At 45.1% G+C, this 72,089-nt stretch overlaps 1 protein-coding gene across 1 annotated transcript; it reads right to left on the minus strand.

The window, feature by feature from the left end:
* Window positions 1-10,200: 10,200 nt before the first annotated feature.
* KCTD8 (potassium channel tetramerization domain containing 8) lies at window positions 10,201-55,654 on the minus strand. The gene is made up of 2 exons (XM_081960091.1): window positions 54,648-55,654; window positions 10,201-12,279 (listed from the first exon to the last, which is right to left on the minus strand). Exons 1-2 carry the CDS (start codon window positions 55,558-55,560, stop codon window positions 11,819-11,821), a joined length of 1,374 nt encoding a protein of 457 aa, XP_081816217.1. The 5' UTR covers window positions 55,561-55,654; the 3' UTR covers window positions 10,201-11,818.
* Window positions 55,655-72,089: the final 16,435 nt, after the last annotated feature.

Raw genomic sequence — 72,089 nt, forward strand, 5'->3', positions numbered from 1 at the left:
AAACATCTGCAAGAAAACAATTGTCATGCCCTCTTCGGAGTCTGAATTCTGCAGGGTAAGATGAGCTGGAACAAGAGCTGACAGAGATTGAGAGAGGGGCTCTGTTGGCCTTGGAGGAAACTGGGGAAGGGCAGAGTCAGTCCGGGCAAGGCTTTTCAGAATTAGGAAGGCTTGCAGACAGGGATGAGCAGGAGAGAGAGAGTTCAGGCGAAGAGCAAGGACCACCCCCTCCTGATCCAAGAGCTCGGAGAGAAGAGAGAAGGCGAGAACGACGTACACTGAGATGGCTACGAGAAAGGAGAGCACACCACCCCCTTTTACAAGGCACACCAGGGGACTGAGATTTAAGGAGGTGCTGGTGGGAGGGGCATTTGTCGGGAACAAGCATTGAATCTGTGGAGCCTCGGGTGCCCTTGCCAACGCCTGGAGATGGCTGTACTCTGCCTTATGGAGTTTGCCTGCTTCACTGAACTTCTTGCTGTCATTAATGTTTGGGCTAACCTGGCTTAATGGACTTCTGGTCCTGGTTGCTGTATGGCTAACCTGGTTTAATGGACTACTTGTAGCCAGAGGCTTCAGGAGGTGCTTGTGAGAGCTTTCCTCCATGATTCGTAGTGAATGTGGGGATGTTTGGGGAAGAGATTGGAGCAATAAAGGGGAGTTAGACCTGTTCTCTGGTTATGTTGCTTTCGTGCCACGCCCCGAGTCATCACATCAGCCAACTGCAGGCCCCCATCCGATCATCACTTGGATAATTACCCAAGAATCATCAGTTCTTTAAACGGGGAGGACAAAATATCCTGTGTTTTTCTGAGCACACTTTAAGTTTAGAGGATGAGTAATGGAAACGAGGCGCATTATCTCATCTGAAATATAATTTAGCTTCTTCATCGAGCTGCTGAAAAGCAGATCCTGTGGTCTATGATCAGATAAACGATTTTGCATCTTCCCCAGCAATTGGGCCACTTTCGTTTTTGCATTCTGATTATTCCAGGAAGCACTTAGCGGGTAGATCTTGGCTAAAGTTGTTCTGTGAATCCAAATCATAATTAATTACCATATTTTTGGGACTACAAGATGCACCATTTTACCCCAAAAAGAGGGTGGAAATCTGGGTGCATCTTATACACTGAATACAGCATTTTTTTGCCTACTGAAACTCTGTCCCCTTTTCAAAAATGGACGTGCAGAGGGTTTGGGAGGCTTGCAAAGTGCTCTTGGGGGCTGGGAAGGGCAAAAATGAGCAAAATATGGGCTGTTTTTGCTCGTTTTTCGCCTCCCAGGCCCCAGGAGCACTCTACAAGCCTCCCAAACCCTCTGCATGCCCTTTTGTTTTTTGCAAAAAACGGGCCATTTTTTGCTCATTTTTGCCCCACCCCCAGCCCCCAGGAGCACTCTACAAGCCTCCCAAAGTTCTGCATGCCCCCCCCCCTTTGGCAAAAAACAAGGTGTGCAGAGAGTTTGGGGAATCTGCAGAGTGCAAAAACTTTTTTTTTAAAATTTACCTCTTCAAAATCATGGTGAGTCTTATACTCTGGTGCGTCTTATAGTCCAAAGAATACGTGTCAGGCCTGTAATTCTGTTCCTTTTAGGATCTTTGGCGTGCCACATAATTAAAACATATATATTATGCTGTTTCATTGGTATAGTAGTTGGGAGGGGGGAATAGAAAGGAGTAGGATTGTGGAATGTATTGTTATGGATTTCTTAGAAGCTCAAGGTCGTCTTTTGTCTCCGCACCTCGACACCTGGCCGGAAGAAGAGGGGTGTACATGCCAGCGTGGAAGATGAAGATTGGACCATGTGATGAATTATGGGGTGTGGGGATAGATGATGAACTTTTAACTTGGGGAATTCACCGGATGTACCTTAGAGTTGAAATTTCAACAGCATAATGCCAACATGCCTGTCTTATTAAATTGGAGTTTTAAGGACTACTTTGCCTTGGACAATGATTTAATTCTGCATGATATTTGGAACGCTGACATTATTTCAACTCTCCCTTAAAAAAAATTTCTTTCATCGGGGTACTGAATCCCAGCTCTGACCCAACCCTGGGCAGGACGAAATTTCAGTGAAGATGGAGGAAGGAAAGAATGCAGCAGAGAAAGCTAAGGATGATGGATCACTTATTTTTGTCGAAACCATCTATGCACCTTCTAAAGAAATAGTTCAACAGGCAGAGGCGAAGCAAAGGGAGCTTCAGCAGGGCGCCCGGCGAAAGGAACCGAAACCAAGATATCCTTCACAGACGGAGTTTGATCTGCGGGAGGAAGTTTCGGGATTTATTGCTTCTCAGGAATGCCTGCTGGAAGGAGCCCCCCCCCCCAAGGGAACTCTGACAGACGACTGGAGCATGGGGAGAAGAGCAAATGAATGGAGATCTCAGTCGCTATCACGCAGCCAGTCTTTGATGGGCCTTCCGGACCAATTCTGACGCCTAAATGTGAGTGAACAAAAAGCCCCTGGGGCCCCCAGAACCACCCGGGTGGAGCCTAGCAAAGCCCACATTATCCTTTCCCAGCAGAGAAACTGCTGCGCAGTGGAGCGGAGACCTTAGTTCTTTCCACACAGCCATCAGCGAATCAGCACCCCCCCCTCCTGGAGTGAAAAAAAGTTGGGAAGTAAAACTTAACCAGCCGAAAGGGGCCTGGAACACTTTCACCTCCCCCCCTCTGCAAAGCGATGGCTCTGGACCCATCAATCAAGCCAATTCAGGTTGGGCTTTCTTCCCGGGTCATGGATGGGCTCAATGCCAGTGGATGCCTGCCCCTTCCCAACCAATGGCGCCACCCCAAATAGCTGCTCAGAGGCAGAGCCAGGGAATGGGACCACCACAGGGCCCAGCCCCCCCACCAATGCCTCAGCAGGCTTTTGCCCAACCGATGGGTGTGGCCCCACAAAGAAGCTTACCACCCCAAGCAGCAGGCCAACAGGTTGCTCCGGTTCTACCACCAGCACCCCCTCCTCCTCCCACACCCCCAAGGTTCCGTGCAACCTATGATGGCAGCCGAGACAAACTAGCTTACTTTATGAATCGAGTGTTGGCATACGTTGACCAAGTAGGCCCACAATACCTGACGGATCGAGAACTGATCCAAGAAATAGCAGAGGGGATGAATGAAGGAGAGGCAGCACAATGGATAGCGGAACTCCATGAAGAAGCAGCTCCTGAGTTAGATGACATAACGGGGTTCATCCAACTGATGTGGGCCCGATTTTACGATGTGGCCCAACAGGTAGATGCTGAAGACCAGATCCAGGAATTACGACAGGGGGGTCAGCCGGTCAAAGAATTAGTTTGGGAATTCCGGAGAATAGCTGGAAGACTACGTTACTGGCCAGAGAGACTATTGGTCTATACGTTCAAAAAGGCCTTAGATCCCAAACTGAAACAAGCTTGTGCCGTAAGGGGGACCCCAGATCGTATCCAAGAATGGTACACCACTGCAATCATACTGGACCACGAGATTAATACCTATCCAAAGCCTGGTACCAGAAGTCCTGAAAAAACTTCTAGCTGCCAAACTTTATGCAAAATTGTCAAAGTGTGAATTCCACAAGACCTCACTAGATTATCTGGGATATCGTATCTCCAATGAAGGAGTAGAAATGGACCCAGAAAAAGTGAAAGCGGTGTTAGATTGGAAACCTCCAAGCACTCACAAACAATTACAAAGCTTCCTTGGATTTGCAAACTTTTATAGGCAGTTTATTCCAACCTTTGCTGAAATTGCCCTACCACTGACTGACCTATTAAGAACGGGGCCTTCCCCTACTAAACCAAAAGCAAACCAACCATTAAAATGGACAATCGACTGTCAAAAGGCTTTTGAGAAATTAAAACGGCTCTTTGCCCAAGAACCCATATTGCAACACCCCGATCCAGAGCGACCTTTCATAATCCAAATGGATGCCAGTGATGTCGCGATAGCTGCGGTGCTACTACAAAAGAATAAAGAAGGCCACCTCTTACCATGCGCTTACATCTCCAAGAAACTCACCACTACGGAAAGAAGGTGGCCCATTTGGGAGAAGGAGGCATTCGCGATCAGGTGGAGCATGCTCACCTGGAGGCATCTCCTGGAAGGGGGGGATATACCGTTCGAGGTATGGAGTGATCATAAAAACCTCGAAACTCTCCTTGCCCATCGAAAGTTATCCCCCAAACAGGTCCGTTGGGCCCAATATTTCCAAAGGTTCAAATTTGAAATTAAACACATCCCCGCAGGGAAGAACTTGTTAGCAGATGCACTGTCGAGAAAACCCCAGTTTGACAGTAAGAAGGAAGAAATTTTCCACCCCATCATATCTCCTTCTCACCAAAAGGCAGCTCAAGTCACCAGTCGAAGCCAAGATAAACTGAGAACCGAACTGAAAGCAGCCCTCCAGACAGACCCATGGTTCAACAACAACAAAGACATCCTAACGATTAATGATGGCGTAGCCTGGAAGGGATCCAAACTGTACGTCCCTGCAGAAATGAGATTGCAAGTGCTACAGCGGAGTCATGATGCGAAACTAGGAGGTCATTTCGGATTCCTGAAAACTCTCCACCTCACTAGACGTCAATTTTGGTGGCCAAAGATGAGGTCGGAGGTGGAAGATTATGTAAAAAGCTGTGCTACTTGTGCAACAATGAAAACCCGTCCGGGAAAGCCCCCTGGACTACTACAACAAGTGGCCAACCCTAGCCGACCATGGGAAGAGATAGCAATGGACTTCATTGTCGAACTTCCAGATAGCAGTGGTAATAAAGTAATCTGGACAGTTATTGATTTGTTTTCCAAGCAAGCACACTTTATCGCTTGTTCAAGCCTACCATCCGCAAAGAAATTAGCGAAAATGTTTGTGAAACACATTTATCGCCTACATGGAGTTCCAAAAAGGATCATTTCAGATCGCGGAGTTCAATTCACCGCCAAGTTCTGGAGAGAATTCCTAAAATCGATCGGGTCCACGCAGGGACTCAGCTCAGCATTTCATCCCAGCACAAATGGGGCAGCAGAGAGGGCCAATGCGATGGTGGAACAGTATATCCGGTGTTATGTGGACTATCAGCAAGACAATTGGTCGGACTTGCTACCTTTCGCTGAAGTAGCATATAATAATACGGTTCACAGCAGTACCGGATTAACTCCTTTCCAGATTACCAGTGGCATGGAATTCGTTCCCATGCCTGAACTACCTAAGGAACCTCCCTCATCCATGTCCCTGAATGAATGGCTGGAGGCACTAAAGAAGGGATGGGAGAATACCAAAAAGGCGCTAACAGATGCGGCAGAAGCCTACAAGAAGCAAGCTGATAAACATCGTTCCATACAACCCCCCTTTCGAGTGGGGGACAAAGTTTTTTTGTCTACTAAATACATAAGATTAAAGATGCCTAGTAAGAAATTAGGTCCAAAATTTCTAGGTCCTTTCCCAATAGAAAAGATAATTAACCCAGTTACAGTTCGACTCAGCCTACCCAGACTCTTAGGGAAAATTTACCCGGTATTCCATTGTAGCTTATTGAAGCCGGTAAGGGAGTCTAGCACGAGACCATCCACCCAAACTCCACCTCCTCCCGTAGTGGTAGAAGGGGAAACACATTATGAAGTGAAAAAAATATTAGATTCCAGGCTGTATAGAGGTCATTTACAATATTTAGTGCATTGGAAGGGATACCCTTTGTCAGAAGCTACGTGGGTGAAAAGTTGGGATCTGAAAGCAGATAAATTAGTGAAGCAATTCCATGAGAAATTCCCTGATAAGCCAAAGGGTCCCCCTGGGGGAGGAAGAGGTGGTTAAATTTTGATAGTTAACATTTATGTTATTCTCTTTTCAGGAAACGTTTTTCTCTTGAGGAGAGGCCGCCTGTCAGGCCTGTAATTCTGTTCCTTTTAGGATCTTTGGCCTGCCACATAATTAAAACATATATATTATGCTGTTTCATTGGTATAGTAGTTGGGAGGGGGGAATAGAAAGGAGTAGGATTGTGGAATGTATTGTTATGGATTTCTTAGAAGCTCAAGGTCGTCTTTTGTCTCCGCACCTCGACACCTGGCCGGAAGAAGAGGGGTGTACATGCCAGCGTGGAAGATGAAGATTGGACCATGTGATGAATTATGGGGTGTGGGGAAAAATGATGAACTTTTAACTGGGTGAATTCACCGGATGTACCTTAGAGTTGAAATTTCAACAGCATAATGCCAACATGCCTTTCTTATTAAATTGGAGTTTTAAGGACTACTTTGCCTTGGACAATGATTTAATTCTGCATGATATTTGGAACGCTGACAATACGGTAATTATTTCATGGGGAAAAGGGAAATGGTAACTGTGCCACAGTATCTTGTTTTGTGGGAAATGTGACAGGTGAAAGAACTTCTCGCTTACCATAATGTCCTTGAGCACTGTGTGACTGACTGACACCAATGCGGTGACTTTGTTGCAGGATGCCACTTGTGTTAGGCTCATGAGACAATGTAGGAGCCTCTGGGGACACCGTACCAAGGAACAGGGGATCTTGATCCATACTGAAGACTGATGGCAAGGGACCTTGGAGGTCTTCTAGTCCAACCCCCTGCTTAGGCAGGAAACCCTACACTTCAGACAAATGGTTATCCAACATCTTCTTAAAAACTTCCAGTGTTGGAGCATTCATAACTTCTGGAGGCAAGTTGTTCCACTGGTTGATTGTTCTCACCCTCAGGAAATTTCTCCTTCGTTACTAGGGCGTGGACGCACCCGCTACCAAACTGGTAGTGAAGATAATAGGATACCATTACTGATCATCACCCAGCAAGGGTCAACCAAGCTTGGGACTCAGGACAGCCTACAGAGTTGCCCCTGCGTGGCCCCATGGGAGTCTGACAACCAATCAGAAGGCAAGCTCAAATTCAAAGCCCAACAGAGGGTATAAATCTTTCTTTCTCTTATTTTTTGCACAGGACTTCAAACCATGTGATCTTGTCCGCCATTCAACCATCTTTCCAAGCAGCCTCCATTTTTCCAATGTCTTTCTCCCCACTTGGAACTGAGCCCAGTTCTGACACTTCTTCCAAGTGTCGCAACCCCCCCCCTTTTTTTTTCCCCCCGATACTATTTTCTTTCAAAATCTCTTTCCCCTGTTTTCTCGTCCTTGTGACATTTCTTTTTAGAAAGTACAACAACTCTCGTGCATTCGCAGAGTACGATGTCTTTGCAAATAGCAAATTTCTCTGCTCATTCCCCTCATTTCTCTGCTCGGTAAAAGCGTACACCATTTATATAAGCAAGGAAAATCAAGCTGGGCAGTTTTTATTAATAGATACTGTAAATCAGCCAAGAAAGGATTAAGATCGGCTTTGGCGCTAAAATCTTCCGGCGAACTTGGCAAGACTCCAGCGGTGGGAGGAAGTCAAACCCCGGGAATAAAAACAAAGCAGAAAATTCAGCTAGGAGTAAAGAAATTGCACTGAATTAACTAAGCCCCCAAACTACATGTCTATTTCATGTCCCAACCATGTCATGTGCCTCACGTCTGCTATTTCTGCCTCTGTTGTGCGCTGTTGTTGTTGTTGTTTTTCGCTCACTTTAATGCACAGGGAGGCACTCCTCCCAGCAGTGGGTTTCACTTATTTGAACCACTGGTTCTCCCCACGGGAGCATGCACTCCTTCTGCGCCTGAGTCTGGACTCCTGTGTATGCGCTTTGCTCATGCGCATGCACCTAGCCTCAAAAATGTGGCTAAATAGGACAGCATAGAACCAGAGTGGCCACCCGCAATCTCTGCTACTGGTCTGAAACTGATCCGAACCGGCTGATTACCACTTCTGACTCTGTCGATAGTAGATTTCCAACGAGAGTCTGAGCAATGACTAGAGAAAGGATTGCAGCCCCTTGCCTTAAACAATACAAGCCGTGCTCGATTTATGACCTCAATGGAGCATGACATAAGCACGAGACAGTTCTGTTTTGTTTGATTGAGATGGGAATCAGAGGTGGTATTCAGTCAGTTTGGACCAGTTGGGGTTGATTCACCCGAACCTGTAATTCATCCCGGCTCTATACCGTCCCATTTAGGCACATTTTTTTAGTCAAAGTGCATGCGCTAATGCTCACATTTGTGAACCTGTAGGGATTGTAAATGAATACCCCCTTCCCCTTTGATGGGGATATTTCAGATTTTATTTGATTCCACAACTGCATGGTTTTTTTTTATATACAGATATAAAATTGATATAATTACTAGAGCAATAATTATTGAATCGGTCAAGACTGCAAAAGTGTATTTCTAAGCGCATAGATCGAAGTCACAAAATAAGACAGGCTACAAATTACTTGGAAACGTTTCCACCCCCATGTCACCAAGGGATTCTTCCAAGTCTGATATGCTGAATTAAATTATTGACGATACAACAGCGTGACAAACAAAGGCATAAAACAGTCGAATTAAGAAAACAAACTGTCTGTATATTTTTTTAAAAAACAGCCCTCAATAGACAGCAATATTTCACTTCTCTCTGCAAATTCTTAATTTATAATAAAGCCTGTTTTTCTAGATTGTTTTGTGTCACCCTGATGTATTATTATTCATATGCTGGGAAATGTATGTTGATGGCTGTATCTTATTAGGGATAATTTACTATCAATTCTCAGAAATACTATTTTCTTTGCCAGATAAGAATGGTGCACTCATGGCGAGATTTTAACACAACTATCCCAGTGGTGGGATTCAACTGGTATAACAACTCGTTCACTGGGTGTATGCTTTGCACGCACGCAGTGGGTTTGAAAGCAGCTTAAAAATTTACTTTTTACTGCAGCCTCAGTGAGTAAAACAGCTGAGGCGCGCCTATCAGCTGGGCTTCAAACAAGGGAAATATAGGTCACTATAGCACAGGTGCAGACGGGCGGCTCAACCAAAAAACCAGTCTGAACCGGCTGAATCCCAACCCCTGAACTATCCTGATTGTTGTCACACCCTTTTTTCCTAACTTGTTGAATTTATCTTGAGCATTTTAATGAAAACTCAAACTCATGACCCAAGCATTACCGTATTTTTCGGAGTATAAGACGCACCTTTTTTCCCCTCAAAAAAGAGGCTGAAAATCTGGGTGCGTCTTATACATCAAATATAGCATTTTTTGCCTCCCGAAGCCCCGCCCCCTTCATCAAAATGGCCATTCATTGCCTGTAGGAGGCTTTCAGAGAGCTCCTGGGGGCTGGGGAGGGCAGACATGAGTGAAAAATGGGCCGATTTTTGCTCCCCCCCCCAACCCCCAGCAGCACTCTATAAGCCTCCATAAGGCTATGCATGCAATTGTTTTGACAAAAAACAGGGTGTTTTTTGCTTGTTTTTGGCCCGTCCACCCCCCCCCCCGGAGCACTCTGCAAGCCCCCCCTCAAGGCTATTCATGCCTTTTTAAAAAAAAAACAGGCCCGTTTTTGTGAAAAACGGGTTGTTTTTAGGAGGTTTGCGGAGTGCAAAAACTTTTTTCCCCCTTTCGGAAAGCTCTTTAGTTAAAATGTTTGATGACAATTAGATTGATCAAGTGCTGTGCCAGCAGAAACAAAGTCTTAGGTGCTGCAGATTGTCAATGATTTCCTTCTCCAGCACATGGATAAATACACCTGGAAACATCTACCTATCTACCTACTTTCTCTCTCTCCCTCCCTACCTACTGCATTTCTCTCTCTCTCTCTCTCTATCCCTCTACCTACCTACCTACCTACCTACCCCCTCTCTCTCTCCCTACCTATCTACTGTATTTCTCTTTCTCTCTCTCCCTCTATCTACCTACCATAGTTCTCTCTCTCTCTCTATCCCTCTATCTACCTACCTACCTACTCTCTCTCTCTCCTTACCTACCTACTGTGTTTCTCTCTCTCTCTACCTCCCTACCTCCCTACTTACCTACTCTTTCTCTGTTTCTCCCTATCTACTGTATTTCTCTATCTCTTTCTATTTCTCTCTATATATACCTACCTACCTACCTACTTTTCTAAAAAATTTGCCTCTTCAAAATCTTGGTGTGTCTTATACTCTGGTGCATCTTATACTCTGGTGCGTCTTAAACTCTGAAAAATATGGTATTCATTTTGTCTGCAACATGTTATTTACAATATGGCAGCAAAAGAGATGAATCATGAGGACCCTGAATAAAATCTTAAAATGTATTTGAAGGTTCAAACAGCAATCAATCAATCAGAAAGGTTTAACAGTAGGCCCCTTTAAACCAATGCATTAAGAGCATGTTTATTTTTATTTCTCCAACATCACTGATTAACATGAAAACAGAAGATTTTGAGATCATCAAACCAGTTTCACAATCCGCTGATAATTTTTTTTTTGCATTTCACAGAAATAACCCTGGCAAACATCAATTAGTTGAAGGTTGGTGTCATTTAACAATATAAGGCATATTTACATCATCCTTACAAAAAAAATAACACACACACACAGCCATACACAAATCCTCATAAAGTCCAAAGGCATTTTACAAGTTATAATCTTGGCAACGAACAAAATATTTATCTCAGAAGCACGCAACTCTTTGTTCCTTCGTGTGAGCTATTTGTCCCTATTGAGCTCAGGCAAAATGGAAGTTTCTTTCATTGTGCTAACTTTTAAAAATGTGTTTGTGCCAAATTCTATCCCGTCTCTTTAGATCAGAGATGGAGAACTAAGGGTGGCCCCTTTATGACTTGTGGACTTCAACTCCCAGAATTCCTGAGGCCGCCATTTTAAAATGAAAGTTTGTAAGGCAGAGCTGGGGAATTATGGCCCCTTTATGACTAGTGGACTTCAACTCCCAGAATTCCTGAGGCCGCCATTTTAAAATGAAAGTTTCTAAGGCAGAGCTGGGGAACTATGGCCCCTTTATGACTTGTGAACTTCAACTCCCAGAATTCCTGAGGCCACCATTTTAATATGTAAGACTCAGGTTCAAGGGCAGAGGTGGGAAATGATGGCCCTTTTATGACTTTGGGACTCCAACTCCCAGAATTGCTGGCTCAGGAATTCTGGGAGTTGAAGTCCACAAGTCATAAAAGAGCCATTGTTCCTCATGCTGGCTCAGGAACAGTGATGGGATTCAGCCGGTTTGGGCTGGTTCGGGTGAACTGGTTATTAAATTGCTGGCTGGCCCCGCCCCTACCAGGGGTCCCCACACGCCCCGTTTTTGCTCCCAGGGAGGTGCAGGGAGACCTACTAGGCCCAAAACAGCACTCGGGATGTGCCCCCTGTGGCCCATTTTTACTCCCAGGGGGGTGCAGAGAGGCCTACTAAGCCCAAAATGAGTCATGGCGGTGCTGTTTTCCCCCTCCCCCACTGCCCATTTTTGCTCTCAGGGGGGTGCCCACCATGGCCACGCCCACCCAGCTGGTCATTGGGGCAGAGAACCAGTTGTTAAATTATTTGAATCCCATCACAGCCTGGGAATTCTGGGAGTTGAAGTCCACAAGTCATAAAAGTGACATCGTTCCCCACCCCCAGCCTTAGACCCATCCTTTTGCGCTGCGGAACTTTGTATCACTGCTATTATGTATATAAAATGGCGGAGCGACCCGATGATATATTGATTCCATGGATGAGAAGGCTTAACCCCCAAATGTCTTCACCATGCACTTGTTTAACTATTATAAAAGGATCTAGGTTTTCATTAATTGTATATCCTTTTTAAAAAGAAAAAGAAAAAAAAGTCAACCCATGTCCTATCCAACATCCAGTTCACGAAAAGAAGAAAGAAGCCGCAGAACTCCAAGGAGTAGATCCACAAGTAACCGGCAATGGAATTAGACACTTAAATCACCAGGGACATGAGATTCAATATCAGGGGTGGGGGGGCAACTATAGCCCGTATTTTTGCAACAGTTCAGATTGCCACGGGCGTTTCCTTTCTGGAAAATCATCAGGGATGTGAATATTTTTCAAATCCTGAATGCATTTTTTCATCTCTTCCTCGACGCTAACCTTCTCCGAGACCTTTTTCTTGGAGAGGTTCGTTTCTCTGGACTTACTCATCAGAGTCTGGAAAAGTTCACTGTTGCGACGTTTATCCGGTGGGGGCATTTTCTGGACTGGAGCTTTCTTTGACGGGCGGTCCAACGTCAGAGTGTTGGAATCGTGGGCCGTGGGCTGCTGAGCGCTAGTGGCATTCTCTTGAGGTGTGCTGGCTTCGGAGTGGCTCTCGCAACTGGAGGTGGACAATTCGTTGCAGGATGTCCCACTCTCGCTACCCTGGCCCGTCCCCTTTTCGTGTTTCCGATCTTCGTCCTCTTGCTTGGGAGACACCGTTCTCTGGGGTGGCCCTAATAGACAAAAAGGGGTCAGATTGTTAGGGGGAAACAGCCAATCTGCAAATGTTTTCAATGTTCTGTAAGTTATTTTTTTTAAAGAAAGAAACACACAACTACGAAAGAGTAGGTGGTTGGAAGGAAAATCCATCTAGTTCAGTTCCAAGCTGGGAGAAAGACGCTGGAAATAAAATGGAGGCTGATTGGAAAGATGGTTTAAGGATGAGAGAACCAACAGAGAGAGAGAGAGGGAGGGTGGGTGGGTGGGAGGGAGGGAGGGAGGGAGGGAACATGCAGTTCTGGGAAAGCTAACAAATGAATAGGGTAGGGTAGGGTAGGGTAGGGTAGGGTAGAGTAGAGTAGAGTAGAGTAGAATAGAATAGAATTGAATAGAACAGAACAGAACAGAATAACAGAACAGAACAGAACAGAACAGAATAGAATAGAATAGAATAGAATAGAATAGAATAGAATAGAATAACAGAGTTGGAATAAATCTTGGAGGTCTTCTAGTCCAACCCCCCTTCCTAGGCAGGAAACCCTGCACCACAGGAAACAGACAAATGGTTATCCAACATCTTCTTAAAAACTTTATTTAAAAAGGGATAGAATCAAGATTATGTGAAATGTTAATACCACTTTATAAGGCCTTAAGGCCACACATAAGGGATCCAGTTTTGGTCGCCACGATGTAGAAAAGATGTGGAGACTCTAGAAAGAGTGCAGAGAAGAGCAAGAAAGGTGACTAGGGGACTGGAGACTAAAACATATGAAGAACGGTTGCAGGAACTGGGTATGTTTAGCTTAAGAGAAAGAAGAACTAGGGGAGACATGATAGCAGTGTTCCAATATCTCAGGGGCTGCCCCAAAGAAGAGAGAGTCAAGCTATTTTCCAAGACACCTGAGGGTAGAACAAGAAGCAATGGGTGGAAACTAATCAAGGAGAGAAGCAACTCAGAACTGAGGAGAAATTTCCTGACAGTGAGAACAATTAATCAGTGGAACAGCATGCCTCCAGAAGTTGTGAATGCCCCAACACTGGAAGTCTTTAAGAAGAGATTGGACAACAATTTGTCTGAAATGCTATAGGGCAATGATGGCGAACCTATGGCACGCGTGCCACAGGTGGCACACGGATCCATTTGTCAGGGCACGTGAGGCCCTGGCCAGCTGAGTTCACCCTTTTTTAAAGCCATTTTTCACCCTCCCTAGACTCCAGAGGCTTTATAGGAGCCTGGGGAGGGCGAAAAGAGCCTCCCCGCACCCCTGAAGACCCTCCGGAGGCTTCATGAGCTTCCCTGAAGCCTCTGGAGCGCAAAAAACGGCCCTACGGGCAAACCGGAAGTTCGGGAACGGACTTCCTGTTTGCTCGGAGGGTCGTTTTGACTGCTCCGGAGGCTTCAGGGAAGCCTCCTAAAGGTCCCTAAAGCCTTCCGAGTGCTTAAAACGACCCTCTGAGCAAACTCCGGTTTGCTCAGAGGGTCGTTTTGACTGCTCTAAAGGCTTCAGGGAAGCCTCTTGATGGTCCCTGAAGCCTTCGGAGGGCTTCCGGGGGGACGGGGGAGGCTATTTTCACCTTCCCCATGCTCCTATAAAGCCTCTGGAACCTGGGAAGGGTGAAAAAAGCATGCAAAAATGGGGGTCACGCCTGTAGTGTGTGGGGATTGCGCATTGCATTATGGGTGTGGCACGCCTGCATGCGACCCTCCTGCACTCCCACCACTTATGGCACGTGAGCCAAAAAAAGGTTCGCCATCGCTGCTATAGGGTCTCCTGCCTGAGCAGGGAGTTGGACTAGAAGACCTCCAAGGCCCCTTCCAACACAATGCTATTATGTTATTCGGCATAATTCTTCTGTTAATCAAAACAGATTGCACCATAATCCCCCAATCCCCCAAGGCCAATGTGTCCAAAAGATAAGAAGCAGTAACTGCTTTGACTGCAATTTTTTTTAAAAAAAAAGGCAGTTCTAATTCACTTTGCCTTGTTTTTTTTTTATGGCCTCCCACTTGGATAAGCACCATGAAAGCCTCGCCTACAGCAGGAATAAAATTAGCTACCGCGAGACTGACAGACTGACGCTACCCACCATACGACTCAATCGCGTAATTATTAGCAAGCCATTTGGACTGAATTGGAATTTCATTCTTTCAAAACCTCCAGAGTTTCAGTTGTAGCATGATAAGCACTATAAAACAACTGAAGGAGTCCTGAAATGTGACCGATAAGATGTTCTGGTCTTCGTTTCCGTAAGACATTCAGGCCAGGGGTGGGACGTGGCCATGGGGGACATGGCCTACTCAGCTTCCTGCACTACTCAGCAGGGGGGTGTTTTCTACCTCCCCAGGCTCCGGAGGCTTTTGTCGAGCCTCCGGGAGGGTGAAAACGGCCTCCCCCCACCCAGGGATCCGAAGGCTGGAAACAGGCCCATTTCCAGACTTCTGGAACTTCCGGGAGGCCCATTTTTCTCCTTCCCCAGGCTCCGGAGGCTTTCTTTGAGCCTCTGGGAGGGTGAGAATGCCCTCCCCACAGCTCCAGAGGCCCTCCGGAGGCTGGAAAGAGGCTCGTTTCTGGACCTCTGGAACTTTGGGGAGGCCTGTTTTTCACCCTTCCAGAGCCTCCATGCAGGTCCTGCACTTAATTAGCATCTAAAACGGGCCACATGGAGACTCCTGGGAGAGGCAGGGTGGGGCGGGCGTGGCCAGCCAGTCCTTGCAACTACCAGTTTGCCGAACCAGATGTAAAATTAGTATCCGGCTCGTCCAAACTGGTTCAAACCGGCTGAATCCTACCCCTGCATTCCCATTGTATTGCTTCAATGGGAAGAATGAACAGAAGCAATTAAAAACATTGGGGAGGAAGCACCATCCAGGCTGCTCCATTCACAAGTTCACATTGTCATTAAAGTTTCACTATACTAAACCAGCAGTCTAGAGGTAGTCCTCGACTTATAACAGTTCACTTAGTGACCATTGGAAGTTACAACAGCACTGGAAAGGGTGACTTAGGACTGTTTTTTCCTCACTTATGACCATTGCAACATCCCCATGGTCACGTAATTTACATTCGGATGCTTGACAACCGACTCACAATTATGACGGTTGTGTTCTGGAGTCATGTTGCAACCTTCTGACATCAAAGTCAAGGAGGAAATCAAATTCACTTAACTAATTTGTTACTAATTTAACAAGTGCAGAGAGTCTCTTAACAAACAGCTCAAGAAAAGTCGTAAAATGGGGCAAAACTCACTCAACAAATTTCTCACTTAGCAACATAGATTTTTGACTCAATTGTGGTCATAAATGGAAGACTACCACTGTTCCTGTTGCTAATTCAGAAAACAATCCCATGTGAAGAGCAATGCTCTGTTTTTCATCTTTGAGAAAGAAATGAAGGATGGTCCAAGCCATATATCTCAATCTTCGCAAACTTGAAGATGTTCGGACTTCAACTCCCAGAATCCTGCCGGCTGGGGAATTCTGGGTGTTGAAGTCCACACAGCTTTAGTTGCCACAGTGGAGAAACACCCTTCTAAAAACTGATGATGTTGAAAATAAGTGAGGAGAGGTCTGGAATAGAAGGTCGCTTAGGATCTCCAGACCCCAAAAGATAATTTGAAAAGATAAATTACTCGCTACAGGACGAAGACTGAAAATCTCTACAGACTTTTAGCTGGGCAATTTGGGATGAACACCTTTCGAATGTTGTGGGAGTAGAAATAGATTTCCAGAGGAAAAAAACTGCAAATTACAGGAACCATTTGCACCATTCAGGTGACCCTGAGGACACAGAGAATCCTCCACGTGGCCTCAATGACTCTCCAAAAGGATGCAAATGACCAGCTGTCTGCAAGGTGCATCAATCCTTCCATTCCCCACCATCCAGTCAGAGCTGAAGAAGCTTCTTGGAATGAGAAGCAAAACGCCTTCAAAGAAAAACCAGAGAGTCCATTGGCTTCCTGAAAAAAGCACCTCTGGGACAACACAGAATCTCTACAGATTTTACAAATTACTCAAGCATTCGGAGAAAACAATGTGAAGCGACGCATATATAAGACTCAGGTGTGACTCCCAAATGAACAGCCGATATATAAATGTGTGTGTCTAACAATGAAATGCCAGAGCTGCGTGGGTTAATCTAACAAATACGTCTTAATATTCTCTGCAACTTTCTGGAGACGCCAGTAAAAGTCCCGGTATAAACAATGGATGTACTTTCTCCTCTCCTATGCTATAATAAAGATTGCCTGACTAACCATTTCAAGGGTTTATTTCATTCAACACGAAATAATTACTAGACTTGTCGTTTGCAGGCAGTGTTTGTGCTTTCACTTTAATCAAGGTTTGTACTTTTTATCCAGTCCAGGAAGATTATATTTTATTAGCTTCAGCAAAAGCTGTTGCTATCCTCAGCCAAAGTCAATGCAGCTTCTTTTTAAAACGCTAATAAACACAGAAACAGCCTAATAAAAATCATTTAAGGTTGCAGCTCTAAGCCCTGGGTCTATCCAAACGTCGCCTCTGAATCATTTTGGACGGCACAATTCAGACAAATGAAGACAATTATTATTTGCCATGCTTTTACATTGCTTAAAAAGAATTATTTGGGTGGCACGCAGTTAAAAATGTAATACAGGGTAGGTCTTGACTTACGACCACAACTGAGCCCAATGTCAGGGTTCCAAATAGCATCCAAAACTAAATCAGAGTCTAAGCAAAGTATTGCTCAAATACTTTCCAATTTGGCACATCTGGGAAAACCCGAATCTGAACGCTTCCCGGTTGAAACTTTAAGATCTTGCCCCCACACCCACAAGTCCATCCCATGGTCCAATCTCCCACTGCCATGCTGGCAGTTCCACCCATCCAGTTCCGGTCAGGTGCAGAGGTGCAGAGACAAAGGATGACCTTGGCTTTCTAGAAAGAATGTTGTTATGGCTACATATCATCTAATTCCGTACAATCCCCCCTCCCATTTTCCCACAATAGAAAATGCATGGTAGAATAATAGAAAGTGTGGCAGGCCAAAGATCCAAAAGAAAAGATGGCTGCAGGCCTGACACCCAAAATTTCTGTTACAAAGTGAGACATTCGTGAAGCGAGTCCTGTTCCGTGTTATGATCTTTTTTTTTACCACCGTTGTCCAGTGAATCTCTGCAGCTGTTAACTTTGTAATATGGTAATACAGTTGTTTTGCTCCATTTTACAACCTTTCTTGCCCCGGTTGTTAAGTGAATCACCGCAGTTGCTAAGTTAGTAACACAGTTGTTAAGTGAATCTGGCTTCCCCATTGACTTTGCTTGTCCGAAGGTCACAAAAAGGGATCAGGTGACCCCGAGACAGGGCAACCGTCATAAATATGAGTCAGTGGCCAAGCATTTGAATTTCATTCACTTGCCCATGGGGATGATGCTATGGTGGTGTTAAAAATGGTCTTAAGTCACTTTTTGGTGGGTCGTTGTAACTTCGGTCGCTAAATGAACTGTTATTAATTGAGGACTACATGGGCTAGAAGAGCTCCAAGGTCCCTTCCAACTCTGTTATTCTATTCTATTCTGTTCTATTCTACTCTCTATTCTATTCTATTTCTATTCTATTCTATTCTATTCTTTATTCTCTTCTCTATTCTATTCTATTCGCTACTCTATTCTTCCCATATTCTATTCTATTCTATTCTTTCCATAGTCTATTCTATTCTATTCTCTATCCTATCCTATTGCTATTGCTACTCTATTCTATTCTATTCTATTCTTTCCATATTCTATTCTATTCTTTCCATATTCTACTCTATTCTATTCTGTTCTGTTCTATCCTATGGTATTGCTATTGCTATTCTATTCTATTCTATTCTATTCTATTTAAAGGAGCAAATGTACATGTTATAAATCGAGGAGTATCTTTATAAAGAAGTAAAAGAAAAGGAAAAACATAAAATGTGTACACAAAATTGCAGAACAGGTAAAATGGAGCAGTGTAGAATTTGGCTCCCAAAGTAACAGACAATCAGTGCAGATAATTACGCTAATAAAGGAGAAAGTTTGCAGCTCAAAGTTGAATATGTGGTGTTCTTGGTGGTCTCTGAGCTAAGCAGACCAAAAGACCCCACAACCCCAGAAGGAAAAAAACAAGACTCATCTACAACATACAATGTAAGGACTGCAACAGTCACTGTGCAGGACAAACAGGCAGAAGATTGGCTGGATGCATTCAGGAACACCAACTGACAGTCACAAGGCAGGACGAAAATTCTCTAATTTCACAACATCTAGATTAAGACGCTGAACTTGTCAATCAGAAAGCTCAGCCGTTCGGTGGTTCGAATCCCTAGCGCCGCATAATGGAGTGAGCTCCCGTGACTTGTCCCAGCTTCTGCCAACCTAGCAGTTCGAAAGCACGTAAAAAATGCAAGTAGAAAAATAGGAGCCACCTTTGGTGGGAAGGTAACAGCGTTCCATGAGGCTTCTGCATTTAATCATGCTGGCCACATGACCATGGAGACATTTTCGGACAGCGCTGGCTCTTCGGCTTTGAAACGGAGATGAGCACCGCCCCCTAGAGTCAAGAACAACTAGCACATACGTGCGAGGAGAACCTTTACCCTGAATGGCCTTCTGTGTTTAAGGTGAGGCGCTGCAATCATTTCTCAAGACTATGCAAAAGAGACCATCAACCAGCCCAAAAGGGAACCAAAGGATTCCACTACTCCAGCACTTAGATCGGCTTAGATCAACTCCAAGGTTAACATCAGACCAACAATCAAGTCAACGACACCCCAATCACGAAACTGGCAAAGAAGCCAAGAGTAAAACAGCCCAACCCAAGAATCTCTAAGACCAACACTGACAGGGCAAGCCACTAGGATGTCAAAACTGGCAGCACACCACACTCATTAGCACTGATGATGTTACCTAGTTGGGTACGGAAACGTCCACAAGAAAGCAAGAAAGGCCCTCGGATGACGAAGTGTTGACGTAATGTGATTCTATCAACCAGCCACAGTTCTTTCTGTTTTAAATGATAACACGGAGTGAATTTCATCCCACTCCCCCTATCCTCTCCCACTTATTAAAACCAAAATTCATAGCCCATTTTATCACGCCGTCCTCAACGCGCTCTTCTTATTAACATGTTCCAGCGTTAATAAAAGCTGGTACATTTTTGCAATCACCGCACATGTTCATCATTTATACATAATTCATTCTTACATTGCCTGAGCCCCATTATCCTCTTATCCGTATTAAATCTTTCTCTTAATTGTGCATATGAAAACCATCGGAAAGGACATTCCTCTACGGGCATTGTTCTCTCGGCTTCATTTTCACTTCTCCCCCTTCCTTTATTAGTACATCTTGATCTGTTGCCCATTTCTATCTGCTATGGCTCCCCCCCCACCCTCTTTCCCCTGGAATTGTCTTCCAATGGTTTAATACAAATATTAAAAAGCAGCGGGAGATGGGAGGAAATAAAAGGGAGCCCCTGAAGAAAACTGTAGCATAATCCACCAACATTGGAAAGATTAAAGTAGCAGTCCTTGTATTTCCTTGGAGTCTCCACCCAAGGAAGAACACAGAAGGTAGAATAACAGAGGAATGGAATGGAATAGAATAGAAAATAGAAGAGAAGAGGAAGAGGAAGAGGAATAGAATAGAGGAATGGAATGGAATAGACAATAGAATAGAATGGGAATAGGAATGGGAATATGACTAGAATAGAGGAATGAAATAGAATAGAAAATAGAAAATAGGAATAGGAATAGTACTAGAATAGAGGAATGGAATAGAAAATAGAATAGAATAGGAATAGAATAGAAGAGTGGAATAGAATGGAATGGAATGGAATGGAATAGGAATAGGAATAGGAATAGGGATAGGAATGGAATAGAGGAATGGAATGGAATGGAACAAAATAGAATAGAACAAAATAGAATAGAATAGAATAGAATAGAATAGAATAGGGAATGGGAATAGGAATAGGAATAGAATAGAGGAATGGAATGGAATAGAATAGAATAGAAATCAGAATAGAATAGAATAGGAATAGGAATAGAATAGAGGAATGGAATGGAATAGAAAACAGAATAGAATAGAATAGGGAATGGGAATAGGAATAGGAATAGGATAGAGGAATGGAATGGAATAGCAAATAGAATAGAATAGGAATAGGAATAGAGGAATGGAATGGAATGTATAGGATAGGATAGAATAGGATAGAATAGGATAGAATAGGATAGAATAGGATAGAATAGGATAGAATAGGATAGAATAGGATAGAATAGGATAGAATAGGATAGAATAGGGAATGGAATGGAATGGAGTAGGATAGGATAGAATAGGATAGGATAGGATAGGGTAGGGTAGGGTAGGGTAGGGTAGGGTAGGGTAGGGTAGGGTAGGGTAGGACAGGACAGGACAGGACAGGACAGGACAACAGAACAGAACAGAACAGAACAGAATAGAGAATGGAATGGAACCTTGGCACAATCCCCATGATCACAGGAACAAAATTCAGATGCTTGGCCACTGACACATATTTATGACGGTTGCAGCATCCTGGAGTCACGCAATCCCCCTTTCGAGACCTTCTGACAAACAGAGTCATCAGGGAAGCCAGATTCGCTTCAAAACCGTGTTACTCACTTAACAACTCCGGTGATTCACTAAACAACAGGGGCAAGGAAGGTCATAAAATGGGGCAAAGCTCGCTTAACGAATATATCTTAGCCATTTTGGGCTCGATTTTGGATGTAAGTCGAGGAGTATTGTATATTACCCTATCGTGCAGCAACATGACGTCTGCAACAATGTAGATGTCGAAATATTCATTGGCTTATAAGACACATCTTTTTCCCCGCTAAAGGAGGGTGAACATTTGGGTGCATCTTATACACTGAATGTAGCCCCACCCACCCACCGTCCCCCACCCTTTGGCCTCAGTCTCCCAGCAATTTACCTCCTTGCAGCAAACGGGGAAAATGAGGCTTACAAAGGCTGCAATTGGCTCTAGCAATCCCTGCAGCCGGAAACAGCTGATGATCGGGAGGCCCAGGCTGAAATTGAAAGTGAAACTTGCTGTTTGCAGCAGAAGGCAAATTGTTGGGAGGCAGAGGCAGATTTTTTTTTCTTGTGCTAATCAGGCTGTTTGCTGTTTGCTGCAAGGAGGTAAGTCAATAACTATAAATGCCTATAGAATGTTCAAATTATTAGGCTCATTTTTTAAAAGACTGCTTTATTATTGTTCTAGACAGCTTAACAAAATGAAGAAGCTTTTTAAAATAAATGCTTGATCTGAAGAGGCCCAGTGCTATTGTACCTTCTTTTAAATAGCAGAGAATAACGTATACTTCCAGAAATCATATCAATTTTAACAGCATCTGTGCAAGTATAGTCTGAAATGTGACACTACAAACAGTGTATATTGTCTGTGCTGTTTGCTGTTTGTTGCAAGGAGGCAAATTGCTGGGAGGCAGAGGCAGATTTTCTCCCCTTATTTTCCACCCCAAAAGCTATGTGGGTCTTATACTTTGGAATGTCTTATACCCCCAAAAATATGACAAATTTCATTACAAAATTCTGACCCCATTTGCACAAAAGAGATGATGAATTCCTATTACACAGAGTCCTTAAAAGGCAGAATAATTAACATTTCTGAAGGATAGGGCTGTGTGTGTTTACCAGTAGCCACTTCTCTCACACAAAAAATGCATTCCACCCCCCCCCAAACAAAAATTATTGCTAAAGTGATTAAGAAAGCCGAGGTAACAGCATAATGAGTTGAAGAACATAGTCTAATTGGTTATGAAATGTCAATATTTCAATAAATGTGCGCCTGGAAGTTCGTTATATTTAATTAGCCTCTCTCTCTCCTTCTATTCCTCCTTGAAAGCTACAAATAAAGAAAAAGACTAATTGCCAATGGTTGCAAAACATTCGTGCACTGATTTATCAAAAATAAGACAAATCCATGGAATAATATGTTTAGGAGAGATAAAGAAAACATATTAAAACAGCTTGACTTCTTAGGCTAGTGCCATTTAATACTAGGCATAAGTGATATTTCAAATTCGATCCTATGTAGAGGCAGGTATTCCTCTCTCTGGGCACGCTGAGAATATATCTGCTGAATATAACTCCGTATTGGCGACAGGGAAGGGCATCCGGCCAGTAAACACTCAGATCCATACAGTTGCCCAGACTTCACCCTGCAAGGGATTATGGGGTCGTTAAAAGACGGTGATGATTTTTAGCATTGGCTCTTCCCACTGGGTGATCTTTTTTTTTTTCAATTTGTAATTTCTTCCCCAGAGTTCAACAGCGATGCGTGCAAAATTTTGGCATGTGATTCTCATCGTCAGTAGTGTCAGGTTTGACACCCAGTGGCAAATTGATTCCGTATTGAATCAATATGGGCGCATGTGGGCGCATGTAGACAATTTCGGCACACCTTTAGAAAAAAGCTAGCCATCACTGTTGTAGGTCATCTAGTCCAACCCCTCGGCCAATCAGGAGACCCTACACCATTTTTTGACAGATAGCAGTCCAGTCTCTTCCTGAAAGCCTCCAGGGACAACTTCTGAAGGCAACTTCTGTCCCATGGGTTGATTGTTCTCACTGTCAGAAAATGTCTCCTTTTTTCCAGGTTGAATCTCTCTCCTTGATCAGTTTCCGCCCGCTTTCACCAGCTTCAATAAAATCCCTCCATTTCATCGATCTGCTTAACCATAAAAGTTTCGGAAAGTGCCCGCAGCATCTGTTCCTAGGAGAGCAGAGTATTTTTAGACGAATGGATGAACAGAAAAAGACATCTTGATTGTAGAAACAGCTGACATGGAAGCATTCAGTGAGGCTGACATGGATATTCCTTTACTTTTTCCAAAGCGAAATAGAGGGAATTATTCTTGGGGGGCAAGAAATGAGTTCAAGATAGTTTCTTTCTCTCTCTTTTTTGTAATCTATTGAAGACAACATTGATTATAGATGCTTAATGACAAGGCAGGAAACCAGTTTTCCTGTCAACAGTGAAAGTCAGCAAGAGATTAAACAGATGGCCAGCCGTGGGATTATTGTGTTCCTTGAAAAGACATTAAAATATAAACACTCACAGCTTGCGTTTATTACATACAGTCTTCGTAGATGCGGCCCAGTCAAACTGACTCAAGAATGAAAAGAAATGCAGATTAAAAAGTAGCACCCGTAGACAGGGGTGGGATTCAAAAGTTTTAGCGAACGGTTCTTTACCCAGCTGTTAGGTGGGCATGGGCATGGTGGGTGTGGCCTACTTGGCCTTCTGAAGCACAGTGGGGGAGGGGCATTTTCACCCTCCCCAAGCTCCACGGAACCTTACTTCATATGGGTCGCAGTGACACAGTGGCTAAGACGCTGAGCTTGTCGATCAGAAAGGTTGGCAGTTCGGCGGTTCGAATCCCTAGCACCGCATAACGGAGTGAGCTCCCGTTCCTTGTCCCAGCTTCTGCCAACCTAGCAGTTCGAAAGCACGGAAAAAATGCAAGTAGAGAAATAGGAACCACCTTTGGTGGGAAGGGAACAGCGTTCCGTGCGCCTTCGGGAGTTGAGTCATGCCGGCCACATGACCACGGAGACATCTTCGGACAGCGCTGGCTCTTCGGCTTTGAAACGGAGATGAGCACCGCCCCCTAGAGTCGGGAACGACTAGCGCATATGTGCGAGGGGAATCTTTACCTTTAGCCTACTATTTCTGTGTCAATGCCAACATGCAGTCCTCCTTGTACAGTAAAAAAGAATCTTCCTTGTTGTTTACAGTGCATTAAACATAGGGTTAAGACATTAGTCAGCAGCTTAATGCCAAGTGGCTTAATGGCAAGAATTATTCATTGAAACACGCAGCTATTCATTAAACCTCCCACATTCTTAAGTGCCTAACAACTACATTAACAGTAGGGACTTTAATATTTTCCCCCCTTTTAATTTTCCTGTTATTAACCACTGCACTTCAAAGGCTAATTCCTATCTCGGTGAGGGTGCAGATTTTGGAAATGCAGTAACAGCCAATATTGTTCATGGTCAGCAAATTAAACATAGCGGTCGACTCTAATTATCGTAATAGAGATGGAAGGGACCTTAGATGTCATCTAGTCCAACTCCCTGCTAAGACAAGAGATCCTGTACGAATTCAGACAAATAGTTGTCCAATCTTAAAAGCCTCATCACCAAAACTAGAGAAACAAGGATCAATGAAGGAAGTCAATAAAGCCCAAAAATAGTAGTTAAGGAGAATTAACATACATACACACACACACACACACACACACACACACACACACACACACACACACACACACACATATATATATATATATATATATATATATATTTGTGTTGTATTTGTACTGATAAATAAATAAAGGGAGACTAGTATAGATCTATTTCGAGCTAATTAGCTCTCATCAGCTAGCCATACCCTTACTGGGATTTATTATTTATTTATTTATTTTATTGAACTTATTAGTCGCCCCCTCTCCCCACAGGGACTCGGGGCGATGTACAGAGCAATAATCAAGATAGCACCATAAAATCGTGCAGAGGAGGTAAAAATAAGTCCATAAATAAGCATACTTACAAAGTTTAAAACCCCAAAAATATTAAAAACAAAATTTCCCATTGTAAAATGACCTGGGGTGGCAAGATAGTAACGTTATGCCAGGCCGGCTTGACAAAACAGGTAGGTCTTCAGCTTCATACGGAAGGAGCGAAGATCGGTTGTTGTCCGGATGTCTGGGGGGAGGTCATTCCAAAGGGTAGGGCCCACCACAGAGAAGGCCCTACTCCTGGGCACCGTCCCCAGGCACTCTCTAGAGGACGGCACCCGGAGTAGCCCCTCCCTGTGTGAGTGAGTGGGTCGCAGGGATGTATGGGGCAGGACGCGATCCCGCAGGTAACTAGGCCCTGTGCCATGGAGCGCTTTGAAGATGGTAACCAGTACCTTGAAGCGCACCCGGTAGGCCACAGGAAGCCAGTGCAGCTCGCACAGGATAGGTGTTATATGGGAGAATCTCGATCTCCCCATAATAACCCGCGCGGCTGCATTCTGGACCAACTGCAGTCTCCGGGCGCACCTCAAGGGGAGCCCCATGTAGAGAGCGTTACAGTAGTCCAGGCGGGACGTCACCAGCGCGTGAGTGACTGTGCGCAAGGCCTCCCGGTCCAAAAGGGGCCGCAACTGGCGCACGAGGCGAACATGGAGGAACGCCCCCCTTGCCACGGTCGCCACGTGATCTTCTAAGGTCAGCCGATCGTCAAGGAGGACGCCCAAGTTGCGCGCCCCTTCCACCGGGGCTAATTGCTCATCCCCGATGGTCAGCGATGGAATATGCTGATTGAATCGGGAAGCCGGGAACCACAGCCACTCTGTCTTGGAGGGGTTGAGCCTGAGCCTGCTGTCATCCATCCAGACCCGTACGGCTTCCAGACATCGGGTCATCACTTCGACAGCCTCGTTGGGGTGGTTTGGGGTGGAAATGTACAACTGAGTATCATCAGCGTACAGATGGTAACTCACCCCAAAACTACGGATGATCTCGCCCAGCGGCTTCATATATATGTTGAACAAGAGAGGCGAGAGAATCGACCCCTGTGGGACCCCACAAATGAGGGGCCTTGCGGTCGACCTCTGCTCCCCCGTCAACACACATTGCGTCCGGCCAGAGAGGTAGGAGTGGAACCACCGTAGCACGGTGCCTCCAATCCCCAACCCCTCCAGCCGGCGCAATAGGATACCATGGTCGATGGTATCGAAGGCCGCCGAGAGATCTAATAGAACAAGGATGGAGGAACAACCCTCATCCTTTGCCCTCCAGAGATCATCCACCAACGCGACCAAGGCCGTCTCCGTGCTGTGACCGAGTCGGAAGCCGGACTGGCGCGGGTCTAGATAATCATCTTCCTCCAGGTGACGCGGAAACTGCTGAGCCACCACACTCTCAACAACCTTTGCTAAAAAAGGAAGGTTGGAGACAGGACGATAATTTGCTAGTTCCTTTGGGTCCAGAGAAGGCTTCTTGAGCAGGGGCCTGACCACCGCCTCTTTCAGGGCGGCCGGCATCCGGCCCTCCCCCAACGAAGCGTTCACCAGCCCCAGTAGCCAGCCTCGTGAGCCCTCCCAGGAGGCCAGCACCAACCAGGAGGGACACGGGTCCAGTAAACATGTGGTGGCCCGCAGTCGCCCGCGCAACCTGTCCAAATCTTTGATGACAACAGGGTCAAACTCCTCCCAGCATGGTCTCTCAAGACTAGTCCCGGACGTCCCCACTGGAGCACTGGAGTGGGTCCAACCTCTCCGGATATGATCGATTTTATCCTGCAGGAACTCTCCAAATTCCTCTGCCCTGCCCTGCAATGGGGGGTCCCGCTGCTCCTGTGACAGAAGGGAGCGGGTCACCCGAAACAGGGCAGCAGGGCGGTTCTCTGCGGATGCTATAAGAGTGGCACAATACTGACGTTTGGCCACTCTTATTGCCACAAGGTAGGTCCTTATGTAGGCTCTTACCTGTGTTCGGTCAGCTTCGGAGCGGGAGGATCTCCACTTACTCTCCAGGCGTCTCCTAAGGCGTTTCATCGCCCTTAGCTCCCCGTTAAACCAGGGGGCCCGGGTCGATCGTGGCCATCGGAGAGGCCGCAAAGGCGCCACCCGGTCCAAGGCACCGGCAGCCGCACTATTCCATGCGGCTACCAGGTCCTCAGCCCGGGAGCGGGACAGGTCAGCAGGAAATGGCCCAAGCTCAGCCTGGAACCTATCCGGTTCCATCAGGCACTTGGGGCGGAACCATCTGGGATAATCTGGTTCCGCCTCCCCGCGGTGGGGAGTAGCGCCAGGGAAGTCAAGCTGGAGAAGTGAGTGATCTGACCATGACAGGGGCGTGATGACTAAATGCCCTCTTCCCAGATCACTCGTCCACTGGTCGGAGACAAACACAAGATCCAGAATGTGGCCTCGCTCGTGAGTGGGGTCCTGAATTACTTGAGTCAGACCCATGGCTGTCATGGAAGCCATGAATTCCCGGGCTACCTCGGATGCCTTTCCCGTTGACGGCAGGTTGAAATCCCCCATCACTAGTAGTTTGGGGGTCTCAACCGCCATCTCCGCGATCCGCTCGAGGAGCTCGGGCAGGGCCGTTGATGTATGGCGGGGAGCCAGGTATACTATCAACAGGCCCAACTGACTCCCTGGACCCCACTTTACGCCCAGAGACTCACAACCAGATGTCTGCGACACAGTGAATTCTCTCGGTGCCAGATCGTCCCGGATGATAATTGCTACCCCCCCACCCCTACCTTGGGCCCGTGGCTGGTGGAATACACGGTAACCTGGAGGGCACATTTCCCTGAGGGGTAACCCCCCCTCTGGGCCCAACCAGGTTTCCGCTATTCCTGCGAGGTCCGGCTCCCCCTCTGTGATCAAGTCACTGATGAGGGGGGCCTTGTTAACCACGGACCTCGCGTTACATAACATCAGCCTAAGGCCCAGGCTCTGCTGATCCTGTCCACCTAGTCTGCGGGGGTTGGTGCAAGCGACCGGGCGTATCCAGTGGCCCCGGTCTGCCAACCGACTATACGTTCTTCTGGTGTCCTCGCGCCTGCCCCTCCCTACGACCGTCGTGATTGGAATTCCCCTTATAGGGATGTTATTTCCTCCCACCCGCTCCGCTTCACTACCTTCCGTCTTGACCCTCCCTTCCGTCTTGACCCTACATGTTGGCCTGGTTGTATCCATACCCCAGGGCCAAACCAACCCTCCCCGCTCCCTGGAACCCCTTAAAAGCTTTACAAAACATTTTACTAAAAAACCCCTAATCCCCCGCTTCCTCCACCTCTCTGGGTTAATAAACCCCTCATTGAGGTGGGCCTTCGTCAGGGCAGGGGGGCACGCCTGCGAGAGGGGGGAACCTCGCAGTCGAAGGATGTCAGACCTTGAATAAGTTGGGATGATGACCAATCTATGATTATGGCTATGGCAGGGTCTCTCTTTGTAGCAGGTCTAGGATGTAAGATTAACAAAGAATGAAGTAGAGAGATATTTAAAAGGCAAATAATAAGATGGGAGGGGACAGACCTCACAGTCCACAATAATCTACGTTCCACCAGTGAGGCCCAGGGCAGTTCTTTAGGCAGTTCTTTAGGCCCAGAGGCCTAGGGCAGTTCTTTAGGCAGTTCTTTAGGCCCAGAGGCCTAGGGCAGTTCTTTAGGCAGTTCTTTAGGCCCAGAGGCCTAGGGCAGTTCTTTAGGCAGTTCTTTAGGCCCAGAGGCCCGAAAGCAGTTCTTGGAGTATGAAGGAATCGCACCTCAGCGGGGGGGGGGGGGTAGACGAGGTGCCAAGGCCAGCTGCTCGACCTATTGCTCTTCAGGGGTCGCCAGTAAGTTCAAATCCCAGTAAGGGTATGGCTAGCTGATGAGAGCTAATTAGCTCAAAATAGATCTATACTAGTCTCCCTTTATTTATTTATCAGTACAAATACAACACAAATATAAAAAGGCAACATTAAAAATAAAAATATGGTTTTCTGCCTGCATGGTCTTCTGTGATAAGCCAAAGGACAGAAAGAGGGAGTAGTGACCTTCCTCCCATATTTAGGCATACCAGGGGTTGTAACACAAATACATACATACATACATACATACATACATACATACATACATACATACATATGCACTCAAGAGAGTTTAAATTTACTCGAGGTAATCACCCAATATAGCAGTTAGATGAGTAAAATAAGAGGGTTAAAAATGGCGAAACGCAAATGAAATATATTAGAAGGGGAAATAACATAAGGAGAATTGTATCGATTGGTAATTGCTATTAGAAGGAACAGGAAGTTCCTGTTCGTACTGTATTGTGTAAATGTAGTGTACGTCTAAGTTGTGCGTGTGTGTATTTTGTATGTTTGTAAATAAATAAAAATATTTTTTAAAAAAATTGGGAAAAAAGGAGATGGAACGCATTGCATTGTGGGTATGGGTACGTGTGTGCGTACGATTTCAGCACGGGAGGACAAAAAGGTCATCCATCACCGCCCTAGTTGGCAAATTGGGGGTTTTGTCTTACAAACCAATTTGGAATATTGAATTTCTTTCCCCTGTGCTGTCTCCTTGTGGCTCATCCCGAGAATGTCGTGGACATATCACATTGATATACAGGCCATCATTAACGCAATTGTGTGTTTAAGAGTTGATCTGTGCAGGGTGGTGATGGGATTGTGCGTTTAAGTAGCGGTTGGTGTGTGCTTTTTTCCCGGTAGATGGTGTGTCCTAGAGAGCCATTCGTTTTTTTGTAGATTAGGACGTCCAGAAAGGAAAGTTGGTTGTTAGCTTCTACTTCCATAGTAAATGGTTCATTTACTATGGAAGTAAATGAACCATTTACTATGCTGGCTCAATCGTAATTTCTCTTATTCCTCCTAACTGTTTTTTAAATTGTCTTTAAATATTAATTCTTAATTGCATATTGGGTTTTTACAATTGGGGTATTTTAATGCTGATTTTTAACTGTCTAAATGATGAAATTTGTTACCTCCTCCGTGTATGCGTGTATGTGTGTTTTGTATTTATGTACGTTTATGTGCTGTTATATATCTTCTATGTTTTATGCTCCATTGTACGCCGCCCCGAGTCCTACTTGGAAAGGGAGCGGCTAATAAATCCAAATTATTATTATTATTAAATTGTATTTTGGGGTGTAGGCTGTTGAGATGTGTGAGGAAGTTGTCCAGTTTTTCCTTCCCATGTGGCCAAATTACGAAAGTGTCATCTGCGTATCTAAGCCAGAGTTTGGGTTTGGGTTCAGATTTATCTAAGGCGTTAGTTTCAAAATGTTCCATATATAAGTTTGCGATGACGGGTGAGAGGGGTGATCCCATGGGTGCTCCTTCTATCTGTTTGTATCTTTGTCCATTGTGGATGAAGTATGTGTTGGTTAGGCAGTGGTTGGTCAGGTCCAGGATGTGTTTAGAGGGGTTGTGTTTTTTCTGGATAGCTGTCATGGCTTCTTTTATAGGCACTTGGGTGAAGAGGGATATGACATCGAAGCTCACGAGTAGGTCACTGGGTTGTAGGTTTTGCTTCTTTATTGTTTCTATGAAGTGGAGTGAGTTTTGTACATGTGAGGTGATGGCTTCTGCGTAGGGTTGGAGTTGTTGAGCCTATGGAGCCGACTATGGGTCTGAGTGGTGTTCCTTCTTTGTGTATCTTGGGGAGGCCATAGAGCTTGGGGCATCTGGAAGATTTCTCTCTGGGGATGATTCTTTGCTGGATCTCTTCATTGATGGGAGAGGCTTTTATTTTGGATTTGGTGTTTTTTTCCAGGTAGATTGGGGGGGGGGAGTCTGTGGTTTAGAGGTTTGTAAGCGGGGTCTTGGAGTAGGTTGGATAGTTTGGCTTGGTAGTCAGACATGTTCATCACCACAGTGGTGTTACCTTTGTCTGCTGGGAGAATGATTATATTGTTGCCTTTTCTTAAGTTGGTGAGTGTTTTTGTTCTTCTTTATGTAAGTTGCTTCTGGGTGGATTGCTGGAGCAGAGGACGTTGGTGACTTCAAGTCTGATTTTATTGGCTTCATCTGGGTTGATTTTGGTGAGTGTAGCTTCAACTCCGCATATGATGTCTTCCGTGGGGATGCGTTTGGGGGCGACTGCAAAGTTGAATCCTTTGGAAAGGACATTGGTTTTTGCTATGGTGAGGGTCCTGTCTGATATGTTATGTACTGTTTGTTTCATGAGTTGCTGTGGAGGGGGGGTTGGGCTTCTGGTGTTTTTCTAGTCTGTGGAGTTTGTTGGTGTGTGTGTGTCTGTCTTGTGGGAAGTTTCTGTTTCGGCTCTCCAGAGTATTAATTGTTTGGATTTGTCCCAGAGTGCTGGGTGGATTTTGTTGCTGAGTTTGAGGGGAAAAGTGAGTAGGTCCCTGTTGATTTGGTCTAGTAGGAATGTTTTCCTGTGGAGTTCGTTTCTGATTAGGGCTAATTCAGTTCTTTTCAGGATCCTTTTGGCGGGTGAGGTTTTAGAATGGAATTTTAGTTGGAAGCATTTGGGGATCATCTTTTTGTCTCAGCAGTTGCATTATGAAAGTCATAGAAATAGAGAAACACCCCCACAACATGAATAAACGTGACGATACCTCCCACCTACCAGACATCTGGAAACCAGCCCTAGTCAACAAACGAGTCCCAGCCACGAAAACCAACACCAGATCCAGAATAACACAGGACGCCACCACCAATCACCCTCACCAGACTCAAACCCAAACCCATCCCATGGACCAAATGCAACCATCATCCAGAAGCCAAACCATGGTGGCATCACCAACTGTTGCACCCCCCTCCAACCCCCACACAAAGCAAACTGACACACACCATGAACACATGGCCAGACCGCCAAACCAAAGCCCGGGATGTTACACCACAGCCGTCTGCTTAGGACATTACATCAGAGAACTCAGGACGTTACAACGCAAAAGCTCAGGATGTTACAACGCAGCCAACAATAATACAATAATACAATAATACAATAATACAATAGTAGAGTTGGAAGGGACCTTGGAGGTCTTCTAGTCCAACCCCCTGCCTAGGCAGGAAACCCTATACCGTTTCAGACAAATAGCTATCCAACATCTTCTTAAAGACTTCCAGTGTTGGGGCATTCACAACTTCTGGAGGCAAGCTGTTCCACTGACAACTTCTGGAGGCAAGCTGTTCCCCTAGGAGGTTGCAGCACAGGACTCAGGATATCACTACAACAGTTCTCAGGATGTCATCACACAGCCCATTACCCAGGTCGTTACAACACAAAAGAACAATAGGCACACAGCCAGTACCTCAGCCACATAGGATGTTACGAAACAGCCGACTAATCTACAAACATCAACTCTATCAACTATTCAAGATGTTACAACACAGCCAACCAACCCACTTACAGCAACAAAGCCAGCAGTCTACACACACACACACAATATTTATAGAAAGACGGCAGCTCCGATCACACTTTGCTCGCACAGGCACGAGGCCGAAGACACCAGCCTGAGGATGACGAGTGGGACCTCGTCGAAATGTCGCTAAGATACTCTCAATCTTACACGGGAAAAGACCCGAATACACCAAAACCTCCATACCTGTACCATGAAAATCTACAAAAACAAAGTTATATAGTTATAGTTGTTATAGTTATAGTTATAGTTATAGTTATAGTTGTTATAGTTATATAAAATTTACATGTACAGATAAAATAATCACAACAGACATGTAAAAGAAGTGTAATGTGTTGCAAAGATGTTATCTTTGCATAAGCAAAATAAAAAGTTTTTTTTTTAAAAGCACTTTGGGAAAACCACACATTTCAAAACTTCCAAGATTCATACAACTCTTTTTGTGCCGAAGGACCACAGGGTTTGATTTAACAAATCAAATCAAATTAATGTTACTATGTACAATCCCTACTTGAAAAACAGAGGCAACACAAAATTGGATAATAAAAAAATATGCCATTTTGTCTTTCTTCTTTTGTATTCTGTCATTCTAAAACGCGGGGATAATGAACTGTTTCCCATAGATAGATACAACACTTGATTTTTAAAATTAAAAGTAACAGAAAGATGAAAAAACATAATAATTACAATTTGCAACAGTCTGGATGTCTCCATATAGTTAGGGAAAAAAATTGGGCCAGTCTTTTTTCTTTTAAAGAAAGCATGCCATTCAAATCTCTGTGGGATTGAACCGTGGCCTTTAGCTTCAGGAGAAAAAAATAATAATAACCGATATATTTTTTCCTAATCAACATTGCAATATTAATAAGCCCAGCTGGAGGTCTAGAGAGCATTGAAAACTCACAGCAGGTAATGAAACTGTCATTCCATTCATTGTGAAAATTCACTTTTTTAAAAATAAAGGCATGGACATTGCAAATTGCCAATAAGAAAAAAGGCAGCGCAGAGTCACCGAACTCCTAATTAAAGGGCAAAACACAGATACTCTTTAGATTTAGAATAGAATAACAAAGTTGGAAGGGACCTTGGAGGTCTTCAACTAGGCTGGAAACCCTAAACGACTTCAGACAAATGGTGATCCAACATCTTAAAAACTTCTAGGGTTGAAGCATTCACAACTTCTAGGGGCAAGTTATTCCACTGATTAATTGTTCTCACTGTCAGGAAATTTCACCTCAGTTCTTTTTTTTTTTTTTTAAACAAAGTTTTATTGGGTTTTTTTATATTTTACAAAGGGAAAAGGTAAGGGAAAGGTTACAAATTTTGGCAGCTGCGAAATGCGGTAGGTGCACCCCCCCTCCAAACTCATAGTATACATTTGCATAAGATTCAATATTAAGTAATAACATATAGTCAGTGTGGTAAATTCAATTGGTAATTTCGATCAGTTTATATCAGATGACTTTTCTTACTCATTTATGTGATCTGAGCTTTCTTGATGTCGCCCCATCTCCCCCTGCTGGCAGAGCTCCGGCCCCTCCCGTGTCTTGTATGTCTGTTGAGGAATCTACTGGTTTTTCTAGTAGTTTGTTTTTCTCCATAAAGGCCTGCGCCTCTATGGGTGTATTAATTCTAACTCTTGTCTCCTCCCAGAATATTAACATACCTTCAGGCATCAACCATCTAAACCACACCCCCTTCTGGTATAATTTATTCGCCAATTGCGAATAATGTTTTCTTTTTTCCCTCACTTTCTTGGGGATCTGTTTCAGGATGGTTATCTCCTTATCTTTGTATGTCAAGGCTTGCCCCCTTTGTGCATTCAGAATTTCATCTCTTGTACTTTTCCTAAGAAATTTAATGTGTACCTCCCTGGGAACATTGTGTGTTCTAGCGTAAGCTGAATTCACTCTATAAGCCAGGTCTATTTCCCACCCCATCTGTTGTTTTTCCTTCTGAATATACTCAGCCAAAATGTTTGTCATGATGTCCCTTATATTTTCATCATCTGTCTCCATCACGTTTTGGAATCTAAGATAAAAAGACATTCTCTCAAACTCTATTTTCATTTGTTGGGTGTCAAGTTCTTCGTTTCCCCTCTGCACACCCTCTATCCCCCCCCCCTCATGTCAGCCGCCCCATCCTCCAAAAGATCCAGTCTCTGTGGATTCTTATTAATTTTATCCTGGTTCTCTTTAATTTCTTCTTTCATCTCCTTCAGTTGTCTCTTTATTTCCTCTTGTCCCTGTAGAATTTGCTGAAACATTTGATGAAACTCCAAGTCCGTAGATTTAGGTTGCTTTAAGGCTGTTAACGTTGATTGTGTACTAGGACTGGAGGTTGCAGATGTCGGGGCAGAGGCAGCAAAGCCTGACTTTCCAGGAGGTGGTCTTTTAGATGCCATTGTTTATAAAGTAAAGAGTCCAGTCAATATAGAGAAGGATCAGTCAGAAGGGTAGAACAGCCAGGAGAGTCCAGGAGACAGAGGGTCCAGGCAGAGGGGAATTTTCTAATCACCCTGGCAGAAGAGCAAAAGTTTTTCCCTCCACAGAGTTCAGAAACAAACAATCAACAAGAGAGTTACCCGAGTAGCACGGAGACAAAGACCGGAAGCCTGGAGTTTGAAAGGTGGAGTCAAGTTTCACATTTCATAAAGACAACGGAAGTGTGCCATCTTGCCCTGCCAGCTTCGGGTTTCGAGGCAACAAATAAAGTTTTCAAAGTTCAAAACCCCCAAAGCTTCCAGATCTCATTATATTATAGGTTTAAGTCCGAAAATCCACTTAGTAAGGGTGTGCATCTTTAGTTTGGCTCTCCCCCTCCTCCTTCCCTTGGGGCTGAGAGCACACTTGTTTCCAGCCGCTTGTCCGAGGGGGGGGAATCCCCCTCCCCTCCAGCCACGCCTCTCCAAGTCTAGCCGAAAAGTAAAGTTTGCACAACTGACAAATTTTAAAGTTGGTAATGGGAATGGAGGAAGTCTACGCCTCACCACACCGCTGCCGCATCCTTCAGCTTTCTTTATCTCCGCACAGCCTCACAGCGAAGACGCCGGAGCGTCTCCCCTTCGTGCTCCTCGGTGCCTGGAGCGAAGCGGGGGGCCCCCCGCCGGCCGCCGCTGATCCAGAGATCCCCCCGCCGTGCCGCTCCTCTGGCAGAACGCCTCTGCGGGGCGTCCTGTGCCCCCCAAGGAGTGGGGAGCCCACCGGGGATGCGCGGGGCGAGCAGTCCCTGCCCATCGCCGTCAGCCGCCGGAACCGGAAGTGCTTATTTATCTCGAAATTTCGCCTCAGTTCTAAGTTGCTTCTCTCCTTGCTTAGTTTCCACCCATTGCTTCTTGTTCTGCCCTCAGGTGCCTTGGAGAATTGTTTGACTCCCTCTTCTTTGTGGCAACCCCTGAGACATTGGAAGATTGCTGTCATGTCTCCCCTGGTCCTTCTTTTCATTAAACTAGACATACCCAGTTCCTGCAACCGTTCTTCATATGTTTTAGCCTCCAGTCCCCTAATCCTCTTTCTTGCTCTTCTCTGCACTCTTTCTAGAGTCTCCACATCTTTTTTTACATTGTGGCGACCAAAACTGAATGCAGTATTCCAAGTGTGGCCTTACCAAGGCATTATAAAGTGGTATTAACCCTTCACGTGATCTTGATACTCTCCCTCTGTTGATGCAGCCTAGAACTGTGTTGGCTTTTTTGGCAGCTGCTGCACACAGCTGGCTCATATTTAAATGGTTGTCCCCTAGGACTCCAAGATCCTTCTCTCAAATGATCTAACATTAAAACATGACACTTTTCTGCATTATCTTTGTAGCAGAAAAAGGGGAGAGGGGAAAAAAACCTACCAAAACCATGTACTGATGCCAAAAACTAATCTTTTTTAATACCTCCAATTATTCTAAAAGCATTTAACTTTGATCGAAGAAGAAGAATTATTTTGCAAAAGTATTAAGAAATAATTAAAGCCATTTCATTACGATGCAGCTGAAAGGAAGCTACAGCCAATCCTTATTACAACTGTTAGTATCCGCAGTACAGTAGCTTTTGAAAAATAGAAAAATGGACTTGCTCGGAGGTTGATTATGCATAATAGAAACCGCTGCCAATTTTATTTTTACTAACTTACTTCACTGCAGGCTGCATTAAAGCAAGTTGAACAGATTCTATATAATGTGTTCCTAAAGTTTTAATCTGCTTTTCCGCGTTTAAAAAAAACCCTAATCACAAACAGAGATGCAATTAACAGCAATTTTACAATAAATTGAAAAGAATTTACAGCCATAATCTATCTACCTATCTATCTATCTATCCATCCATCCATCTCTTTCTATCTATCTATCATCTATCTATCTATCTATCTATCTATCTATCTATCTATCTATCTATTCTAACTATCTATCTATATCTATATCTATCTATCCATCCATCCATCCATTTCTTTCTATCTATCTATCCATCCATCCATCCATCCATCCATCTCTATCTATCATCTATCTATCTATCCATCCATCCATCTCTTTCTATCTATCTATCCATCCATATCCATCCATCCATCTATCTATCTATCTATCTATCTATCTATCTATCTATCTATCTATCTATCTATCTATCTATCTATCTATCTATCATCTATTTCCAACTATCTATCTATATCTATATCTATCTATCTATCCATCCATCCATTTCTTTCTATCTATCATCTATCCATCCATCCATCCATCCATATCTATCTATCTATCTATCTATCTATCTATCTATCTATCTATCTATCTATCATCTATCTATCTATCTATCTATCTATCTATCTATCTATCTATCTATCTATCAATATCTATCTATCTATCTATCAAAATGGCTATGTGTTTGTGTATGTATGTATGTATGTATGTTCCAACATAACTCTGGAATGCCTCAAGCAATTTCAACCAAACTTGGTACACAGATGACTTACTCTCTGGAAACAAATATACTCCTAAAACCCCTTGGGATGTGTGTCCTGTTAAGATATAGACTGTTGTGCCTTAAAACAACTTCTACCATACTGCTGTAAAATGGATTGTACTGTACAGTGCCATGGTAACAGCTTCACAGTACTTTGTGCTGAGTACCGTGAAGCCGTTACCATGGCAACTCCAATGCACTGCGCTGTAGAAGCCATTTTATGGCAGTACAGTAGAAGCCATTTTAAGGTACAAGAGGCTGTATCTTAACAGAACACACCCAGAACACAAGAGGAGGAGGAGGAGGAGGAGGAGGAGGAGGAGGAGGAGGAGGAGGAGGAGGGGAGGAGGAGGAGGAGGAGGAGGAGGAAGAGGAGGAGGAGGAGGAGGAGGAGGAGGAGGAGGAGGAGGAGGCGGCAGCAACGTAGCTATACCACTTCACAAAAAGTTTATTTCTCGGCATCTGCATTTTAAAATCACTACAACCTCCCTGCTAAGATCATCTAAGTTTAAGGAAGGAAACTCCAAATTATGAATTCATGTAACAAAAGTTTTAGACAGATTCTGTCAGGCTGCAACTGACGGCAAACATACGTAAAAACCAGAGTAAAATTGTTGCTGAGAATGAACCAATATTGAAAAGAGTTCTATTCCTTAAGGTCTTCGTGGTATTTATTTATGACGCTGCAGATTTTTTTCCCCCGCAGAATATAACTCACCAAAACCAATCTCTATTTATGATGCCATTGGCTAGTTGTCAACTATGGCTATAGTATTCACCTAAATTTAAACCAATAAATCCCTAGTTAATTTGCACTATTGAACTCCCGTGAATTCAAAAACCCGGTGAGAAGAGCCAATGCTAAAAATAATCATCGTCTTTCAATGACTCTATAATTCCTTGCAGGGTGGAATCTGGGCAACTGAATGGAGCTGTTTACTGGCCGGATGCCCTTCCCTGTCGCCAATACAGAGTTATATTCAGCAGATACATTCTCATTGCGCCGCTCAGGGAGAAATATCTGCCTCTACCTAGGATTGAACTCACAGCCTCCTGATTGGGAGGCAAGAACGCCACCTCTAGGCCACCGCACTATTAGTCAATGCTAAAAATGCACCTAGGAAAATGTAGTTTGCCATAATCTCTGCCATCAAAAGCCAAAGCACCATTTCCACCACGTCACTGAAAGCCAAACTTAGATATTACATTCTAGGTTGCTTTGCTCTTGATGAAAGAAGGCACAGGGAGGAGGTTTTAGAGGTTGCAACAACACAGGCAGTCTTCAACTTACAACAGTTGTTCGGAGTCAACAGCGGCACTGAAGGAAGGGACTTACAACCATTTCTCACGCTTATAACTTTAGATCAGTGAATTGCTAATCTAAATAGTAACATCCAGGTACCCCCTGACTGACAATCCTTCGCGCAGCGACCCTTCAAAGTTAGAACGGCACTGGGAAAAATGATTTATGACCATTTTTTTCATAGATACGACCACTGCAGCATCCCCAGGATCATGTGATCAAACCATCCATAGACTTCACCCTGCCTATTTAGTTTCTGGGATGAGCAGAGTAACAAACAACTCCAGCCTTAAAAGTGTGACGCTTAAAAGTGCACCAGGTCAAGGAAATCTCACTCTCTCCCACTATCTCTCTCTCCCAACTTCTTCCTCTCCCTCCTTTCCCTGCCTCTCCCTTTCTCTCCCTCCTTCTCCCCTCCTTCCCTCCCTCTCCCTCTCCCTCCCTCTTTCCTTCCCTCTCCCTCCCTCCCCCCCTCTCTCTCTCCTTCTCCATCTCCCTCCTCTACCCCCTCTTCCCCTCCTTCTCCTCCCTCCCTTTCCATCCCCTTCCTCCCTCTCTCTCCATCCCTCTTCCTCCCTCTCCCTCTCCCTTTCCTTCCCCCTCCCTCCCTCTCTCTCCCTCCCTCTTCCTCCCTCCCTCCCTTTCCCCCTCTCTCCCTCTCTTTTCCTCTTCCTCTCTCCCTCCCTCCTTCTCCCTCCCTCTCCCCCTCTTTCCCTCTCTCCCTCCTCCATCTCCCTTCCTCTCCCTCTCTCTTCCCCTCCCTCCCTCCTCCTCTCTCTCTTCTCTCCCTCCCTCCCTTTCCATCCCTCTTCCTCCCTCTCCCTTTCTCCTTCCCCGTCCCTCTCTCCTTCTCCATCTCCCTCCCTCTCCTCCTCCCTCTCTCCCCCTCTCCCTCTCATTCTCTTCCCCTCCCTTCCTCCCTCCCTCCCTCCTTCTCCATCTCCCCCCCCTCTCTCTCCCTCCCTCCCTCTCCCTCCCTCTCTTCCCCCCCTTCTCCGTCTGAAAGTTGAATGTCAGATTAAAAAATAGCACTGTTTCCCCTCCTGTTCTGTAATTTCCAGGCAGATTTTATAAGCATGAAACAACTTAAGAAACTTATTGTTGTGTTTTCTTTTAAATCACTCTTTTTCCATGTTCCTGCTTTGTAAAGAAAACAGTGATTGACCTAGAAAGATTGGCATTCTTTTGCCAATAAACAAGCGCTGATTTTGACTGCAAGATTTAGTGGCTGTTATTATGCTCATAATAACCACGTCTACAGGAATAATTTCCATATGATTTTTTTTTTCTTATCAGATTACATGAAAATAAATATCCACTAGATCTTGAAAAGGGGGTACGTCCCCAAGGAATATCAACAGACAGATCAATGCAGTAACAGTGATGACTACAAGCACTTTTATCTCTCAAGATTCACGGTCTAATTTGAATCTTTTTTAAGATCCAAAAAGTTAGCAATTCTTAGAAGAAGAAGGGGGGGGAATCACTTCAAATGCATGTGTCTGGGGAGTGAAAAAAATATATGCTCGGGTTTGAACTACATCGGAAAATATCATTCATGATATACATCACTCTGCCTAAATGTACTAAAAATAGTGCTAATTCTCTACATTATTGATCTATGGGTACTCTTACATTTGCTTTTTCTAAAAATTCATAGAATATTTAAGATATTTTTTCTGCTTAACAACAGTTTTTTCTGTTGTTAACAAGGCATTCCACACCAGAACAACTAGACACAAGGACAGTACTTTTCCCAAATGCCATCACTCTGCTTAACAACTCATTCCCTCAACAGTGTTAATAATTTACTAAGAATGTATTACTATTATTCTTCTCTTCCTTCCTACTACCTATCTCTTCCCACTTATGACTATAACCATGTTGCTTGACTCTTTCAAATTATATTGTTTTTATTTGTTTCCTGGTAGGATTTGATAGCTTATTAGTAACTTTGACTATCGCTAAGTGTTGTATCTTTTTATTCTTGATGAATGTATTATTCCCCTTATGTACACCGAGAGCATATCCACCAAAGACAAATTCTTTCTTCTGTGTCCAATCACACTTGGCCAATAAAGAATTGAGTCCCTTCGAGGAGAGGGAGCAGCTTATAAATCTAATAAAATGAAATGAAAATGAAATTCTACTCTATTCCATTCTATTCTATTCCATTCCATTCCATATTCTATTCTATTCTATTCTATTCTATTCTATACTATACTATTCTATTCTATACTATTCTATTCCATATTCTATTCCATTCCATATTCTATTCTATTCTATTTTCCTATACTATACTATTCTATTCCATTCCATTCCATTCCATATTCTATTCTATTCTATTCTATTCTATTTTCCTATACTATACTATTCCATTCCATTCCATTCCATATTCTATTCTATTCTATTCTATTCTATTTTCCTATACTATTCTATTCTATTCCATATTCTATTCTATTCTATACTATTCTATTCTATTCCATATTCTATTCTATTCCATTCCATATTCTATTCTATTTTCCTATTCCATTCTATTCCATTCCATTCTTATTCTAAAAAAGAATGCTTTTTTCACCAAATTGTTAACAGCCACAGCCATTTTACAAAAAGGGAACATGAATGCTACACTGAAACACAAGTTCTACCCTTTAAGAAATGTGAATTCTACGCTGATAATTTTGGCCCCTAAGAACTGATTTTAAAATGACAGTGACGGGAAGTCACATGTTTGTGTCTTCCACAGAAAGGCACAAAATCTAAATCATAGATTTCCCTCTGTTCCAGATTAAGTAACAGATGCTATTGACATAATAAGAGAGAATTGAGAGTAGCTAATATTTTGCCAATACTAAAAGGGAATGAAATCTAGCCAAATGTAAACCTTTTTATATTATTTCATCAGCCTTTAAAGTCAAGAGAATATGATTTTGGCTAGCATGTAATTTTTTTAAAAAAATGTGATAATAATGCATGATTTTTTTAAAGAACCAAACAGCGATAACATACAGAATTTTGGATTTAAATTCAGGCCCTTCTGTGTCTTTTTGACTGATCAGTTCAACAGCAATTATATATCTGTTACATTTTTTTTTGCAGCAAGCTTGGAACAATTATAAACAGATATAAAACAGTTTAACAACCAGTGTGGCAATATAAGTTGCATGTTTTATATGTTGTGGAGCAGATCCTTCGCTTTCTCATAAATATGCAAGGACAAAATAGTTCAGATACAAGGAATTTTGATTTACCATATTTTTCGGAGTATAAGACGCACCTTCCCCCCCCCCCCCCTAAAAGAGGGTGAAAATTTGGGTGCATCTTATACACTGAATGTAGCCCCACCCACCCACCGGCCCCCACCCTTTGGCCTCTGCCTCCCAACAATTTACCTCCTTGCAGCCAAGGGGGAAAACGGGGCTTGCGAAGGCTGCAATAGGCCATAGCAATCCCTGCAGCCTGAAACAGCTGATGGTCGGGAGGCCCCTGCTGAAATTGAAAGTGAAACTTGCTCTTTGCTCCACGAGGCAAATTGCTAGGAGGCAGAGGCGGATTTTTTTTCTTGTGCTAATCAAGCTGTTTGCTGTAAGAAGCTAAGACAATAACTATAAATGTCTATAGAATGTTCAAATTATTAGACTTATTTTTTTAAAGACTGCTTTATTATTGTTCTAGACAGCTTAACAAAATGAAGAAGCTTTTTAAAATAAATGCTTGGTCTGAAGAGGCCCAGTGGTATTGTCTCTTCTTTTAAATAGTAGAGAATACTTCCAGAAAGCACATCAACTTTAACAGCACATGTACAAATATAGTCTGAAATGTAACATTACAAACAGTGTATTGTCTGTACATTTTTGTTGCAAATTTCTGGGAGGCAGAGGCAGATATTTTCCCCTTGTTTTCTTCCCCCAAAACTAGGCGCATCTTATACTTCAGAGCGTCCTATACTCTGAAAAAAATGGTAAGTAAACGTTTAAACATGTGTGATTTGTTTTCGGGGGGAAAGTTCTACAGATTTGTAAAAAGAAATAAGGAAAAGATTGCATTTTATTACCTGTGTCAGGATAAAATGAATTTCCCAGTGCCTTAAAAGCTATTTAATTTCCTTGATAATTTTAGGGATCTTATTTACACTTTCTTTTTACATAGTCCCATTCAGCTCTTCTCTTAAACTGCTTAGAAAATTCTAAACCACTGAATAAAAGTAGGAAGGTTACGAATTTTGCAGCAGCCAAACGACACATATTTGAAGGGCAGTGATCCTTGCAAGGCTCCAATATTTTGTTCCTCCCATCACTGATAATATGCCAGATCTTGTGCTATAAAAAGAGGATCCAGGAGAGACCTGGTGACTACGTGAAAAGCTTATTCTTCGTTTTTTGGTTCTTAAATATATTTAACAAACTACAATTTTAGTCGTGCAGATAGTTCTCAGCCATTGAGCCCAAAGTTTCTGCTGCTAAGTGAAACGTTGGTTAGGCGAGGTTTGCCCCAATTTTTATGACCATTCTTGACACAGTCGTTGAATGAATCATTGTCATTAAGTTAGGAACACGTTTCTTAAGTGAATCAAGCTTCCCCATTGACTTTGCTCATCAGACGGACGCAAAAAAGGGAAACTGCCACCGTCATAAATACAAGTCAGTTGCCAAGCATCTGAATTTTGATCATGTGAACAAGGAGATGGGGCAACGGTCGTAAGTGTGAAAAATGATCAAAAGTCAGTTTTTTCAGCACCGTTGTAATGTTGAATGGTCACTAAACGGTCACTTACAACAGTTTAGTTGTAAGTCACCTGTAAGAGAATAATGAATTCCAAATATTCCAAGTATTCATCACTGCATACGATATTGCTTGTAACAAATTCACTCCAAAATTAGGATTTTCACCCTAGTTGTGATCCCAAACGTTATCTTAAGATGATGAGAGAAAACTTTATAAAGAAAAGATAGGTAAATAATCAAATGTTTGTTTGTTTTTTTAAAAAAAACCTGACTCCACTTAAATCTTGTTACCGTAAATCAAATGTAGAAGGGATAATCTCTACTAAAACCCCTCCGGCTTTCATAGCCTTTGATTCTGGGTTTACCAATTCATTAATTAGTGCTTAGTAATTAGTCACTAACATATAACCAATAGTTGTTAACACTGAAGTCCAGGATGAAGGGGGAAACCATCAGAATAGGAAAATACCTTATCCATCACTTTCTTCTCCCTCTCTCCTCCTCCTCCCAATCTCCTTTCTTCCCTCTGTCGTCCTTTTCTCTACTTCTCCTTCCTCTCTCCTTCTCCTCTATCCCCAAATATGGTGTATGGAGAACAGAAGAGCCAATAATTGTTTTTGGGAGTCGATGGTAAGACGAATTGATGTAAACATTTAATAATATAATACGATGTTGGTTATGTAATAGTATACACGTAGTTACATGTTATAAAAATGAAAAAATAAAAAAACTTTATAGAATAGGAAAATACGTTTGCGAAGCATTATGCTGTTGGAAAAGTAGAATTTCCATTTTTTTAAACAATTGTATTGGTTTCTAATGCAGGGGTGGGCTTCTGGGGGCTTTGCAGGGGTTCGGGAGAACCTCTAGGTAAGATTCTGTGCAGTTTGGAGTAAACTCAAATCCCTCGCCTGGCTGGCCACGCCCACCCACCTCCAGGAGTCCCCATGCAGCCCGTTTTGGAAGCAGGAAAGTGCAAGGCGCGTACGGAGGCTGGGGGAGGGCGGAAAATGGGCCTACCAGAAGTTCAGGCCTCCAGAGGACCTCCGGAGGCTGGGGAGCCCATTTTTGCCCTCCCGGAGGCTCAAGAAAAGCCGCCTAGGGAGGGCAAAAACGCCCCCCTGCCAGGGTGCAGGAGGCTGATTAGGCCACGCCCACCATGGCCTCGCCCACCCAGCATTTCTTGCTAAAATTTTTGAAGCCCACCCCTGCTCTAATGTTAAAAAAAAATACAAAAGCAAATGGTAGGAAAACTAGGGAAGGGGAAAGTGTGAAAAAGAGGGAGAAAATAGAAAAGAAAGAAAGGGTATTGACTTCCCACTCCCTTCGGTGCAGTAGATTAAAATAATAACATCAAATCTCAACTTCTTACTTTTACATAATAGTTTAACCTAGCCATTTCTATAACCACAAACCTATCAGCTCAATAAAACCCCAAATCAAAGGTTTATTTTTTTCCCACCCCGAGCACAAAGTCCAGAAATGGTTTCCAAGTACACACAAAAGTATTTGTGGTGGTGGTGGTTGTTTTTCCTTGATCAAATCCATCCGTTGAGCCATCTCTAATTCGGTAGAATTTCCGTGAACAGCGAACACGCTTTAAAATGTGCAGTTGGATTCCACGGAGATTTATTTCATTCGGTCTCTTTTAAAAGCCTTTTATTTTAAAGTTACCTTGAAAATGACAGGCCAATGTTTTATCTGTCTGTCTATGGACAGATAGAAAGTCGCGTCTCAACAGCAGGTGACTTGAGACAGGATGCATTTCCATAAATATTGTGGGGCTGCCGCCGAGATGTTAGATGTGGTTGGGAGCTGTTGTTTGTGGGTTTTTGTTGCTTGCTTTCCCACTTGGAGCGGAGAGGAATACCGATGCTAATAAATAAATCAGCAGAAATGCAAGACAACACAACCCTGCCTAAGCCAAGAATAATGGTCTGACGGGATTTGGAGGAATCTGGGTTGTAAACAGAGGTTCCTACCAGTTTGGGCGGGTAGGTAGTAACTCAGCCTGCCACGCCCCCCGAACCGGTTCTATTGTTGGCGACACCATCTTGATTTTGGGTTCTGCACAATCGCACAACAATCTTCGTTGCAAAAAATTCCTTTGTAATGTTCTGCCCATGCACAGACCTTTTTAACTGAAAATGCACACATGCGTGGAGTGGATTTTTTGCATGCCGAACTGGCAGTAATGCCAGTTGCAACCCATCCCTGGTTGTAAAGGTTATGTTTACAAAATAGGCCACCCTTGTCAGCATGGGAGGGGAATACCACCGACCAGATAGACAGCAAAATATACTTTGCCCTCTACTTGTGGCCACCATCGAGCCCAAAATCTCTGTTGCTAAGTGAGACATTTGTTAAGCGAGTTTTGGCCTGTGTTACGACCTTTCTCGCCACTGTTGTTAAGTGAATCACTGCAGCAGAGGTGGTATTCAGCCAGTTCTGACAGGTTCCAGGGAACCGGTAGCAGAAATTTTGAGTAGTTCGGAGAACTGGCTGGCCCCGCCCTTGCTGCCTCCCAGCATTCCATCTGATCTCCTTTTGTTGCTCCTGCACAGGAGAACGGAGCTGGAAAGCAGGTTAGTAGGGTAGGGAGGGAATGGGGATTTTGCAGTATCCTTCCCCTGGAGTGGGGAGGGAATAGAGATTTTGCAGTATCCTTCCCCTGGAGTGAGGAGGGAATGGGGATTTTGCAGTATCCTTCCCCTGGAGTGGGGAGGGAATGGGGATTTTCCAGCATTGTTCCCCTGGAGTGGGGAGGGAATGGGGATTTTGCAGCATCCTTCCCCTGGAGTGGGGAGGGAATGGGGATTTTGCAGTATCCTTCCCCTGGAGTGGGGAGGGAATAGAGATTTTGCAGTATCCTTCCCCTGGAGTGGGGAGGGAATAGAGATTTTGCAGTATCCTTCCCCTGGAGTGGGGAAGGAATAGGGATTCTGCAGTATCCTTCCCCTGGAGTGGGGAGGGAATGGGGATTTTGCAGTATCCTTCCCCTGGAGTGGGGAGGGAATGGGGATTTTGCAGCAACCTTCCCCTGGAGTATGGAGGGAGTGGGGATTTTACAGTATCCTTCTCTTAGAGTGGGGAAGGAATGAGGATTTTGCAGCATCCTTCCCCTGGAGTGTGGAGGGAGTGGGGATTTTACAGTATCCTTCTCTTAGCGTGGGGAGGGAATGGGGATTTTGCAGTATCCTTCCCCTGGAGTGGGGAGGGAATGGGGATTTTGCAGCATCCTTCCCCTGGAGTGTGGAGGGAGTGGGGATTTTACAGTATCCTTCCCCTGGAGTGGGGAGGGAATGGGGATGTTGCAGTATCCTTCCCCTGGAGTGGGGAGGGAATAGAGATTTTGCAGTATCCTTCCCCTGGAGTGGGGAGGGAATGGGGATTTTCCAGCATTGTTCCCCTGGAGTGGGGAGGGAATGGGGATTTTGCAGCATCCTTCCCCTGAAGTGGGGAGGGAATGGGGATTTTGCACCATCCTTCCCCTGGAGTGGGGAGGGAATGGGGATTTTGCAGCAACCTTCCCCTGAAGTGGGGAGGGAATGGGGATTTTGCAGCATCCTTCCCCTGAAGTGGGGAGGGAATGGGGATTTTGCAGCAACCTTCCCCTGGAGTATGGAGGGAGTGGGGATTTTACAGTATCCTTCTCTTAGAGTGGGGAAGGAATGAGGATTTTGCAGCATCCTTCCCCTGGAGTGTGGAGGGAGTGGGGATTTTACAGTATCCTTCTCTTAGCGTGGGGAGGGAATGGGGATTTTGCAGTATCCTTCCCCTGGAGTGGGGAGGGAATAGAGATTTTGCAGTATCCTTCCCCTGGAGTGGGGAGGGAATGGGGATTTTCCAGCATTGTTCCCCTGGAGTGGGGAGGGAATGGGGATTTTGCAGCATCCTTCCCCTGAAGTGGGGAGGGAATGGGGATTTTGCACCATCCTTCCCCTGGAGTGGGGAGGGAATGGGGATTTTGCAGCAACCTTCCCCTGAAGTGGGGAGGGAATGGGGATTTTGCAGCATCCTTCCCCTGAAGTGGGGAGGGAATGGGGATTTTGCAGCAACCTTCCCCTGGAGTATGGAGGGAGTGGGGATTTTACAGTATCCTTCTCTTAGAGTGGGGAAGGAATGAGGATTTTGCAGCATCCTTCCCCTGGAGTGTGGAGGGAGTGGGGATTTTACAGTATCCTTCTCTTAGCGTGGGGAGGGAATGGGGATTTTGCAGTATCCTTCCCCTGGAGTGGGGAGGGAATGAGGATTTTGCAGCATCCTTCCCCTGGAGTGTGGAGGGAGTGGGGATTTTACAGTATCCTTCTCTTAGAGTGGGGAGGGAATGAGGATTTTGCAGCATCCTTCCCCTGGAGTGGGGAGAGAATGGGGATTTTGCAGCATCCTTCCCCTGGAGTAGGGAGGAAATGAAGATTTTACAATATCCTTCCCCTGGAGTAGGGAGGAAATGAAGATTTTACAGTATCCTACCCCTGGAATGGGATGGGAATGGAGATTTTGTAGTATCCTGCCATGGCCCCAAGCCACAGCCACAGAACTGGTAGTGGAATTATTATTAGAAATAAAATGCAACATAGAAAATTATTTGCATGAAAATATAAGTTGGGATCGCTGAAATGCCCCCTTAAGAACCCATCAGAGAAAATAAATAAGCAAGGGCAACAACAGAAAGGAGGAAGGATGAGGAGGGAAAGGAAGAAAGGGTAAAGCAGAGGAAGTAAGGGAGGGGAATTAAGAGGAGGAGAGAGGGGAAGGAGGAGGGGGAAAAGAGAGGGGAAGGAGAAAGGAGGAAGTAAAGGAAGAAAGAAGAAGGCAGAGAAGGGAGGTTGAGGAGATAGAAGGAGCAAAAAACTTTTAAAACTTTAAGATTAAAAAAAAAGAACCAGTAGTAAAAAAAAATGAATTTCACCACTGGTTGGAACATATAAACATATGTGGTGGGATTGTGGTAGTGCACAAAAAAATACAGGAAATGGTGTTTAGAGAAATTAGAGCACTTTTGAATCTAAATTTAGAGATGTCACAGAGGAGTGCGTTACTGGTGGGAAAAAATGGGATATAAATTAAACAAAAAAGGAATTGATTGTAAATTCGATAATGGCAGCTAGATTAGTTAGGGGTGCGAGGGTCTTGTAACTTGACAGCTTTAAGACTTGCACACTTCAATGCCAGAGTTCCTGACTGGAGGAGGAATTCTAGGAGTTGAAGTCCACAAGTCTTAAAGCTGTCAAGATGAAGAGCAAGAGGAGGAATTCTGGGAGTTGAAGTTCACAAGTCTTAAAGCTGTGAAGTTTGAACACCCCTGGGTTTTTTTTTCTAAAGGGTTAAGGGTTCGAGGATCTTGTAACTTGACAGCTTTAAGACTTGCGTGCTTCAAATGCCAGAATTTCTGAGCCAACATTTTGGTTGCTAAGCAAGAACATTGTTAAGTGAGTTTCACCACATTTTACAAGTTGGCCATGCCCACCCAGTCACATGACTGTCAAGCCACTCCCACTCGGTCACATGGCCGGAAAGCCACTCCCACCTGGTCACATGGCTGGCAAGCCACTCCCACAAAGCAGGCCACACCTACAGAAGAGGTTCTAAAAAAAATTGAAACCCACCACCGGAAACAACAGAGCAACACAAAGTGCAACAACAACCGCCAACTGCGAATTTGCAATCTGAGACACCAGCTGGAAGGAAAACGGGATGGAGAGAGAGAGAGAAAGAAAGAAAGAAAGAGAAAAGAACAGCAAACTCAAGAGAAAGCAGGACTGCGCTGGGCAGCCTGCAGATCATAATTCTTCCAAATGTGATCGATATCTATATGCATCCGCTGGACTCTGGCCAGTTTTTAAAAATTGAATCTTTTTGTGGCTGCTTGCTTGCTCCACAGCTTCTGGAAATGACTGTTTCTGGCCGGCCTCGGCCGGCCTTTGAAAGCTATAAGAAGTGGCAGACCCACCTAGTACGTGGATGAAAGACCACCAGGAAATCCCACAGATGGGGATGGCTGAAAGAGGCGACAGAAAATAAATTCCAGAGGACTGCAAAGAAATCTGCAGGGGCTGCATCCTTGAAGAAATTTCTTCAGAAATATTATTCTTACATGAACACTGATGAAGCAGAAAATTCCAGTCCTTGTTTTTTCCATTAATATATAAGAGAAGGGAAGGGAAGGGAAGGGAAGGGAAGGGAAGGGAAGGGAAGGGAAGAGAAGAGAAGAGAAGAGAAGAGAAGAGAAGAGAAGAGAAGAGAAGAGAAGAGAAGAGAAGAGAAGAGAAGAGTTGGAAGAAACCTTAGAGGTCTTCTAGCCCAACCCCCTGCCTAGGCAGGAAACCCTATACCATTTCAGACTAATTGCTATCCAACATCTTCTTAAAGGCTTCCAGTGTTGGGGCATTCACAACTTCTGGAGGCAACTTCTGTTCCACTGATTCATTGTTCTAACTGTCAGGAAGTTTCTCCTCAGTTCTAAGTTGCTTCTCTCCTTGATTAGTTTCCAGCCGTTGCTTCTTGTTCTACCCTCAGGTGCCTTGGAGAATAGCTTGACTCCCTCTTTTTTGGGGCAGCCCCCCGAGATATTGGAACTCTGCTATCATGTCTCCCCTAGTCCTTCTTTCTATTAAGCTAGACATACCCAGTTCCTGCAACCGTTCTTCATATGTTTTTGTCTCCAGTCCCCTAATCCTCTTTGTTGCTCTTCTCTGCACTCTTTCTAGAGTCTCCACATCTTTTTTACATCGTGGCGACCAGAACTGAATGCAGTATTCCAAGTGTGGCCTTACCAAGGCATTATAAAGTGGTATTAACCCTTCACGTGATCTTGATTCTATCCCTCTGTTGATGCAGCCTAGAACTGTGTTGGCTTTTTTGCCAGCTGCCGCACACGGCTGGCTCCTATTTAAATGGTTCTCCACTAGGACTCCAAGATCCCTCTCATTTGATAGGAAGTGGCTGAAAAGATGGACAAATGAACTCCAGAAGAATGATTCCCCATTTAGGGAAAATTGTCAGAGGTGAGATTATCTGAATGCCAAGTCAGTTGAGTTATTTTTACTTTCTTTTCCCTTTTTTTTCTCTTTCCTTTTCCTTTTTCCTTTGGGATGGCACGGGGGGGGGGGGCGGGTTGGAGGGGAAATCCCTTGCAACTTCAATCATGTTTTTCTCCCTAATTCCAACAAGAGGTGGAGATCATTTCTCCAGTGTCACCTGACGGGGGGAGGGGGGAGAGGTACCCCATGGTGCCAGAAACTTATCTAGGCTGAAGTTGGTATTCCATAATGAGTATGGGCGCTTTATCGATGCCATGCACCGGATTAATCTTTCCCTTCCCTCATCTCGAGCTTACCAAGATGAGGTAGGGGTAGGGGTAGAGGAGAGGAGAGGAGAAGAGAAGAGAAGAGAAGAAGAGAAGATGGGAAAGAAACAGGTTCCTCACTTAAAAACTCTGATTCACTTAATAACGATGGCAAGAAAAGTAAAAAAGATGTGTCACTTGTCAACATCAATCTGGGGCTCCCTTCTGGTCATACATTGAGGATTGCCTGTACAGTGATACTTCCTCCCCTCCTCTTCCTCTTATTAATTCTGGAGCTTAGGTAAAATCGTTCCAAGGGTCTATTGGAAAATAAGATATTACTTTTCTCTCTCTCCCTCCTCCCCTCCCTCCCCCCTCTCTTTCTCTCTTTCTCTCTCTCTCCCCTCTCTGTCTCTTTCTCCCTCTTTCTCTCTTCTTCTCTCTCCCCCCCTTTCCCCCCTCTCTCCCTCTCTCTCTCCTTCTCTCTCCCCCATCCCCATCCCTTTCTCTCTCCTTCTCTTCCCCCCTCTCTCTTCCTCCCTTTCTCTTTTCCTCTCCCTCTCCCTCCCTCTTTCTCTCCTTCTCTCTTCCCCTCCCTCTCTTTCTCTCTCCTTCTCTCCCCCCTCTCTCCCGCTCCCTTTCTCTTTCTTTCCCTCTCTTTCTCCCTCTCTCCACTGAAATAGGCCCAGATGGAGTCTGTTTACTTTGCAATTCATGAGAAGGGAAGGAAGTGATCAAATATTAACCATCTTTCCATACTTCGAGCCTCCCCTCGCTTTCATCCTCTGCAAAGCCGCCCAACTCTCAAACGACACCACCCTGTAAATCTTAACAAGAGATGATTTTGGGAAAGCAGAAATTACAGATCAAATCAATTCGCCAACACCTTATGTTCTACTACCGTGTGCCGTTAAAACCTGGAAAGACTTCCCCCCCCCCTTGGATTTCATTGCTCCCGATGCAAAATGAAAGCAAGCAAATACACTTGTGCGTCTTTGCACACACCTTGAGTGCCGAAGAACCGAGTTCGTAATTTGCACCCCCATCGATGGAAGGAACCTGCATGTCAGCGAGGATCAAGTCAACATCACATCCAAGGGAAGAGTTCCTACTTTAGACTTCCAGAGGCAGCTGTTAGGGTAACAGCGTTGAAATATGCATATATCCCCAAAATAAGAAATATCAGGAGAAAAAAGAAGTGAGCCAGAAGCGAGAGAAAAGGCCAACCGTCTTCAATTATCTTCACAGACTTCAGAGGAGAATCAGAACTGCAGAAAAAAGCAATGTCTACCAATCTGCCTTCCACTGAGGACCTGCACACTGCACGAGTCAGAAAGAGGGCAGTGAAAATATCTACAGACCCCTCGCATCCTGGACATCAATGGTTGCAACTCCTACCCTAAAAGCGACGCTATAGGGCACTGCACACCACAACAACTAGACACAAGGAGTTTTTTCCCAAACACCATTACTCTGCTTAACAACTCATTCCCACAACACTGTCAAATTATTTACTAGGACTGTACTACTATTGTTCTTCTCATCCTTCCTAGTATCTACCTCTTCCTACTTATGACTATAACCATGTTGCTTGTATCTTTCAATTTATATTGTTTTATTTGTTTCCTAGTACGATTTGATTGCTTATTAGTAACCTATGGCTATCACTAAGTGTTGTATCTTATGATTCTTGATCAATGTATTTTATTCTCCTTATGTACACTGAGAGCATATGCACCAAAGACAAATCCCTTGTGTGTCCCATCACACCTGGCCAATAAAGAATTCTATTCTATTCTCCATTATTCTATTCTATTCTCCATTATTCTATTCTATCCTATTCTCCTCTATTCTATTCAGAATCCTATTCTATTCTCCATTATTCTATTCTCCTCTATTCTATTCTATTCAGAATCCTATTCTATTCTCCATTTTTCTATTCTATCCTATTCTCCTCTATTCTATTCTATTCAGAATCCTATTCTATTCTACATTATTCTATTCTATTCTCCTCTATTCTATTCTATTCTCCTCTATTCTATTCTATTCAGAATCCTATTCTATTCTCCATTATTCTATTCTATCCTATTCGCCTCTATTCTATTCTATTCAGAATCCTATTCTATTCTCCATTTTTCTATTCTATTCTATTCTCCTCTATTCTATTCTATTCTATACAGAATCCTATTTTATTCTACATTATTCTATTCTATTCTCCTCTATTCTATTCTATTTTATTCAGAATCCTATTCTATTCTCCATTATTTTATTCTATTCAGAATCCTATCTATTCTATTCCATTCAAGGTGGATTAATACTTCATCCCTCAAGTTTGAAAGACACCCCTCCTTTTATCTAGGACTTATTCCGTCCCCCCCAAATCTTTTTTTTAAAAAAAACATTGTTTGCGTTGATTCACTTCAACAACAAAACACATCACACTAAGTCTGGAGGAATCTTTCCTTTGTCTCCACACACACTGACCCAAATAAGAGGTCCGCTAGGCACAGCGCTAACTGGGTATATAGCCCTTTTCTACCCGAACAAATTTACCAAATTGGGGGTTCTGGAAAGGAAACACCACGGAAAACGATAACAAAGCTAAAAAAAACACCAGAAATTGAAAATGAAGGGTGGAACCTACAGTTTCAGAGACCACGCTCCAAAACTTCACTCGAGCCTGGATTTTATAAATTATCATGAGACCAGGGTGATGTCTCATTTTAATAAATGCTGCTCTTTGCTACTTGGGGTAAAGCTATTAATTTTATTTGCCCTAATGGTGGATTCTAATTAAACATTCCCAAAAGGTTTTCTCGGAAGAAAACTGGCATTGTGGAGGGTCTGGAAAATATGGCTCTGTGCCCAGGCTTTTGATTAGGGTTGGGGGTGGGGGGTTGAAGCCCCTTCTGAGTGTGTGTGTGTGTGTGTGTGTGTGCTGTGGTTGCCCAATTTTGCAGTCTTTTTGCCCTCTTCTCTTTACTGTTACGTTGTTTTATTGTTATTATTGGTTATTTTTTTCTTTCTGTTTTTACTTTGGGAAAGTGGATGGCAGGGAGGCTCCGTACAAATGTAATAAATAATAATAAAACTTTGGTGTTCAAAAGCCTGCAAGAAACTTTTTTAAAAAAATTAACTAGGGAAGTGAAGCAAACACCCTCCTGTGTCTGTTTAGAGGCCCTTCCTATTTGACTTTTCCAACTCCTGAGACAGCCTTTAAGTTTAAGGGGAAAAAACGAAAGGAACAGCAAACACTGTCCACCTGCTGGGAAGGAGGGAAGGAAGGGAAGAAAGGAAACAATTAAGAAAGGAAGGAGAGAGGGAGGGAGATGTAGAAAGGAAAGGAAGAAAAGGAATGGGGAGAGATCAAAAGAAAGAAGGAAAAAGAGGGTGTAAAGAAAGAAGGGAGGGAGGGAGGGAAGGAAGAGAAGGAAGAAAAAGTGAGGGAGAGAGCAAAAGAAAGGAAGGAAAAGGAGGGAGGGAAGGAAAGAAAAAAGAACAGGAAGGAAGGATGGGAGGAAGGGAAGGAAGGAAGGAAGGAAGGGAAGAAAGAAAAGAGGGAGGGAAGAAAGGAAGGAGAGAGTGAGAGGTATAGACAGGGAAGGAAGGAAAAAGGAGGGATAGATCAAAAGAAGGAAGGAAGGAAAAGGGAGGGAGGGATAAAAAGAGAAGGAAAGGAAAAAGAACAGGACAGAAGGACAGAAGGGAAAGAAGGAAAGAGAAAAGAGAAGGAGGGAGAGAAGGGAAGAAGGGAAGGAAGGAGAGAGGTGTAGACAGGGGAGGAAGGGAAAAGGAGGGAGAGATAAAAAGAAAAGAAGAAAGGAAAGAAGGAGAAAGGAAGGTACAGAAAGAGAAGGAAGGAAAAAAGGAAAAGGGAGAACAGGAAGGGAGGGAAGGAAGGAAAGAAAGAAAAGAGGGAGGGAATGAAGGAGAGAGAGTTGTACACAGGGGAGGAAGGAAAAAGGAGGGAGATAAAAAGGAAGGAGAAAGAGGGAGGGACAGAAAGAAGGAAGGAAAAGAACAGGACGGAAGGAAAGGAAGAAAGGAAAGAAAGAAAAGAGGGAGGGAAGGAAGGAGAGAGAGATGTAGACGGGGACCAAAGGAAAAAGGAGGGAGAGATCAAAAGAAAGAGGGAAGGACAGAAAGAGAAGGAAGGAAGGAAAAACAGCAACCAAGCCAGCCAGCTACTCACGGTAGAAGATGTACTCCGTGTAGCTACTCCAGATCTTATCCTCCCTGTACTGGTTGACGAAGGCGGCGGTGCCGGTGGAGTTGCAAGCCACCATGTGGAAGCCGCTCTCGGCCAGCCGGTCGAAGGCCTGCTCCAGGTAGGTGTACTTCAGGTAGAAGCGAGCCGTGTACTTCTCGGGCGGGCGGTCGGGGTCGCGGCTCTCGTTGAGCGTCTCGCCGAAGACCTCCTTGGCCAGGGCGATGCGGCCGCAGACCATGATCCGAGCCACCCGTCGGAACTTGGCGTCCGCCTGGTTGTCCCGCACCGACGTGTAGGAGCCCCGGTAGCCGACGGTGAGGAAGCCCGAGCGCCTCTCCCCGGCCCGCGACGGCGGAGCCACCGGCAACAAGTCCCCGCTGCCGGGCGAGGCGCTCTCCTCCAGGTCGCTCTGGCAGCCTTCGTCGTTAAGCGAGCCCTGCTTGGGCACCTTGGGGGAAAGCAGCTTGGCCAGGTCGGGCAGCTGGAAGTGCTCGGCCTCGCGGAGCAGCCGCTCCTTCTCCGGGAAGTGCTCGGGCAGGGCCAGCTGCTTGTCCCGCAGGTAATCCAGGACGTACCTGAAGAGGAAGCCGTCGCGGTCGATGAAGAAGCGGGCGCGGCTGTCCCGCGGCAGCTCCCGGGGCCCGCCGCCGCCGCCGCTCGGCCGCGACGGGGAGAACATCTGCGCCAAGGTGCTCTCGGCCACGCTGAGCAAGGTGGAGTGCCGGGTCACGTACACCTGGCCGCCCACGTTCAGCTCCACCACCTCGGGGAAGGCGCAGCCCGGCGGCGCGGCCCCCGCGGGGCACCCCGAGATCATCTCGCTGATGGGGAGGATGGTGGCGGGGTTGATGGGGGTGGGGGTCGCGCCGGGGCCGCCGCCCTCCTTCAGGGCCATGCCGGCCGCCAGAAGCCCCCCGACGGCCGCTGGCGTCCTCCGCGGCGATCCACGCGCGATGTCGATCTCCGCCACGCGCGGAAACACTTCGGCTCCGCTCCCGTTACTTTGGGGAGTGTGGGGGGAGGTCCTGAGCGGCTGGGACCCCCCGAGAAATTCTCTGGGGTTTCCTGACCGGCTGCTCGCCTCGGCGATGCGGCTAAGAAGAGTAAGGGTCTCCTTGCAGGAAAGGACTGCTTCTCCTCCTCCACGGGGCGCAGCAGCTGCCTCTTGGCAGACCCCACTGGCGGCTAATAAGGGTGGGGGGCTCCTGACCAGCCGGGACCCCCAAGAAAGTCCTCTCCCGAACCTCTGGGATCCTCCAGGCAGCTCCCTTCGGCGATGCGGCTAATAAGGGTGGGGGATCTTCTGACCGGCCTGGACCTCTTCCCCTCCCCCCGAGAAATTCTTCCGAACCTGTGGGGTCTCCTTCCTGGCTGCTCCCCTCGGCGATGCGGCTAATAAGGCTGGGGGTCTCTTAACCGGGCGAGACCCCTAGAAAGTCTTCTCCAGAACCTTTGGGGTCCTCCAGGCAGCTTCTCTCGGTGATGCGATTAAGGATGGGGGTCTCCTGACCGGCCCTCGGGACCCCCCGAGAAAGTCTCCAGAACCTGTGGGGTCTTCTTCCCAGCTGCTCCTCTCGGCGATGCGGCTAATAAGAGTGGGGGTCTCCTTGCAGGGAAGGACGCCTTCTCCTCCTCCTCCTCCTCCGCGGGGCGCGCAGCAGCAACAGCAGCCGCCTCTGGGCAGACCCCACTGGGGGGGGGCGTCTTCCCCTTCCCGCGGGGCGCCCCTCCAGAGGTGGGTCTGGGGGCGCCCGGTTGAAGATGGAGCTTCAGCCCCTTGCGGGACCTTCGGCCGCTGCAGGGCAGAAGCTGAGGCTTCTCCAGCTCGACCGGCCGCTGCCAAAGGCGAGCTGACGTCAAGCGCAGGCAGCAGACTAGAGCGGAGCGGCGGGGACCTTGCGCAGAGCCGCTTCGGGAAGGGCGGAAGAGGGGAGGGGGTGGGAGGGGACGGGACCTTCCGAGGACGCAAAATGGGAAGATCCCAGCGGCCGGGTCGCGAGAGAGGGGGGTGGGGGGAAGCTGAAAGGGCTCTGCCTCCAAAGCAGGCGGGGTGAGGGAGGGAAGAGGGGAAGCTTTGCAACTAGCGACGCTAGAACTTCCGCGCACCTAGCCAGAAAGAATAAGAACCAGGAAGGTGAGGTGGGGGAGCGGGCTCTCTCTCCAAAGCAGGCGAGGGGGCAGTGGGGGGAAAAAGGGGAAGGGGATAACTGCAACTAGCGATGCTAGAACTTCCGCGCACCTAGCCAGAAAGAATCAGGAAGGTGGGGGGGCTCTGCCTCCAAAGCAGGGGAGGGAGGGGGAGGGAGGGGGAGGGGGCAACTTTGCAACTAGCGATGCTAGAACTTCGCACCTAGCCAGAAAGAATAAGAACGGGAAAAGGGGGGGGGGAGAGAATGGGAGCGTTCGAATGGATTCGCATCCCAGTCCGCCCCTGCAAATCCTGAATCTCTCTTGTTGCCGGCGGGGATAAGAGGAAGAAGAAGAAGAAGAAGAAATAAAGTGAGGGAGGGGGTAGAGAAATCCATTGGCCAGCCCGGGATCCAACTGGCAGACTCTTTTTTGCGTTTCTGACAATGGGATTCCAGCAGCGCCAGAGAATGAAAAAAAAACGAGAGTCAGTGCAAAAGATGCGCGGGGCAGAGGCGATGCTAAAGGGATTGTCCCTTTGATTCCGAAGAGAGGGAGGGACGGAGAGAGGGGGGAGGGAGGAGGGAGGGAGGGAGAGGGAGAGAGAGAGAGAGAGAGAGAGAGAGAGAGAGAGAGAGGGAGAGGCGGCTCCTGCTTGCAGCTTCATAGCCAAGTGGTTCTTCTGCTGTGTCCGGAGGAGGGGGAGGGGGAGAGGAGGAGAAGAGGAGAAAGAGGAGGAGAAGAAGAGGAGGAGGAGGAGAGGAAGAGGAGAAGGGGAGGAGAAGAGAAGGAGGAGGAGAGGAAGAGGAGGAGAAGAGGAGGAGGAGAGGAAGAGGAGGAGAAGGGGAGGAGGAGAGGAGGAGAGGAAGAGGAGGAGGACAGGAAGAGGAGGAGAGGAAGAGGAGGAGAGGAGAAGGAGAGGAGGGGGAGAAACAGGAGGGGGAGAAGAAGAAGAGGAGGAGGAGAGGAAGAGGAGGGGGAGGAGAGGAGGGGGAGGAGAGGAGAAGAAGAGAACAAAGAAGAGGGGGAGAAGAAGAGGAGGAGGAGGAGAAGGGGAGGAGAGGAAGAGGAGAAGAGGAAGAGGGGGAGGAGGAGAGGAGGGGGAGGAGAGAGGGAGAAAGAGGAGATAGAGGAGGGGAGAAAGAGGAGGAGGAGGAGAAAGAGGAGAACTGTGAGATCCTTGGTGCTCTCTGGATTGGATTGATTGGATTTATATTTATATCTCTGATCTTGGTAGTTCTCTTTCAGATGTTTCACTATCCAACTAGGTAACATCAGCTGTGCTAGAAAGGAGTGGAGGAAGGAAGAGGAGGAGGAGGGGAAGAGGAGGGGGTGCGAGGTCTTTGATGTTCTCTGACCTTATTGGTTCTCTTGTAGATGTTACATTATCCAACTACATCCTTACCCAATTCCAGAAAAAGTTTTTAAAAAATACCCCAAACCCAAAACATCAGGATGACACAGCCAATAGTCCACTGCCTCCTGAACGGGGTCTGGAATTTGGCTTTTATTGTCTGTTATCAAAAGGGGGAAGGGTTAGATACAGATTTACAGAATTGGAAGGGACCTTGTAGGTTATCTAGTCCAAACCTCCCACCCACCCAAGCAGGAGACCCTACACCATTTCTGACCGAGGGCAGTCCAGTCTCTTCTTGAAAGTCTCAAGTGATGAAGCTCCCACAATTTCCAAAGGCAACTTCTGTTCCATCGGTTGATTGTTCTCCCTGTCAGAAAATGTCTCCTTATTTCCAGGTCGAATCTCTCCTTGATCAGTTTCTGTCCATTGTTCCTTGTTTGGCCTTCAGGTGCTTTGGGAAATAGATTGACCCAGTGGTGAAATTCACTTTTTTTTACTACCAGTTCTGTGAGTGTGGCTTGGTGGGTGTGGCAGGGAAAGGATACTGCAAAATCTCCATTCCCTCCCCACTCTGCGGCCAGCGAGAGGTGGTATTTTCCAGTTCTCCGAACTTCTCAACATTTCCACTACCTGTTCTCCAGAACCTGTCAGAACATGCTGAATTTCACCCCTGGCTTGACCCCCTCCTCTCTGTGGCAGCCCCTCAAATATTGGAAGACTGCTATCATGTCTCCTCTGGTCCTTCTTTTCATTAAACTAGACATACCCAGTTCCTGCAACTGTTCTTCGTATGTTTTAGCCTCCAGTCCCCTAATCATCTTGGTTGCTCTTCTCTGCACTCTTTCTAGAGTCTCCACATCTTTTTTATAGTGTGGAGAACAGTTAACCTCTGGAACAGAAGTTGACTTCAGAAGATTGTGAATGCTCCAACACTGGAAGTCTTTAAGAAGAAGTTGGATAGCAATTTGTCTGAAAAAGTATAGGGTCTCCTGCCTGAGCAGGAGGTTGGACTAGAAGACCTCCAAGAGTCCCTCCCAACTCTGTTATTTTGTTATAACTATTGGTCCTGGAGTTATGCAGTGCTATAACATTCAGGGGTTCAAACTGTAACAACAGGAGGAGATAGATTTCTGTCCTAAGGCTTTCAGAAGCATAGATTTCAACTCCCAGAATTCCTGTTCTGACCGAGGCTTCCCAAGAGCATGAAGCAAACTCCTTGTCCTGACAAAAACCCCTTTTATTAATTGACTGTGAATTCTGCTCCTTCACATCCAGCAAAGTCTTTCAAGGGAGGATTTATGGTCACAGACCTTCTCTGGCTTGGAGAGCTGCCAGGCTGATATCTGCAAAACTTGGCAAAGAGTCTCGGAGAGTCATGAACCAATCAAGCGAACTAATTGTCTCCTGCAAACTCCACTCCCCTGTCACTCCTCTTTTATTTCCTCTGGGAGGGGCCATTCATCGTCCATCTGTGGCCTTACTCCCAAGTCGACCACTGTTCTTTAGCTCTTCCCTTCATCTGGCCACTCTGCGCATGCGCACACTGGGAACAGGCTCCAGCTGTTCCTCTGCCTCACTGATGTCTGACTCCGAAGGCAGCTGATAACTGTCAGACGGCCCTGGCCCCCTCTCTGCCTCCGACACAGAGCCCTCATCAGAGCCTTCCCCAGACTCCAGGACTCGCCCAGGTTCCTCCCCCACCTCCTCACTGTCTGAATCTGCTGCCAGCTAGTCTGGCCACTGGTGGGCCACAACAAGAAGCTAGACAAAGACACACACACAAATACACAGAGTTGACTACCTTCACCCATAAGCAGTTCTCTAATATGCTTCAACAAAATTGAAACAAATTCTCCCCCCAAAAAAACCCCAAAGCAAAACAGAGTGATAATTAAACAAAAACAAGAGGTTCTCCTTGTAGATTCTCAATAGCTGATTTTTTTAATGATAATAATAATTGACCAGTCAGTAAATGGAACGGGACTATTGTATTTTTTTCCAGTGAAAATGTTCAGAAGAAATAAAAACATTCAATGAAACCCTTCCCCCCTCCTCACCCCAAGTCTTTGGACTTCAGTTGGGTCATTCTGTAGGAAGTTAAAACCCACCCCTCTGCTAGAAAACTGAAATATCCTGGGAGATATTGAGAAGGCAGAATATTATATTTCCCTGGATGTGAAAAGGGAGAAACATGTTTGTAAAGACAAAGTAGCTCCCTGTAGCTTTCTGCCCCACCCCATTTGCCAATGAGCCATAAAAGCCTGAGCTAGTCTACTTTACATAATAAAGGTAGGATTAGCCTTCTACAGAAACTCACCACATGGCATCTGGAAACTCGATCAAACTTGGACTCAAAGCACAGCCTAGAGAGTTGGCCCTGCATGACCCCATGGGAGTCTGACAACCAATCAGAATACATATCTTACACAGGAACAGGAAACAGAGAGGTGGAGGCCGAACAGAGTATAAAATCCCAGCAAGCCCCTTCTTCTCTCTCTTTTCTTCTTCACCCAACATCTGGAAGCATCTGATCCCCCTTTTCCGTTCAGGAGCTCAAGCCAGGTGATCCTGCCCACCATTAAACCATCTTTCCAAGCAGCCTCCATGTTTCCAGTGTCTTGGAGCTGAAGCCAGAAGGACATTCCTTGCCACACAACACCATCAAACCATCGTAGCTTAACTAGACTGTAAAATATTTCTCTTCTGTGCTCTGCCATCATTCTTTTTTTTTTTTTTTTTTGTAATAAAATTTTATTGGTTTTTCAAGATTTATAGGGAAAAGGGTAAATGGACAGGTATACAAATTTTGGCAGTTGCAAAGTGTGTGAGGCCCCCCTCCCTCCATACCCATAGTATACATTTAATATAATGCATTAGTATATAATTGATTACAGTCAGCATATTAGTTCTATTATTAAATTCAATCAAATTAAACATTACAGTATAAAATCCAAATATAATTCCATTTTCACTTTCGGTCAGTTTATAATAATATGATTTTCTTGTTTATTTTTGTGATCTGAGTCTTCTTGCTATTGCCCCATCTCCCTCCACTGGCAGAGCTCTGGCCCCTCCCGTGTCCTGCGTGTCCGTTGTGGTATCTGGTGGTTTCTCTAGGAATGTTTTATTTTTTTCCATAAAGGCCTGCGCCTCTATGGGTGAATTAATTCTAATTCTTGTCTCCTCCCAGAATATCAGCATACCTTCAGGCATCAACCATCTAAACCACACCCCTTTCTGGTATAATTTATTCGCTAATTGCAAATAATTTTTTCTTTTTTCTCTAATCTTCTTAGGGATCTGCTTCAGAATGGTTATCTCCATATCATGATATATCAATGCTTGCCCCCTTTGTACACCCAGAATTTCATCTCTTGTGCTTTTTCTAAGAAATTTAATATGAACCTCCCTGGGTACATTGTGTGTTCTAGCGTAAGCTGAATTCACTCTATAAACCAGATCTATATCCCACCCCATCTGTTGTTTTTCTTTGTGTGTGTAGTCAGCCAGAATGTTTGTCATGATGTCCCTTATATTTTCCCCATCTTCTTCTATAACATTTTGAAATCTAAGATAATAGGACATTCTCTCAAATTCTAATTTCATCTGTTGGATGTCAAGATCTTTGTTCCCTTTCTGCACAGCTTCCACCCCCCCACTCACCTCCTCCACCCCCCCTTCCACAAGATCCAGTCTCTGTGAGTTCTTATAAATTTGGGCTTGATTTTCTTTAATTTCATCTTTCATTTCCCTTAGCTGTTTCTTGATTTCCTCCTGGCCCTGTAAAATTTGTTGAAGCATTTGTTGAAAGTCCATCTCTATAGTCTTAGGTTGCATCAGTTCTGTTATCTTGGACTGTGTGGCTGGACTGGATGTTACAGATGTTGGAGCAGATGTGGCAAAGCCAGATTTCCCAGGAGGTGGTCTTTTGGATGCCATCCTTTATAACATTAGAAGTTCAGTCCATATATAAGATAAACAGTTAGAAAAGAGGGGTAGCCAGGTGAGGTCCGGGAGCAGAAGAACCAGGCAGAAGAGAATCTCTCTAATAAGTCTGGCAATAGATGAAAGGTTTCCCCTAGAAAGTTCAAAAAGACCAATCCACAAGAGATTCCTCTGGGAGACACGGAGACAAAGACCGGAAGCCTGAATTTTAAAGGTGGAGTCAGGTTTCACAGTTCATAAAGACAACGGAAGTGTGCCATCTTGCCCTGCCAGTTTTGGGCACAGAGGCATATCAAAGTTTTAAAAAGTTCCAAAGGTCCTCAAATCTCAGTAAATAGTGAAATTAAATTGCAAAGAAAATCATCCAACCTGGGTGAGGCTTCATTCGTTGGCTCTCCCCCCTCCTCCTTCCCCGGGGGCTGAGAGCAAGATTATTCCTCGCCGCTTATCCAAGGGGGGGGGAAACCCCCCTCCCTCCAGCCGCGCCTCCAGAATACTCCGAAAGTTATTTAAAGAAAGCTAACTAGTTCTTTGTGCAAAATAGGGCATGAAGAGAGAAGCAGCCTCACCGCACCGCAGCTGCTTCCTTCACTTGCTTCATTCTCCCGACGGCTTTAGCGAGGCGCGAAGCGCAGAAACGCGAGGCGCCCTCCGATCTAGCTCCCCGGTGCCTTGGGCGCGCGAGAGACCTCCCGCCGGCCGCCGCCGATGCAGGAGCTCCCCGCGATGCCGCCCCTCCGGCAGGACCCCTCTGAGGGGTGTCCTGTGCCCCCCAAGGAGTGGGGAAGCCCACCGGAGAGCCGGAGCGGGCAAAGAGCTGCCCGTCGCCGCTGCCGCCGGAACCGGAACTCCCTCTGCCATCATTCTTAATGCAATAAGGTATAAATTATTCCAGCTCCCATCTAATCCATGATTGAATACCCTTCTGCAGAAAATTATTGCTGACATCAACTATTCCTGTTTAAGAAAGTAGGTGCAAATATACCGCCTGCCCATAACTCCCGCTAACTTCAAGCAGCCACAGCAGTGGTTGTGGGTCTCTGCGTATGCATGTGTTTGCATATAATTGTCCCCCAATTTCCAGTGGCCTCCAGATGTGACGTTGGGTTTTATGGTCTAGCACATCTGGAAGATGTGAATCTTCCCGTCTGTGGAGATGTGAACTGGGATCCCAGTTGCAAAGGCTGGCTGGGAAGGTTGGACCATAAGGAAGGCAGAGCGCCAAAGAATGGAGGCCTTTGAACTCTGGTGCTGGAGAAGAAGACTCCTGCATTGAGTCCCTTGGACTGCAAGGCCATCCAACCGGTCAGTCCTAGAGGAGGTCAACCCTGACTGCTCTTTAGAAGGCCAGATCCTGAAGGGGAAACTCAAAGACTTTGGCCACCTGATGAGAAGGAAGAAGGACTCCCTGGAGAAGAGCCTCATGCTGGGAACAATGGAGGGCAAAAGAAGAAGAAGGGGACGGCAGAGAAGGAGGAGGCTGAATGGAGTCACCGAAGAAGCAGCAGGCGTGAGCTTCAATGGACTCCAGAGGATGGTAGAGGACAGGAAGGCCTGGAGGAACGTGGTCCATGGGGTCCCAATGGGTCGGACATGACTTCGCAACTAACAACAACAACATCTGGAAGGCATAGACTGGCAGAGTGCACTCCCACCCATCCTGTCACCAGGCTAAAGTTGTAAAAGATTGTGAGGCCAACACAATTACCAGGTACGCATCAAGAATGATACTATACTCCAGAGATCGGCAACCTTAAGCACTCAAAGAGTCATTTGGATCCGTTTCGCACAGAAAAAAAAAACCACACACACAAAAAGGCACAAAATCTACCGGGGGGGATCGAAAAGCTCAATAAATCGTGTGCCGGCGGGTGTTATGAATTTAGTGGTCCCTGAGGTCCGAAAGATTGGGGATCCCTGACCCAGATAGATTTGGAAAAGGCATAGCACAAAAGATGTGACTTCCCACCCCATCTCATCCCACCCCGTAATCCTGCGGTAAAGCAGCATTTAAAGCCTCGCAGATGCATCGTAAGGGTAAATTAAAAATAGTCACGCGATACACTGAGTAAGGTTAAAGAGGACGGGCTATGCAGAACCATCTCATAAGCCAACATGCATAAATGCATTAAAAGGACAGGGCTGAGCAGGATCATTTCATAACCCAATGTGCAGGAATGCAGTTATTCAGCGACGCCTTCTCCCGTGCCGATGTATATCGTAATTTATTGCCCAGCATATGGTGAGCGGGGATACAATTGTGCTGTAAGAAAATAGGGAAGGGGACACACACACACACACACACACACACAAAAGAGCAGTAAGATTGGTGGCAATGGATTTGCCTTAGGATCCCAGGACAGAATCACGCAAAGAGCTAATTGTTCTGACCCGCTCCCAAACACGACAAGTAAAATATAATAACAGAGTTGGAAGGGACCTTGGAGGTCTTCTAGTCCAACCCCCTGCTTAGGCAGGAAACCGTACACCACTTCAGACAAACGGTTTTCCAACCTCTTCTTGAAAACGTCCATTGTTGGAGCATTCACAATTTCTGGAGCCATTTAGACCCGTTTCCCATAGAAAAGAAAACACAAAAACAGGGATTAAATGTCCTGTTTTCTTTTGAAACTTTTCTTGGATTTATCCATGGTTGACCTATCGGGGGTCAAAAAGTTCAATAAATCGCATGCCGGCCCAGAGCTGTGGATTGCTGTCCCCTGGTCCATGTGGATTTTATGACTCCAAATGCTATTGTACGAAAAATTATTATTTTTTAATATATCAAGGAGATATTAGACCATGTGAATACATCAGGGGTTCAAAGTCAAATCCCAGAAATTTAGCTTTGCTTTCAGAAGGCAAGCTCCGTTCGGTCGTTAACCTCTCATAATAATGTGACCCATTTGCATAACTAGAAATGAATAAATTGTAGACAACCAGACAGGAATGAGAATAATATATTGGATGAAATGATAAAACATTGCTAGCCCTCTGCATGCTGGTGTGTGTGTGTGTGTGTGTAAATAAGTTCTTTGAATTTTGTCCAATCTTTCAAGATTTGACGTATTTGAAAGGGAAGGGAGGGTGCAACGATATAATTTAGAGTCTACATCAACCCGCAAACCACTTTGTATTATTTTGCACTGTGCGATCACTTCCCTTGGAGAAAGCTAAACTGTTTCACGATAAATAAAGAACATTTACTTATGGGGTCCCTTTCATGGATCCTAAATCTTTGTGGCATAACTTCTCTTTCTCTCTCCGCGTATCTGTTAGAAGAAATGTCCTTCTGGGTATCAGGCCTGCAGCCATTTTTTCTTGTGGACCTCAGGCCTGCCACACTTTCTATTATTCTACTATGCCTTTTCTATTGTGGGAAAATGGGAGGGGGGATTGTACGGGGCTAGATGCGATGTAGCCAAAACAAAATTCCTTTCTAGAAAACCAAGGTCATCCTTTGTCTTTGCACCTCTGCACCTGACCGGAACTGGGTGGGTGGAAGCTGCCAGCATGACAGGGGGAGATTGGACCATGGGATGGACTGGTGGGTGTGGGGGACAAGATCTTGAACTTTCAACTGGGTGGGGAAAACCAGGAAGCTTTCAGATTCGGGTTTCCACAGATGTGCCAACATGGCTCTCTTAATAAATTGGGACTTTGAGCAATACTTTGCCTTGGATTCTGATTTACTTTTTTGATGCTATTTGGAACCCTGGATTCAGTTCCAAGTGGGAAGAAAGACAGTGGAAACATGGCGGCTGTTTGGAAAGATGGTTTTTAAATGGTGTACAAGGTCACATGCCTTGAAGATGTTGGGTGAAGAAAAAAAGGGGGGGAAGATGCTGAGAGTGCCTGAGTTTTATTCCCTCTCTGGGCTTTTGAATTTGAGCTTGTCCTCTGATTGGTTGTCAAACTCCCATGGGGCCATGTAAGGGCAATTCTGCAGGCTGTCCTGAGTCCCAAGCTTGGTTGATTCTTGCTGGGTAATGATATAATGAAAGGGCTTTGGGATTCCTATTATGGCTGTGCCTGAAAGAGGTAGATCTTTGTTATGTAGAATAGACTGGTCAAGCCTTAATTGCCCATTGACAATGGTCAGGGGCTGAACTTCTGCATCACTTTTAGGGGAAAATATTCTGCCCTTTTAATATTTCCTAATATATCTCATTTTTCTAGGAGAGGGGTGGGTGCTAACTTCCTACACATCAAAATAACAGATAGGTTAAAAGCAGCCTGTAAAGAAACCATTACCTATTTCCCTTGAAGTGAGAATATGCCGTGTTACGGATTCATATGGGATTACTAGCTGTTAATCCAGCATTGCCCAGGTATTTGTTTATCCCAATCCTTCTTAGACATTCACAAATGTCCGGACCAAACGTAATTTCTAATGTTGGATTTTTTCCCCCTTACCAGAGGGAGTCCCCTTGTGTAATATTGTGAAGCAGTTACCATGGCAACTCCACTGCGCTGTACAGTATAAGCCATTTTAAGGCACAACAGGCTGTATCTTAACAGAACACACACCCCGAAGGGTGTTAGGGGTGTCTTACTCCCACAGTATTTGTTTCCAGAGAGTTAATCATATGTGTACCAAGTTTGGTTGAATTTGCTCAAGGCATTCCAGAATTATGCTGGCACATAGACATAAACACAACCATATTTGTATAGGTAGATGATAGATGATAGATGATAGGTGATAGGTGATAGGTGATAGGTGATAGGTGATAGGTGATAGATGATAGATGATAGATGATAGATACATAGATAGATGAGATGTAGGTAGGTAGGTAGGTAGGTAGGTAGATAGGTAGGTAGGTAGGTAGGTAGGTAGATGAGATAGAGAGAGATAGGTAGGGAGATAGAGAGATAGAGAGATGAGATAGATAGAGATAGAGAGGTAGGTAGGTAGTTAGATGAGATAGAGATAGGTAGATAGATAGATACATAGAGATAGATGAGATATAGATAGATAGATGATAGATAGATAGATAGATAGATAGATAGATAGATAGATGATAGATAGATGATAGATAGATGATAGATAGATAGATAGATAGATAGATAGATAGATAGATAGATAGATAGATAGATAGATAGATAGATAGATAGATAGATAGATAGATAGATAGATGATAGATAGATGAGAGAGAGAGATGATAGGTAGGATATTTGGACAAGGAATTTGTCTTTGGTGCATATGCTCTCAGTGCACATAAAGAAAAACAAAATAGAATACATTCATCAAAATCATAAGATGCAATTATTAATAAGCAATCAAATTATACTAGGAAACAAATAAATACAATATAGAATATAATATAGAATATAGAATATAGAATATAGAATAGAATAGAATAGAACAGAACAGAACAGAACAGAACAGAATAGAATAGAAGTCTTTATTGGCCAGGTGTAATTGGACACACAAAGGAATTTGTCTTTGATGCATAGGCTCTCAGTGTACATAAAAAGACAAGATAAATTTGTCACAAATCATAAGGTACAACATTTAATGATAGTCATAGGTTACTAATAAGCTATCACAGCTTCCCGTATTAGGAAACAAATAAAAACAATATAAATTGAAAGATACAAGCAACATGGTTAAAGTCGTACGTGGAAAGACATAGGTACTAGGAAGGATGAGAAGAACAATAGTAGTACAGTCTTAGTAAATAATTTGACGGTGTTGTAGGAATGAGTTGTTTAGCAAAGTGATGGCATTCGGGGGGAAAAACTGTCCTTGTGTCCAGTTGTTCTGGTGTGCAGTGCCCTGTAGCGTCATTTTGAGGGTAGGAGTTGAAACAATTTATGTCCAGGATGTGAGGAGTCTGTAGATATTTTTACACCCTCTTTTTGACTCATGCAGTGTGCAGGTCCTCCATGGAAGGCAGGTAGGCAGCCATTGTTTTTTCTGCAGTTCTGATTCTCCTCTGAAGTCCGTGTCTGTCTTGTTGGGTTGCAGAGCCAAACCAGACAGTTATGGAGGTGGAGATGACAGACTCAAGGATTCCTCTGTAGAACAGAATCAGCAGCTCCTTGGGCAGTTTGAGATTCCTGAGTTGGCGCAGAAGGAACATTATTTGTTGTGCTTTTTTGATGACGTTTTTGATGGAGCTCCCACAACTTCTGGAAGCAACTTCTGTGCCACTGGTTAATTGCCCTCACAGTTAGGAAGTTTCTCCTTAATTCCAGGTTGCTTCTCTCCTTGATTAGGAGAGGAGAGGAAAGGAAAGGAAAGGAAGATCAAGAATCTTTCTACCTGGGAGGATCTCATTATGCAGATTCTCCAAACACCGGCTAAAGAAAGCTTGAGCTGAGGTAATGAAATTGACCCAATAATTGGCATCCAATGGGATAGTTTATCCAGTGAGATATCAGCCCAAGGATGGGTTAAATGAAACTGAACTAACAAGTTTCCACCGAGATCTAAACCGAGAGTCCTAAATTGTCTCACTTTACTTTGCGATCTTCCTACAGGTAGGCCACAAGCGAGCCCAACATTTCCGCGGCGAAGCGAAACATTCTTTAAGCGAGTTTGGCCCCCGTGTTACAACTTTCCTTGCCACCATGGTTAAGTGAATCTCTGCGGCTGTGAAGTTAGTGACACGGTCGTTAAGTGACCCTGGCTTACCCTTTGACTTCGCTTGTTGAAAGGTCGCAAAAGGGGATCACATATCACACACACACACACACACACACACGATAGTGCAACCATCATAAATACGAGCCAGTGGCCGAGTGTCTGAATTTCGATCACGTGACCATGGAGGGGGCTTCAATGGTCGTAAGGTTGAAAAACGGTCATAAGTCTTGCGATGACCCAGGGCATGGCGCAGAGGCAACACAGGGAGCTGGCAGTTCGAACCGCCCCTTTGTTGCTACAAGTTCCCCTCATGACACCGAGACTGTAAACGGTAACAGAGTTGGAAGGGACCTTGGAGGTCATCTAGTCCAACCCCCTGCTCACGCAGGAGACCTGTACTGGGGATTCGAACCGCCAAACTGCCGACCTTTCTGATCGACAAGCTCAGTGTCTTTGCTTCTGGCCATCATGAAACCAATTTTCCAATCATCCTCCATGTTGTTTTCGCCATTTTGTTTCTCCCAGCGTGGAAATGCACCAAGATGGATATTTCTTCCAACAAGAATATCAGAGTTTGAAGAACCTTATGATCTACTTAACGATGTTTAGTTCTTAATCGTTCTTATAAATCCGCTTAATTGGATTGGAAGGGGATGTCCATTTGGCATCTTGGTTTTTGTTTTTGGAGTCTTATAATCGTAATTGCTTCCCAGCATTGTAACATAAAACCCATGTTTATCGCTGCAGATTTCCCAGCAGACATGAAATATCCACAAAGCCACTGCTCCATTTGAGGGGAAGATTAACAGATGAGCAGAGTGGGAAGGGATCTTGTGGGTCATCTAGTCCAACCCCGGCCCCACCCAAGCAGGAGACCCTACACCGTTTCTGAGAGATGGCAGTCCAGTCTCTTCTTGAAAGCTTCCAGAAATAATAAATTAATTAACAGATGAACAGAGTTGAAAGGACCTTAGAGGTCATCTAGTCCAACCCCAATGCCCAAGCAACACCATTTCTGACAGAGGGCAGTCCAGTCTCTTCTTGAAAGCCTCCAGGGATGAAGCTCCCACAACTTCTGAAGGCAACTTCTGTTCCATGGGTTGGTTGTTCTCGCTATTAGAAAATTTCTCCTTATTTCCAGGTTGAATCTCTCCTTGGTCAGTTTCCATCCATTATTCCTTATCTGGCATTTGGGTGATTTGGAAAATAGCTTGACCCCCTTCCTCCTCTCTGTGGCAGCCCCTCAAATATTGGAAAACTGCTCTCCTGTCTCTCCCGGTCCTTCACTAGACTAGCCATGCCCAGTTCCTGCAACTGTTCATTGTATATTTTAGTTTCCAGTCCTCTAATCACCTTGGTTGCTCTTCTCTGGACTTTTTCTAGAGCCTCAAGCTTGTTTTTTATAGTGTGGAAACCAAAACTGGATGCCGTATTCTAGATCAGGGGTGTCAAACTCGATTTCATTGAGGGCCGCATCAGTGTTGTGTTTGACTTCAGGAGGCGGGGTGGGGATGGCCACAGGGATGAAATCCTCCCGGTTCGGCCCGGTTCAGCTGAGCCTGCAGGGACGATTGGCATCAGTTCTCCGAACCGGTGGCAAAAATTTATGGTGGCCCCACCCACGCCCACCTAGTCACCCTGTCGCCCCTCTTCTAGCTGCTCGACTCGCCCACCCAATCCGAACATTTCTCCCTCCATTCACAGCACAGGTGCCGCATCCTATCCCTTTAAGGTAGACCCAGGGAGGGAGCAGGCGGGGGGGGAACCATAAAGGGAGCAGCAGCTCTGCTGTTAACGGAGGGAGAAACGTTTGGATTGACTCTGCCCCAGAATTCAACGTTAAATGCAGCAGAGACAATCCGAACATTTCTCCCTCCATTCACAGCAGCGCTGTCCCTTTAAGTTAGTCCCCGGGAGGGAGGGGCAGGGGGGACGGACCATAAAGGGAGCAGCAGCTTTGCTATGAATGGACTCATACCCACATTTGTTCCTACCGGGTTCTGTGGGCATGGCTTGGTGATGGGACCAAGTGACTGAGTGGGCGTGGCCCAGTGGTGGGTTCCAGCCGGTACGGCTGTATCAGTAGTAGTCGGGAACAGTGGCCACCGTACCAGCACGGTGGCTCGTTTGGCCCACCCGCCCACTCACCCGCATTCCATACCTGTTTTTGAACCAGCCAGGCCAATTGCGCACCCGTTCACAGCATGTGGCGCCTGCGCAACTTCCGACCAGCAGCTGGGGTGTCACAAGGGCGGTGGAGTGCGCATGCATGGCGTGAGCATGAATGACGTAGAGTTGGCCACGCCCACTCAGTCACAGGACCCCACCACCAAGCCACGCCCCCAGAACTGGTAGTAAAATAATTTGAATTTCATAATTCTCCCTTCTGCATTGCCTTCCTATTACTGTAACCTTGTCCTATGATGTAACAAGCATAGTATTAACACTTACAGTAATATTCATTATTTGTATCTCCATCTATTTGTATTCTCTATCTCCTGTTTTGGTTTCTAATTTCTAGCCGCTTGTACATTTTATTCCATACTTTATAGAAGTCCGATTCTTCTCTTTTTTTTAGTTCTATTGTCATTTTGTCCGTTATAAAAGCTAAGCAGGAAAGCCGATATTGAAAGCTGTAAAATTACTCTATATTGGTATATATGTTCCGTGTTTTGTTTTGTTTCGTTGTGTTTTTTTCCCTTGTTGTGTCTTTTTTACTGTTTGTAAAGATTAAAACATTCAATAAAAATTTATTAAAAATAATAATTTGAATTTCAGCACTAGGTGGCCAGCTGTTCATCACTCATGTCCCTGCGGAGGTGCAAGAATTCTGCCAGCAAAAATGGGCTGTTTCCAGGGTGGCCCTGCAGGTCAGATCTAAGCACCCCGCAGGCCGGGTCTGGCCCTTGAGTTTGACACCCCTGTTGTGGCTGATCTCTTTGATCTTTTCCGCTCCTCTGATTGCTCTCAATTAGGCCCATCATTTTTCGGCACTCAAAAGGCAATCTAGTTAAAATTGGAGAGGAGGGGGATGACAAAACAACCCTCCCAGCCTCTGGCTGTTGCAGGCAGCCTGCTTCTTTTCACAAAATATTACGCAAGTGACGGTAACACTGATCGCTTTTATCTTATCAAGGCATCACATATAAAGTACAATGGCCAGTGGTGAAATCTACATTTTTTTAGTACCGGTTCTCTGGGTGTGGCTTGGTGGGCGTGGCTTGGTGGGGGTTATGTGACTGGGTGGGCGTAGCCGTGTCATCTTGTAACTGAGGGATCAAAAGACAAACTCACTTTAACAATGTCCTGCTAGAGCAGGGTTGGACTAGATGACCTCCAGGTCCCTCCCAGCTCTGGATTATCCTCTGAAGCTGCGTCTAGTGTCAGGTTTGTAGTCCTTCCT

The sequence above is a fragment of the Natrix helvetica genome, assembly GCF_964273705.1.
Source record: "Natrix helvetica genome assembly, chromosome: 7".
NCBI lineage: Eukaryota > Metazoa > Chordata > Lepidosauria > Squamata > Natricidae > Natrix > Natrix helvetica.

Bases quoted from the DNA above. Each gene is read 5' to 3' on its own strand.
- KCTD8 (XM_081960091.1), bottom strand. From the start codon at position 55,560: ATGGCCCTGAAGGAGGGCGGCGGCCCCGGCGCGACCCCCACCCCCATC. The intron at 12,280-54,647 runs GTGAGTAGCTGG...TTTGTCTATTAG, and splicing joins CACGGAGTACATCTTCTACC to GGCCACCCCAGAGAACGGTG.